Genomic DNA, 72,089 nt, shown 5'->3' with positions numbered 1-72,089 from the left:
ACTTGGAACGTTATGGGACTTGGGAAACCTGCCAAGTGGTTTCTGGAAAAGGATTTTTTAAACATGCATTTCGCGGATATTTGTTGTCTACAAGAATCTAAGCTTGAAGAGATTTCTGATTCAACATGGAGGGAAATTGGTGGGTACCGCCTTGACAAATTCTCTTTTATCCCGGCGCACGGCTCGGGCAGAGGTACTGTCATTGGGTGGAACAGTGCATTAATGACTGGTACTCTGGTGGGGAGGGGTAATTCTCGCTTTCGATTGAGTTTTATTCTAAGATTGTGAATTTGACTTGGAGATGCACTTCGGTCTATGGACCTAACGCTAGATCGCTCAAGTTTGCTTTTTGGGAGAAGCTACGTTCCATGGCGGGACCTCCTGGGATGCCTTGGATTATTTGTGGTGACTTCAATGCCACCTTTAATGTGAAGGATAAAAATGGCGGGCTTCCCAATTTGGAGGATATTAGGAAGGCGAATTTGTTTCTCCAGGATCTGCTGTTGCAGGAACCCCGGCAGTTGGGCGCCGTTATTCTTGGACAAATGGCCAAGCGGATCCGATCTGGGTTAAGCTGGACAGATTCATTATTAACAATGAATGTGCTAGCCTCTTCCCTAGGATGATCCAGAACAGTCTGCCTCGTTTGGGGTCGGATCATGTCCTCATCCGGCTTGAGTTAGAAAATCACTGCTTTAAACCGTGACCATTTAGGTACGAGTTAGCCTGGTCCACAGGGTCGTGGTGCCTTTGTCTTTTCAAAAAAATTGATGGCCCTCAAGCCCCAACTGCGTGTCTGGGCGAAAATTTCGTTTGGCTCCATTAAACTCAAGAAACTTGCTCTGCTGAACGAATTGGAATTGCTGGACTCTGCTAAGGAGACCAGGCTCCTGCAGGACACGGAGTGCAAACGAGAGGAGGATATCATATCGGATTTATTCCTTCTTCGTAAGCAAGAAGAGTTGTACTGGAAGCAGCGTTCCAGGTTGCAGTGGTTGAAAGAGGGTGATGAGAATACCAGCTTCTTCCATGCAGTGGCAAACGGCCGTAAATATAGGAATTTCATACCTAATATCACTTTCTATGGTGATGTTTTGACTAATCCGAAAGAGATTGGGAAAGCATTTGTTGCTCGCTTTCACCAGCAATTTGGGTCCAAGCGTTCGTCTCGCTTGCTGATTGATTTCCGTAAACTGTTGGCCAATAGGAATTATGTGGATTTGTTACAGTTGGAAATACCATTTTCGATAGACCTTGGCAAAGATAAGGCTCCCGGCCCCGATGGCTTCCCCTTGCAGTTCTCCAGACAATTTGGGAGTTAGTCAAATCTGACCTGATGCAACTCTGCGAGGACTTCTATTGGGGGAGAGCGAATCTTGAGCGAATTAATTGGGCTAGCGTTGTCCTTATCCCCAAGGTGGAGACTCCTGAGTCTATTGGGGATCTCCGACCCATCAGCTTGATTAACTCCACGCTAAAAATTTTATCAAAAATTTTAGCGACTCATCTTAGTCCGTATATGAATTCTTTGGTTGCTACGGATCAATCGGCTTTCTTGAAGGGAAGGTGTATTCTTGATAATATTGCCACGGCCGAGGAACTAATTTTTAGTCTCTATAAACGTAAACTCCCGGGGTTTATTTTAAAAGTGGACTTCGCCAATACTTTTGACCTTGCGGATTGGGATTTCCTTTTCTATCTACTGCTCCCTCGTGGTTTTGGGATAGATGGGTTAGTTGGATTAAATGTATTTTGAGCACTTCAAAAGCGTCGATCCTTGTTAACAGATCCCCAAATGGGTACATTAGGTACAAGAGAGGGCTGAGACAAGGTGATCCTCTGTCTCCCTGCTCTTTGTTCTGGTGACTGATGTGCTTAGTTCGATGTTTACCCATGCTCTTAATGCTAAGATCTTAGTTGGGGTTTAACGTCTGGGGGTATTAAGGACCTAAGGATTATTAAACTGATTCTGTATCTCTTCGAAGGGATGACAGGTCTTGAAACTGATTCTGTAAAGACGGAGACCCTCCATTGTAATAGAGGTCTGCTCCCTATCACCTACTTGGGCATCCCAATTTCGGGTCATAGACCCCGTAGGCAAGACTGGGATGGGATCATTCACAAGGTGAGACGTAGGCTATCGTCCTGGAAGCTGCGTCACATCTCCTTAGGTGGTCGCCCTATCCTTGTGAATTTGGTCCTGTCCGCTATCCCAACGTACTGGATGTCCATTTTTCGCTTACCGGTTTGGGTCATCAATGACATTGACCGCATCAGAAGGGACTTTCTTTGGTCTGGTCATGATATTAATCATCCGAGTTGCCGCCTGGTAAGCTGGAAACTTCTCTGCCGACCTAGGGATCAGGGTGGCTGGGGTATCCTGGATCTTGCTAAATTTAACTAAGCGCTTTTGGGAAAATGGTGGTGGAAATACATGATGGATCTTGATTGGGACGGTGTAAAGGTCATTCTTTTTAATTATGGATCTACTCGGTCGAAGTTATGGCCTAGTCAGGTTGGAAGGATTTCCTTCTTTTGGAAAGGTGTCTTTAACTGCTTGCCGGCTCTTCGAAGCTGCTTAGCTCAAGATGTGGTCTCTGACAAGGATACCCTTTTCTGGAAAGATAGTTGGTTGGAGGGTTGTGCTCCTATAAACTGGTGGCCTGAGGCATTCAGGGCCAGCCATAGCCCCAACGATACGGTGCTCAAGCTTATCCACTTGTTGGACGAGCTTCTTTTTATTGGTAATGAATCGATCAATCAGATCCGTGTGAGATTGCGGACGGCAGATAGCAGGCTTGTGGATAATATTCGGTGGAGATGTAATGGGAATGGTATTCTCTCTGTTAAATCCTTCTACAATTTCCTTATTGATGGGGGTCTCCAGTGTCCGATTACCCAGTTCTTTTGTCGTGGGGATGCCCCAAAAAAATCAACCTCTTCAACTGGCTGGTGTGGAAAAACATAATCCTGACTTTGGAGAATCTGGCTAGAAGGAGGTGTAACAGGCTGCCTACCGACACGTGGGTCTTGTGTCACGCTGGCTCGGAATCGACTGACCACTTGTTCATTCATTGTCCCGTTGCAAAATTTTTATGGGAGTACTTTTCTGCAATTCTGCACTTACCCCGGTTACCGTACTCCATCGAGGACCTGTGGGGCCGGTAGAGGACATGCTTGCACCATGACAGAAGGGCTTTTGGAGACTTAGTTGCGAAGGCTTTAATTTGGATTGTTTGGCTAGATAGGAGTGATTGTATTTTTAATGCCAATGTTACGCCTGCTCATTGTCTCATTGTGAAAATTGATCATATGCTGGTATCTTGGTGCTCTTATGTCGCATAGGGCCCTAGACGAAGATGGAGGATGACATCAGCACGGTGAAAAAAAGTCTGGAGTTTCTCGGCCCTCGTGTTCAGGAGATTGGCGAGACTCAGACCTCTGAGGAGACACACATTCTTGGCTCTATCTAGGTTCTGAGTTAGCATGTTCGCTTGGGCTCCTGCCCGTTTTGTTGTTTTCTTTTGTTGTACTTAACCACACCTAGTGGTTGGGGTCTGTTGCACTTTTGTTGTTTTTAATGTGAGGTGATTTATCCACCTTTTAAAAAAAAAAATTACAAATGATTCAACATGGAAGAGAACCATCAGTAAAGCCTCAATCTACTACCCAAAATTAAACAATAAAATTTGTGCAATGCTAATTAGAATAAATCATATATAGCATTTGATTAATTATAACAATATTATTATTATTCTAATTAAATAAATTTTAAAATTGGAATTCTTGAGTAAAATAATAAATAAAATTAATTTTTAAATAATAAAATATATCATAAAATATGATAAATAAACAAATAAAACTTTTAAAAATTTGATAGTGGAACATTTCATCAATCATTCAAGATCAAATTTGAAAGTATTCTTGTACATATATAGATTATCCTTGAATGGAATTCTAAATTCATTAAAATTAGATTAGTATAAGAATTTAATGTTTATATAATTACCACTTTTTCTGCCGTACAAGTTGAGTTTTTGTTTTATTAATAAATTGTACTATAACATTTTTATCATAATAGAGGAGAACTAGTACTATCTCTATAATAGTATTCTACACTAAAAAATTGATACTTTATGTTTTTTTTGTTTGTCTCCTCAAATTGGAAGTTAAAGATTCAAATCATTCATAACTTTAAAATTAGGGTTTGCGAAAGAAATTTACATATATAACTTATCTATGACTTTGTTCAAAAACAAACCAACCCGTAGGTGTGGATTTGATTTTTGATTGATTTTATAGTTTATAGGGAGTGACGCGTTAAAACATCAATACATAATAAATAAATAAATAGATAGATAAATCGTTCATCATGGCCATCTTTTTCAACTCCATGACCATTATTGATTCCGTTCCAGTGCATCATCATGCTGCACCATCAAATAGTTAGATGCTCCATGATATTATCTTCCAGATCCAATAGGTGACTATAAAAATAGTTCACAACCGTTGGACCAAATTCCAAAATCAATTCTCACCGTCGAATCTGATTTGTAGCCCCAAAACATAAAAAAAATAATAAACAACAACCTGCTCCACTCCTGCACATAAGCAACAAGGCACTATTTATTATTATTATTTTTTTTTGAAAGAGAGTATTTAAAAAATTGTTCATTTTCCTCTTATATGTTTGTGTTTTTCTCTGTCAAACCAGCAATCTCTCATTTTTTTTATTTTTTGCAAATTTTTAAAAAATCAATATAAAATATTTTACATCTATTTATAAATACTATTAAAGTAGATGTATAGAATGCTTTAGGAGTGATTCAAGGAATAATTTTAATATTTTTATTATATTAAATATGGTATTAATAATTAAAAGTTTTAATTGCATAATAGGCATTGATTTCATCATGGGCTTTAATTGGTTTATATTAAATATTTAATATGATGTTCCAATGGAAATGGATGGTAATATGATTAAAGAGGGTTTACAAAAATATTTATATATATATATTTTTTTTTTTTGCATATATTTAAAGTGGCATAGATTTCATCATGGCCATTAAATCTGTTTTATATGAAATCCTTCGTATTTTTTTTTAAAGTTTTTGGTTTAAAAATATTTTTTTTGGTATTATATTAAATATTAAATATACAAATATTTATTTATTTTTTGCATATATTTAAAGTGCCATAGATTTCATCATGACTATTAAATCGGTTTTTTATTAAATCCTTCCTATTTTTTTAAAGTTTTTGGTTTAAAAATATTTTTTTTGGTATTATATTAAATATTAAATATAAAGATTTTTATTTTTTTTGCATATATTTAAAGTAGCATAGATTTCATCATGACCATTAAATCGGTTTTTTATTAAATCGGTTTTATATACCGATTTTTTTTGGTATTATATTAAATATTAAATATACAAAAAAAATATAGGAGACTAATAGATAATATTATTATATTAAATAAGATCTCCTAATGAAAACAGATAATAATCTGATTGGAGAGGGTTTGAAGGAAGATTTTTAAACTCTTTTTTTTAAAAATTTTTCCTCATTGGATTATAAACATATAAAATTTAATGGAATTAATTTATCATGGGTATTAAGTAAGTTTTATATTAAAATTTAATAAGATGTACTCATGCACACATATGGCATTTGGAAATTGAAAATTTTTGCTAAATTTATTTGGAATTATTGGTTTAGAAAAAAGAATAAACAACATTTATTTGGTATGACATAAAATATGAAAAAAATAAAATAATATTGTGTTATTAATTAAAAAATTATAAATAAATGAATAAAAATTTAACGACATTTATTTGGTATTACATTAAATTACAACATAAGCTTTATTTTTAAAATTACCAATAGTTTCATATTTATTAAATGATATAGATTGGATTTATAGGAGGATGAATAAACAATTGTAGAATAAGATGAAAAATATAAAATAAATTTAAAATTTTCTATTATATTTAAGTTATATATATATTACTTATGATATTAATAATTAAAAAACTTTAATCACACTTATTTATTTATGCAATAATTGTCTATAAAGCCTTTGAAATTTAAAGTATACAATAGTTTCTATTGTATGAGTTATTTAATTATATTATTTAAATTTGCTCCCAGAGTGTTTGAAGGAATAAATTTAAATTTTTTATTACATTTAAGTTTTTATTTATATTGCTTATGATATTAATAATAAAAAACTTTAATTGCATTTATTTATTTATGCAATAAATGCTCATAAGACTTTTAAAATCCAAAGTATTCAACAGTTTCCATTGAGTTATTTAATTATATTATTTTTATAATTTGCTCTCAGAGTGTTTGAAAAAATAAATTAAATTTTTTTATTAAATTTAAATTTTTATTTATATCACTTATGATATTAATAATTAAAAAAAATAATTATACTTATTTATTTATGCAAGAATCCGATGTGAAGCCAGGGAGAATGCCTAGTATATATTATGAAATATGAACAAGCTAAATATCGGGGCTTGCATATGTATGGAGACCATGTGCTAAGAGATCGTTAGCTATATATATTGTATACGTAATTATTAGATATATTTATAAAAAATATTTAAGAGAATAAAAAATTGAAATTAATTAAATGAAAGGCCGAAAAAGAGTTTTTTTAAGTATGAAATTAATAATTTTATAATGATAACTAATGTGAACTACCAAAATGGATAAAAAGTGAAATTACAATCTTCAAGAGAGGAAATTTATATAAATCAATTAATAAGTTGAGATCAATTAAATTTTCTTTTTTTATTTAAAAAAAAAGTGAAATTTTCATATGAAAGGTGGAAACATGTCTTGGCCATAGCAATGCTGGAAACTTGAGTCAATCCAATCATTCTAGTCAAATTTAAATAAAATTAAACAAATAAAATTATGAAATTTAAGAATACACAATAAATAGCAACTAGCAATATAATAAAAGTAAAAGTTCATAAACCAATAGAAGTAGTAAATAGTAAATACTACAAGTTAGTAGATGGTTACTAGTTTTAAGTGATGATCTTCAACATCACCCCCAATATAATTAACGTGCTTCCTTGATGTGAGAGACATATATAATCCGTAATTTATCACACTATCAACAAACATTATTGAATATATATATATATATTGAGAGAAACTGAGCAAGATGAATGGCTATCCGAGCTCAAACTTTTGAATTGGTCCCAAGTCAATCTCAGGAGTCAAGATGTTGGAGAAGGCTATGTTAACAAAAACATAAAAAAAAATGAGGAGGAGATACATTCACTGCTGATTGATCAAGCTACTACTGGTTAATTTCCTTCATTACAAATCATATGAGGAGCTGTTTTTCTTTCATTACAAAGCATATATATATATATATAAGGAGTTGTTTCTTTCATTACAAAGCACGTGAGGAGCACACGATCTTACAACTTATGCCAGCTCAGCTTTTAGTTAAATCTAATACCAAATTATATGTTGCCAACTTAGCAAATCAGTAACTTATAACTGATTTGCTGAGTTAGCTAATTAGTTACAATAGTTTTCCTACAGCTTTGTTCTAATGTTTGAGCATATATAAAGGGCTCCTCTTCTCTGTAAAATTTCAGATCAATGAAATCAGTCCCTTTCCTCTAAAATTTTGCTCTTCTCCTTTACTTTCTTCGATTCTTGCTCGTAGATCAAATCTTTGGAGTGTTTTGTTCATTTAGTGAAGCAGCAAGGATGGGAGTTCTGGTTCTCAGTTTTAGCAGAGATTAAGGGGCTGTTTGGTTACTAATATTTCAAATTACAGTGTAAGTCAAATTACATGTAATTGAAATTACTGTATTTTCACTTACATCATGGTTGTTTGCTTGCCTGAAAATGAAAATGCTGCATTTTCTTTTCAAGTGTTTGGTTTGATGTAAATTGTGGGTTATAATCACCATGTAAAGTAAGTGGTGAGATTACCCCTATTTTCAAAATTTTTATAATTTATAATTTTCTTTAATATTTCATTTAAAATCTATTTTATTTATTTTAGTTAATATATTTTATTTAGTTAAATGGATTTAAGTTAATGAATTTTATTTATTTAATTTTTATTTAATTTTTTTTAAATTAATTATTCAATATACTTGAATTGAACTTACTAATACAACCATTAATTGATGCTTATCACTTAAGCATACTCACTTGAAATTGAATCTAAAATTACTCAAGTCATCTAAATTCAACAAACTCAAATTCTATAAAGTCAACAAATCATATTCACAAATTCACCATGTTCATAAAACAAGATATAAAATCGACAAATCATATTCAATAATTCAACATGTTCATCAAACAAGTATGAGACTCAACAACCTAAATTTAACAACCAACACAATTAGATTGTCAACATGTTCATAAAGCATAACATAGTTCAACAACTCCAAACAAAAACAACATGCAAAATAATAAATGTCCATAAACTTAAAAACACACAAAATAAGTAAATCATAAGAGTAGACAATCTCAAACACCACCATCACGGCCCAACTGCCTAAGGAAACCATCCATCCAAAAGCATCGAAGGTCATGATCTTTGTTTATAAAAGCAGTTGCTAGATTATTTTGGGCATTCAAATGGTCATATGCTAAACCAAGATCAGACTTATTGTAGTAGCCAATCAAAGTCATGACCTCATCGTACAATCTCTTACTCAACTGTACACCTTTGTTCGTCTCCGCAGCACTTGCAAGCCTATCCAATCCAATGGAGATTTTTTGCATGACTTCCAATTCTTCCCGCCTAATACGCTTTGATCCCTTGTTTACTTCTTTCGCCTTCGAAGTGGACGTTGTTGGTGTTTCCGCCGGAGGAGGTTGTGATTGAGTGAAGTCCCAATCATCCAACCCTTGTGGTTGATCGTCAGAATCCAATGTCGGTGGTGTTGATGGCATTTCCATGCGGACACCGAGACTCCTAGAGCTTTGAGAACCTGTTCTTGCAAATGATCCTGTTGCTTGATCGTTCCCACAAACAATGGCCATCTCCTCATAATCTTCAATGGGCTTATTGATGTAAACCGCTTCATTAGGATGTGACTACAAAAAAAAAAGGGACAAGTAAATAGAGATAATGCACACAAATATCATTTATAAAAATAAAAAACAAACTTCAAATTACCTGTATGTACGTTCGGAATTCTTCAATGCCCATATAATGATTTTCTTCTCCGAATCATCCCAAGAAACCCCACTTAAACTTTTAAGCTTTTTTATTAGTACCCATATTTTTCTTAGATGTCGGAGACGATTGATAACATGTGTATCACTCACAATCATGTTAAACCTCGTACTAACAGCCCTCGCAACTGCATTGATAGCAGTACTCTTGAAACCTTTGTCAGTTTTAAGGCCAAGGTTTGCTTGCTCAACTAAGCATCTAAGCAAGAATGACGTCATGATCGCTGTCCACCTAAAATTAGTTGGGCATCTCCTTCCAACATTTTCGCTTTCTTGAGTCATTTCGACTAAGTCCATCCTTTACATATAAAAAAAGACAATAAATTTATATTCAAACAAAATTCAACAACACAAAACAATAACATTAAACATAATTATCAAAAGATGGAATACAAAATGCAACAATACAAAACAACTACATTAATATAATTCCAAAACATAACAACAATGAAGTTATATAGTGTCACATTAAGCCTAGTTATCAGAAGATGGGACACAAAATGCAACAACAGAAAACAATAACATTAAATATAATTCCACAACAAAGCCACAACGAAGGTATATAATTAAACAACAAAACCACAACAAAGGAAAACACTATCTATTGTTCCACATGGCCTCCATGATTGCATCACGTATTGCTAACCATTCTCTTGCTTCCTCACGTGCTTGGGATTGAGTACTAACTTCTTGCACATTAGGTTCACATTCTTCAACATCGGGTACATAAATATCATTACCTCCTTGTAAAATTTAATTGTGTAAAATGCAACATGCAACCACGATATCCATTTGTGTTCGATATGGAAAGAATGGGTCTAGATGTGAGAATTTTGAAGCGATTCTTCAAAGCACCAAACGCTCGTTCCACGGTAGTGCGCAATGAAGAATGTCTATAATTAAATAGTTCCTTGTTATTTGATGGTGTGCGGGCACTAAATTCTTTAAGATGATAGCGAACACCACGAAATGGTGATATAAAACGTGCTCTTGTGGAATATCCCGCATCTACAAGGTAATACTTGCCTACATGGTTAATTGTATTAGTTATTCTGACAATATAATAATTATAATTTTGTCAAATAGTGACATACCTTCAGGCACAATAAGACCATCCTCTCTTTCTAAAGCATCACGAAGAACAAGTGCATCATGTGCTGAACCCTCCCACCCAGCTAGACCATATGTAAACCTCAATTCAAAGTCAACTGTGGCCAACACATTTTGGGTGGGATATGGTTTTCTCCCATTGAAACGAGCTACAATTTCCTTTCGAACGGATGCATGGATATGTGTACCATCAAGCGCTCCTATGCAATCCTATTTATTAATAGACAAAAATATTATGTATTGCATATAAGTCTGTGAGCCATATAGTAGAGTTATTCAATATTTTTCTTACCTTAAAATATGACATAAACCTTGGATCCTATGTAATTACTTAACTAGTAGTTGTGCGAGGCGGTTGGATAAATTCACCTCGAAGCTCTCCTATGGCATATAATACATGTTTAAAGTATTGGCTAATAGTTTCACCGGAACGCAAAAAATTTACTCCAATCACCCTATTCCTGACATTATGACCAAGAATGTGAAGAAACATTGCTACTTGCTCTTCCACACTTATATGTAGGGTGTTGCACAACAATCCTCTTAACTTCAATAAATCACATAACCCAAAAAATACAACCCTTTTCATCCTTAGCATTGCTATACTAGACTCTTCGGATCCATGTATTATTCTTGAAATATAATTTGTACGTTGTAGGTTCCTATTGTAATATGGCTCTCGTAGCAAATTCAATCCTCTTCTCCTATTGTACCACCTTAATGCTACAATTGCAACAATAGTAGCGGTGGCAAGTACAACGCTTTCATCACCAAATTGATTGTCCATTTATAATCTGAGTTTAGATAAAAAAAAAATCAAAATAATAATAGGCCGAAGAAATAGGCAAAGAGGTACATCTCTAAAAAAATCTTGTATCTAATCATATAATAATCAACAAGTAAAATAGAAGCATATAATTTACTGACAAAAAAAAAAACCCTTGAATAGCATAAAAATAAGAAATTTTCAATAATAAATAATGAGGCACCTGAAATATAAATAATAAATAATGAAATAAATGGACCAAACAACATAACTTAATAAAATGTTCAACAACTCAAGATAATGAGCCAATTTATATATATATATATATATAGATAAGTTCCATAACAACTCAATATATATGAAGATTAGTGTAATATGAAGTTCCGTAACAACTCAATATATATAGATATATAGATAAGTTCCATAACAACTCAACTGTTAATAAAAGAACATAAAAATAAAATATAGGAATATATATATATATATATATATATATATTATTAAAATAACAATTCGTGAGAGTAAGGTCATCAAAATCTATAATGATTTTAATCAAATAATCTAACATGTACAAACACCGCCTTGATCTAGTGATATGGCATCTCTTGTGTGTACAAGAGCTTTTTAAATGCCATATAATACATGTTTTATACAATACAAGGTGGTTTGTGTGGATTTAATTTGTTCTGAAACCACTAATTAGATACATCTTCAGAACAAATTAAATCCACACAAAATGAGCATAAAGATGTATCTAATTAGTCAGATACATGGAGATTAACAACAACCACAAAAAGAGATTTGAGTTGTTATGGAACTTATCTCGAGATTAGAGTTCAAATTATTAAGATAATGAGCCAAATTATATATAACTCAAAATATATAAAACTTGGTAATCAAGGATGAAAGCTATACTACCACATTAGCAGGAGCACTTCATACAGGTTAGCATGAAAGCAGATGTCACAATTGTTATATACATAACTTACAGGCACAAGCAGCATCTATGCAGTTAGATAGAGCAAAGACTCTTAAAACATAACTGAACTCTGTTCAATAAGCAAATTACATGACTAGAGTTCTCAATGAAATAGAAAGCCAGAAACACAAACTATTATGCAGCAAACACTCAACATATATATGTTCCATGACTGAAGAAATTAGTTGCTTACTTATAATAAATTAAATAAATTCAGCCACAAGAAAAACATTATTAGACAGCTTGTAATATTGGAACTAATCTGCACTGCAGTTTATCATCAATTACAACCAAAATATAATTTGGACAAAAGATAAAACAACAGTGACGACCAACCATTTCTCAGAATATCAAGCACAAAATGCATAGGTACATGCTTAAAAAGCAAACCACGTCTTACAACTAGATAATCAGGATATTAACCCCATTGGTCTAAGCATCTAAATTCCCAAGCTGTATGCTAGTTCAATTTACATAATAATGCCTAAGAACGTTGTGGCTTGTATATTATGATAATCCCTTAGTAAATCAAGAAATTTCTTGAACAACAATGAAGAATTTTTCATCCAAGAAGCTGAAACAAATGAAATTGGCGAAAGCTCACCTCGGCTTCGAATCCCCAGGAGGCGGCCATGAAGCGTGGGAGTCGGTGACAAAGCTGAAGCTCTGGGAGGTAGTGACGAAGCCCTGGGAGTTGGTGATGAAGTTGAAAATCTGGGAGGCGGTAACGAAGTCCTGGGAGTCGGTGACGAAGCTGAAGCTCTGGGAGACAGTGACGAAGCCCTAGGAGTCGGTGATGAAGCTTTGGGAGGCGATGACGAAGCCCTAGGAGTCGGTGATGAAGCCTTGGGAGACGATGACGAAGCCCTGGGAGTCGGTGAGGAAGCCTTCAGACTCGGTGACGAAGCCCTTGGAGGTTGAGCAGGCAAGGGAGAGGATGATAGGGTATCTGTGAGCACAGGCGTGAGGATGAAGAAGATTGGAATCCTGTGAATGAAGGGGGTAACTTTTATAAAAAAGAAATGCAGCAAAACACCAAAAAAAAGTAACTTAATTCACAGCAAAAATGCTTTCACAGTAAAGCAAACAACCAATGTTGGGATTTTACCTGTAATTCAAATTATATCACACCTACTTACGGGTAACCAAACAGCCCCAAGCTGGATTGCAGAGCTGGGTTTTTCCTCAAAACCATGAAGTTTTTCAACGAGTAAGGATGACTTCAATTGGCTTTAAAGTTGATTGATTTGACTTATGTGGGCAACCATTTGTTCAAATGTCTTTTCAGGCATCTAGATTGTAAAAGAAAAGTTTTAAAATTTTCTGCATCATTTAATGAAACTAAGATGGGGCAACATCCTCAGGGTTCAATAGCACTGGATCATGGTGCAAAGTGTTTGTTTAAATAAATAAATAAATTAATTAATTAAATTAAATTAAATTAAATAACACTCTAAGATACTCCTTGTTTCGTTTATAGGGACAGTAATGCGGTAAAGCGAGAAATTTTAACGGGGAAGGGATTACAAGTTTTAAAATAATTAAAATTTAAAACAATAAGTAAAATTTAAGAGAAAAATTAAAATCAAATAATATATCAAAATAAATATTTTTTTATCAAAATTTGGATTTCTTTATGATTATGACTCAGTGGCAACTAAATACAACTAGAAGTCTATGACATAATTTTAGAATAAACTCTCTAATTTATTTAGTAAAAATTAAATTTATTTAGATTTTATTTTAATAAATACCTATTTTGAGATGTTTGTTTATCTTTTCACGTACTACTAAACTCATGATAATAGGATATATTTAAAATTTGTGAATAAAACTCAACAAAGTAAAAATCTAACAAAAAAATTGTAACAATATAAAAATTACAAAAATCTTTATTTATAATTAAAAGAAATAAATATTATATTAATTTTGAAGAAAAAAATACATGACAAAAGCCTATTACAGAGGATTATAATATAATTTTGAAAAGTTAGATAAAGAAGATATGAATGATTAAGCATTAAAATAAAATATTTAATATCTTACTATATTATTTTAAATTTTAAAAATTAACTAAGATTAAATTAGATTGATTAAATATAAAATTAAAATATTTTTGTATTATGACAATTATTAGTAGTCTTTCAAAATTTAAGTTTTTAAAATTATTATTAAAAAATTTAAAAATGAGGATTTAAAAAAAATAAAGGGCCTAAATTAATTTCTTCATTAGTCTTACCCATGAGTTGATGTTGTTCTTATTTATAATTATAAAAATATAAATAATATCTTAAAATTTATAAAAAAATTTATACATATGTAATTTAATAATTTATCTGAATTCATTTAAATATTTTTTTAAAAAAATTAATTTTTATAAATTATTTACATTTAAGATCTTATTAATTACAAAATATCTCATACTTAAATATTTTTGAAAAATAATAACTTAAACTTCAATTTAAATTAATCATAATTTAAAGGGAAAATTACTGTTCACCCCTCGTCATTTTCAAAACTTCCCAAAAACCCCCTCCAACTTTTGCACACCTCGGACAGCCCTCCGTTATATTTTACATTCCCTTTAACCCCCCGCCGGTAAGTTGAAGTGGGTCCATGATATGAAATTCCTTTTTTGCCCTTGCAAAAGGAGGGAAAAATGGCGCCCAATCACATCATGTCCGAACTTTATGCATAGTTTTCCAATGCCTCCTGCTTGTTTTTTCTCAAACAAAGTTTAGAGTGCTCATATCTTGTTCTTCTTGTTCTTGTTCTTGTTCTTATTCTTGTTCTTCTTTTTCTTCTTCTCATTTGGTGTACTCAATTTTAGCTCTTCCGATTAAATTATGGAGAGTTTTTGTGCTGTCGCCATTGCCACCCTTCCGGTCCGCAAGTTGTATTGTAGCCATTACCACGTTTCCGGTCACAATCGCAGATCGTGCAATGAATCTGTTGCTGAGGAGGCATTGTTAGTATTGTTTAAATATTGAACATTAGATTTACATATATCTGTTATTGTTTAAATATTGGCTTCTATGTTTAAATTTGTTCTTTTATCGTTTAAACTGTATTTTTATCCGCTTAAAATATACAACGCGATGGTGGCAACGGTCTCCAAGCGAAATTAATGCACGCTCGGTTACCCAAGCATTTCCACTGCCGTCGCACATAAAAATCGGAAGCCGAAGCGGCAGCAGGCTGTTGGATTTCGCAGTATAAATGGGAAGGAAGAACCATTTCGTTGAACATACTCTACTGGCGCAACCACTCCTCTTCCTCTTCCTCTTCTTCTTGTGTGATGGTCATCCTGTCGAGTCGAACATTTGGTGTTCACGACATTCGTACCATTCAAACCACATTTTTTAGATCATAGACTTTTTACAGGATGTGTCATGATTGTTTTCCTCTTGTCATCCCTAAACAGCCTGTAGGTGAAAACTTTTTTTTCTTGCCCAAGTCGAAATGCTCGCCTTCTTGCTCTACTCTACGGGTAAGCAATGACGGAAGTGCGTTTCGCCTTGGGTCAAGAAGAAAAAGTTTCACCTACAAGTTGATTGCGGATGATTACCAGAAGAAGGTTCATCACATATCCTTTAAAAAGAACTTGATCAATAAAAAAATGTGGTCTGGCTGGAGCGAGTGTTGTGGACACCGTATTCACCGGTGTACTTGATCTATAAAGCAATGACTGTCCGTGATGGTTACGTCGTGCGTTAAACGGAGAGTTTGAAGCTTAAACAGAGAATTTTTGTATTGTCTTACATTCTATTTTTATCAGAGATTTGTATTTTAAGTGATGGTCATTTGTAATTACGATGATATTTAATAATAGAATGAATGTTGTATTGTATTGTATTAAATGTATTTTTATCAGAGATTTATATTTTAAGTACATTTCATTGTAATTACGTTGATACTTCATAAGAAAATGTTAAACTGATAAAATGAAATTTAAACAGGGCAAAATAAAGTTAATATAGAATAAGAATGTTATCAGAGATTTGTATTTTCAAATTTAAACAGAGACATAACAAAGAACGGTATTGTAAACAATACAAACAGTTATACAATAATCGATTTACTCTTTAAACAATGACAACGGTGTTTAATCACATACATAAAGATGTTTAAACGTTTTACATATTATTTACATTATATAGACTTTAGTTAAAAAGTAAACCGTTATTTTAAACATTATATGTATCTGTTTAAACATAAAAAGCTTGACGTTTAAACAGAGACTTATGTTGAGGTGAGAACTTTCATTCGAGCGATGACAATATGTCTTCCTTGTGACATTGACATATATTTCCCTTTTTGCCCTTGGGATGGAGGGAAAAATACCGCCCAATCACATCACATCATGTATAGTCTATCCTCTATGCATACAACTGTGCACTTTTTTGTTTGCCTATCTGACTGCTGTTTGTTGTTTACATCTTCTTTTTCTTCTTCTTCGTCTTCTTTTTGTTCTTCATTTCATTTGGTTCGTATGATTTGGTTTTCGGCCGGTATATTATGGAGAATTTTTGTGGTATTGCTAGATTCAACGGGGAGGGAAGAGTGCTGATGTTCACGGCTCAGACTTCTTGGGAGTTGGTGTTAGTTGAGATATGTGAGCGATGGGGTCTCGAAGTTTCCCTTGTCAGGGTGAAGTTTATCACACTAGATGGATATAAAACGGTTTGTCCAATAGAAAACGATGTTGACTTCCAGCGAATGTGTCACGTGCACTCCATCTTCAAATGCGGTGTAGTTGATCTTGTTATCGAGACAGAAAATGTGCCATTGCGGAATCCTAATGAAAACGAGTTTTACTCGTTGTAAGTTCCTTCTCTTTTATTTGATCCAGTTGTATGGGTTCATTATTGTTTGAATATGTCAGTTACTGCTTAACATATTGTACTAGTCGTTTATGTTAATTGGTAACGGTTTAAGTATTTAATTTAACGTTTAAATATTGGCATTATCCCTTAAATATTATATTCTCAGCTTAATATATTGATCTTTTCATTTGACTGAAGTGTTGGCAGGAATTCAGATTCTGCGAGTGCTCCAGTTCAATCCCATGGTGACCCTGACGGTGTGGGATGTCTTCCATCCTCGTCAGACCATTCTGAAGTGCTATCGTTGGATATTGGACAACGTTTTGACAGTGTAGAACATTTCAGGGACGTACTTCGAAATCATGCAATCAAAAGGAATTTTGACTTCAAATTCATAAAGAACGAGAAACATCGGGTGGCTGTGGAATGCGGTGCCGATGGTTGTCATTGGCGGCTTCATGCTTCAAAAGAGTATAATAAAAATACTTTCAGAATCAAGACAATCAATCCATCACACACTTGCAGTGGTGGCATATGTTCGGCGTCACATCCGAAAGCGTCCAAAAAATGGGTAAGCGCACGAGTGATTCAGAAGCTCAAGGACCGGCCCTTGTACAAGGCCATCGACATTCAGAAGGACATGTTGCGGTAACATGGTGTCCACATACCATACAAGCAGGCTTGTTTGGGAAAAGAGCATGCCCGGGTGGTCCTCGACGGTAGTGACATCTCCAGCTACGACTGTTTGCTTTGGTATGCGGATAAGGTGGCTGAGACAAATCCCGGCAGCGTTGCGATCGTGGAAAGAGACGGAGATCGTTTTAGACGTGCGTTCTTTTCTTTCAGCGTGTGTATTGTGGGATTCAAGAGGGCTTGCAGGCCGCTACTGTTTCTCGATGGTACCCACCTCCTTGGAAAATATCGGGGTACACTACTGGGTGCCACAGGGAAAGATGGAAACAATGGTTTTTTCCACGTCGCCTTCGGTATAGTCGACAACGAGACCGATGCCAATTGGACTTGGTTCATATCTAAGTTAGGCGATGCTTTATACGAGGAAGGAGATTATCATGAGATAATTACCTTCGTGTCAGACAGGTTGAAGGGCCTTGTAAACACAATTGCGAGAGTCTTCCCTTCTTCGCCACATGCATACTGTCTTCGACATTTGGAGGCCAATTTTATGAAAGCCAATGTCAGACTTGGGAAGTCATTGAAGGATGAGTGCTGGTCGATATGCTTCCGCATTGCGTGGGCATGCACGGCTAAAGATTTCGATGATAACGTGAATGAACTGCAAGCCACATCACCCGAAGCTCATCACTGGTTGATTAATAAATCGGATATGGCACATTTGTCGAATTATCTGTTCAGAGGTGATCGTTGGGGTGAGATGTATTCAAATGTCGCGGAGTCATTCAATGCTTGGATCAAAGAAGCTCGTTATTTATCGGTGACGAAAATGATCGACTCCATAAGGTCTGCGAATTTTGATTTACACTTAACATTTCGTGTTACCCTTTAAAATGTTTTTATCTTTGTTTAATTAGACTTCTCCGACATTAGATATTGATCTTATCGTTTAACCTTTTAGAATAATGTTTAAAAAGGTTCACGAATTATTTAACCATCACTATCTTTGTTTAACGTTATTTGTAGGTACAAGTTGATGCGCATGTTATGTAACCGGCGTGAGCAAGCGAACAAATGGGAGATCTACTTATGCCCAGACATACATTCGAAGGTAGAGATAATTGTTGAGGATAGCCAAAATCTTCGCGTTGGTCGTTGTGTCGATGATCGTTACGAAGTGATCGACCAGTGCAGCAACTCTGTGGATCTTGCCATCAGAACTTGTTCATGTCGAAGGTGGCAAGTTTATGGTATCCCTTGCAAACACGCTTGCGCTGCAATAATGTAGACAGACACCAACGTTCATCGATTTATTAGCGGCTACTTCACCGTCGACAATTACAAACTGGCATATAAGGAAGCTATATTCCCCATACCCGACGATGACAGGCCTTCAGACGGAAATCGTGAGCTTCGTTTGCGACCGCCTGTGACGAGAAGGCAGCCTGGGCGTCCTAGAAGAAAGAGGATTGAGTCGCAAGAGTTTGATGTCCGCGAGTTACATTGCAGCCGCTGCCATGGATTCGGGCACAATCGTAGATCTTGTAATGAAACTGTCGCCGACTAGGCATTGTAAATAAGCTGACTTCTAAAGAGAAACAATTTGAATTGACTGCCAATTTTTCATATTTAAACTCTTATTCTTCACAGTGTTATCCGTTATTTAAACAGAGACAGTGTTATGTTAAACAGAGAACCTGTAATTTTAAATGTTTCAAACTGATATTTAAACAATATATGGTAAAGTTAAATAATTAAAATGAAATGTAAACAATCACACGCCATGGATCCGGTCACAATCGTAGATCTTGTAATGAAACTATCGCCGACTAGGCATTGTAAATAAGCTGACTTCTAAAGAGAAACAATTTGAATTGACTGCTAATTTTTCATATATTTATTTAAACTTTTATTCTTCACAGTGTTATCAGTTATTTAAACAGAGACAGTGTTATGTTAAACAGAGAACCTGTAATTTTAACTGTTTCAAACTGATATTTAAACGATATATGGTAAAGTTAAATAAGTAAACTGAAATGTAAACAATCACACTGTAGATTAAACAATGAAATGAAACTGAATGGAATTTAACATGCTTTACAATTGAAAATCAAACAAAATTTACATTGACATGTACAAGTCATGTTCAACGAAAAATGAAAACAATGAATTGAATACAAGTCCTCTTCTGAGAAAACAAAATTTAACCCACTTCGGACGACCCTCCTTTCTTATGGACGCCGGCTGCCCTCCCCTCCTTAAGTATGCAGGTAACATACTTTAATCTCAGGTAAGGAACATCTGTCTGCGGTAGCCGTAGCTTCTCACCCCAAAGTAATTGCTCGATAAACCGCATGACATAGACGGTGCAATCGACGCTTCCTTGTTTTTGCCGTGGGGTTTCCATGTCATACAGGAGTAGGTACTTTGCGGTCGCCGACTCACCGAACTCCATATCGACAGCCGTGTCAAATAGATTCCGCTGTCGAGATATGCAAGTTGAGATTAACATACCGAATTAAATAACAAACACTATCAGTCGAAATAATTAAAGAACTTACCATGTTCGACGCGTCTTTTTCGTACCCCGCGCTTGAAGAATAATGCCTGTATTCTTGTTTGTCATTGTCAAGGACGACGACATGGAAGTGGCCATTCATTATGATCCGGAGGATGACAATTTGAACTTCATGCAAGCTGTGCACAGCATCTCCGATCATCTCCATAGTTGTCTCATGTGCGTCGTCCTGCTTTGACATAAACAGCGCCAACGGTCTTATGATGGAGGCGTGCTTCTTGTAGGGATATGGCACTTTGCTCAGCGACTTTTGTATTATGCATACAAAAGCGTCCATCACATCATCTGTGACCATCTCCTTCCCCTCAAGCAGAGTGTATAAATTGGCCCGTGTGGTGCTGACAACGTTATTCTTCCACACGACAGTGCTAAGATTAAACGATAACAGATATAATTAGCCCATATTCTAAATAGTTAAATGATATTATCAATATTCAAATGATATTATAAATAATTAAATGTTAACTAGAAAACTTAAACGATAACATATAAACATTTAAACAATATCAATAGAAAGTTAAACACTATAAACAAAATTTAAACACTATCATGAAAACTTTAAACTTACTTGTCCATACGGCAATTAAGGAAGATCCTCATCAACTCCTGCTCGTACTTGTTAAGCCGAGATTGACCAACCCATTTTTTCTTCTTCGGAATGAATACTTGCCGAGCCGTCTTGTCCCATTGTTGATTGGCCTTGATCATCTCTCATTGATCGGTCGGGGTCTTCATGGAGCACTGTCGTTGTGCCTTGAAGGTGTTCAGCACCAGCCGCATCTTCCTTCGATGCAGGGATGACGACGACAACATCAACCGCGGACACATCCTTACGTGGTTATTCTTGTTGTGGGATTGTGTCTGGCTTCGATGCGGGGACGACGGCGACAGCATCAACCACAGACACATCCTTACATGGTTTTTGTTGTTGTGGGATTGTGTCCTGCTTTGATGCGGTACAATCGGCCACGGCCACGGCCACGGCAACAGAATCAACTATCTTCTCAGCCGTAACCACGGCAACAACATTATCGGGAGACAAATCCTTAGCTTGTTCTTGTTCTTCAGGGATTGTGTCCGTCTTTGATGCCGCAATCTCGGCAGCCGGTTACACCGGGTCGTGGATTTCGTTAACAAGAGAGTTAACGATCTTTTGCACCGCGACGACGGCCACATCATCTATGATATCCTCCACCGTCATGGCCATGTCATCAACGGCGACAGACTCAGTAACAGCATCCGCCGCCGATGGTTTTGCTATTGTTTCATCGTCAGCCGGCGGTGGAGACAGAGGCAGTATTGTTCTCCTTTTTTTCACAAGTCTCTTTGAATGTGGCCGTCTTGGAATGACCACCCCGATGATGTCGTCATCGTCAAATTCCTGCGCCTCGTTCGTCCCGGGTGCTTCAGTTGTTTGGAGGGACGGCTCAGTCAATTGTGAACGTCCTTCCAGAGCCTCAACACGAGCGACAAGCCGAGGAAATTCGCTCATCAATATCTGGCACGCCTGCATAAGAGTTGCAGTGACATCTTCGCCTAATGTCGCCGGTGGGGCTGCCACGGTCGGAGGGGCTGCCATGGTCGGGGGGGCTACCACAATCGGGGGAACTGTCGTTGTCGTGGTAGGGGGGGCTGTTGCAATCTGGCGTGGTGGGGGAGGGCTTCTCCGGCGTCGAGGAATGCGTGCGCGTGGTGGGCTAAAAGTACGAGAACGGGGTTGAGCGCGCACGATAGAGGCTGCCCTCTCATCCTGCCTTCGGGCAAGTGGTTTTGGAGCAATAGCATCCCTCCGTCGGTTGGCCCCAACATATATTTCTTCTTCAGCACTTGCCGGAACCAGCTCAGGAAACTAACATATGTAAACCAAACAATTTCAGTGAAATCATTCAGTTTTAACTATAACAACTAAAGTTAAACATAGTTTTTATATATTAAACATTATCGAATTTATTTAAACGGAAAACACAATGTTTAAACCTTTAATAATAAATTTTACACAGTAAATAACACATTTAAACACTAAATACAATGTTTAAACATCAAAGACTTATGTTAAACATTGTCCATGATTTATTACCTCTTTTCCTTCGAGCGATGACAAGTTGGTTTCTACCGTCGCTTGCTTCCGGTAACTACTTTCACCGTAGCACAGCATCCTTAGGATCTTGCTGAATCGGACTTTCTTTCCCGTTCTGGTCAGCTCGTAAAACCATACGTTAAGCGCGACCGAGCACCCCTTAATATATCCTGTGTTGGTCTTCTTCTCGGCGCATCTATCTTGCACTCGAGCTGCTGCTTGTGGAATGCCCTCTATCAGCCACTTGTGCGTCGCCTGTGCCCATGCGTATCGCCCCATGGTGGGTAGATCATCGACATAATCAACGATCCAGTTCGGAACCGAGCATGATGTATTTGGGAAGAGGACTGTACCCATGAGATACACCATCAGGAGTTTGACAAAATTTTCTTCTTCCCCCTTCTGTCGAACAAGTTGGATAAGAGCGCTCTTGATGGAGTCTCTGTGTCTCTCATAGGTTTTTGATAAATACCTACCTTCGAACCCTGATCGGATTTTATTCTTCTTAAACACAACTGCGTCGCCATCACAACGCAGACAAAGAACGAGGGCCACATCTTGAGGCCTGAAACTCAGTAGGCTTTCCCCGATCCTGAATTTATTGGTGCGGCCATCGTACCTTTGCAATAGAGAATCAAGAAGGGCCCTCTCTTGGTAGATAGCTTCCAGCTCAGTGAATGCTGCAAACGGTGTCCTTCGGATGATCTCCCAGTGTCGAGGGGTCATGTTATCTTTCAGTTCAGCTAAGGTCTCCACTACCGGTGTCAAATAGCATCGCCCATTAACTAGGTTGACCGCCATAGTCAAAAGCCTGCGACAATAACAACACATTAAGAGGAAATATAAGATTTTAAACGGTAACATTCAGTTGATAAACAGAGAACTAGTTTATTAAACAGAGACAACAATACTTAAACAGATACAACAACATTTAAACTGTAACATCTCATTTGTTAAACGTAAACCTCATTTTAAAAACTGAAACCATATCAAATGAAAGGGGAATTGTACATTATAAATATTACACAAATCATAACAATCGAAAAAACTATTCCGATAGTGTATACAGACGAAAGCGCAAAACAACACAAAACCCTAGCCGAGAAATCTCCCAGCAGACTAACAGAACCCCAGCAGAGAAATCCCACCGCAGACTTCAATATCTTCCAACAAAAACAGGAGCGCAAAACAAAACCGAAAAATCTTTCTTTGTAACAGAACAGTTAACATAAAACCATACTCAATACCTTAGTTTGTAAACTGGTGAAATGCCAACTACTTGCGCGGGGGACAACTTCGGAGACAGCTTCGGAAATGGTTTAACTGAAGACTCTAGTTGAGAAAAAATAACTACAAGGCTCCAGTAAATTCCTCTGTTGGGGTTACCCTACGGAAACCCCCCCCCCACTTCCTCTCATACCGCCGAAATGGCTGCAGTCACGACTCCCCATGCAAAGGCATTTTTGTCCATAAAATTTTAAAATAACACCGTTGACATCCGTTACATGCTTTGGGGGGTTGAAAAGCATGGAAATAAAAAAGAAGGGGTTTTTGGGGAGTGCAAAACTAACAGGGTGTTTTTGGCAATAATGCAAACTTAGAGGGTGTTTTTGGCAATTTCCACTAATTTAAAACCTTTAATATTTCTCAAAAATGCCTCAGAAGGGATGGGTTAATATTTCTCGAAATCGCCTAAGAAGATAAGGTAAAGGAAAGGGTGGGGGATGGGCGACAGGAAGGTGGTCGCCCCCTTCCCTCTCCCCTACCCCACCTGGGCCTTCTTCCCGTCAACAAGGAAGCCACATGTAATGAAAGCATCCATCTTTTCCATATACTACTCATATATGGTGTCTCACTGGCGCTTTGTCTTTCTACTTGTTTTTTCGAGTTGCAAGATGGGTTCTCTGGGTCTGGAGGAGGTGAAGAAGAGGAAGGCAATGTGGTTGTACCCCAAGGTGCTTGGTTTCAACCCTTCTGAGACATGGAGCCAGTCGGCTTGCTAATTTTGAAGGTGAATGATCTTCACATTTTAGATTTAAGGACATAAGAATGGAGTAAGGCTAATTTCAAGGGCATGTCGCCTTTGCCCCGAGAGAGCCATACCACCACTGTGGTTGCCGATGTAAAGCTTGTGATTTTTGGTGGTAGCAGAGAAAGCAAAGCCAATTATTTGAATGATGTACATATAGTTGACCTTAAGAGCATGACTTGGAGTCTCCTCATGTTAAGGGTGAACTGCCAGCCCTAAGAGATACCCACACTGCTGTTTCTATGGGTAATAAGCTTCTTATTTATGGGGGTGATTGCGGTGATCATTATCATGGCGAAGTTGATGTTCTCGACATGGAGAATATGACTTGGTCACGGGTATGATGTTAAAGTCTTTTTGTGTTGCCTGCTATCCAATTATCATGCTTCAATTATAAACATGATCATAGTCGAGCATCTTGTAGCTATATTGCATATACTAGCTTCATACTAGCTCTTATCATGTGATTTGTAAAGGAACTTTGATCACATCATTTACCGATTTATTGGCTTTTACTTTAAGCAACCTGTGATTCAAGGGTCCTCACATGGAGTCAGAGCAGGTAATGCAGCTGTAACTTACGGGAGCAAGGGGAGTACACATGATGATGATGTTTGAGGAAAAGAACAATGAAAGTAAGCAATAAGCACTTCGAATTTACAGTTTAACAATGTTTTTTTTTCTATTCAATAGGTTAATGTTATCGGTGGAGTTGGCTACAACCAATACTATAGTGATGTTTGGGTTCTTGATGTGACTAATTATTCGTGGACTCAGCTTGATATCGACGAAAAGCAACCGCAAGGGAGGTTTTCTCATACTGCTGTTATTACCGGCACTGACATTGCCATTTACTGAGGAGGATATGTGTTTTCAAATAACCTACCAGACTTTCTAATGACTAGTTATGTGTTTCATTAAGTTGTGAATTTACAGTTGCGGAGAGGATGAGTGCCCGCTAATTAAATGAGTTGCTGATTCTGCAGTTGAGGTCTGAGCACCCTAATGGTCGGTACAACATTTCAATGTGTAAGATTTTCCGCAATCACTTGATCCAAGATAAGCAGAAGCTTTTGAAAGCAAGTGAAAATTCAGTGAGTGATAGTTGTTCTGGATATTAATTAAGGCTTCTTTGTTTTAGTGTAATGTGTTGTTAAATCTTTTAATTTTGTTCTCTCAGCAAAAAAGCATGGTTTCTAGTAATGGAGTACTTAATCAAGGATCTCATGAAGCTAAAGTTGAAACAAAGATCCCTCTCATACGAGGCTTGTCTTAGTTTATATTTTGTTCTTTTTAAAAAAAATATTATTAAAAATATTTTGAATGACCTTATGCACTATTTGGTTGATGCAACAGTGTACTTCAGATTGTTGATCCGAGAGTAGATGCCAGTCAGAAGCCTTTCAACCTGCTGATCAAAGATAGCTAGGAAGGAAGAACGAGAGTAAAGTTTTTACTCAAGAATAAAATTTCATTCAAAAACTGTCCTCTCTTGCCACCCAGGCTTACAATTAATAGTCTTATTCAAAATACTAAAAAATTTGAAAATTTGCCAAAAACAGAAAACTTCCAAATAACAAAAGAAAATAAAGAACTTAACAAAATAAGATGATTGTCGAAATAGACGACTCAATCATGGATTACTAGCCAAAGTTGTAACCGAATCAATAATTACTAAAAATAGAAAAATCAATATTTTCATGGCCTAAATGAATGAATTTGGCCAAAATCCGCATCACTCGCACAAACTGGTGACTTGTGTTCAAAAATTTGATTTACTACCTTGTGGTTGTTGGGTTTTGCAAAAGAGGGACAAAAGAAAAAAAAATTGATTTACTACCTTGTGGTTTCTCTGCGTGGCAAAAAGGGGAAAAATCATGACGACCATTAATTCTTGCTTACGTGGCAAGGGAAAAGTCAACATTTGACATAAAAAAATATCTTCCTATGAGTTGGCACCTCATCTAGGTTTTAATGTACTATGCTAATTAATCTGGTAATTAACGTCCTGTAAACGCTACCACCAAGCATGAAATCATACACGAGAAGCTTCTTATCAGGAGTGTAGTAATAAGCTTTGAGGGAAACGAGATTCAGGTGCTAGATCCGGCCAAGAATCGCCATTTGATCCCATCTCCTGAAGATGTTTCACAGCAATGATGTTCTTATCTTGGAGCACGGCTTTATAAGCGGTGTTGTAACCACCCTTGCTAGAGGAGAAGTCGATCTTCTCCCCTTCATGAAGGTGATGAGAGGGAGGTTTGGATCCAATCTTGCGCCAGAAGTAGAGGAAAAGGATCGTGAAGGCGATGAGGAGAGCTACTTGGTCACCAGCGATGATAGCTATCAGGGCTTTGTGGTTCATTCCTAAGAGGTGGATGCCCTAATCTAATTTAGATCCTGAGGATAAGGAAATCGTGGTGGTGGTGGGGGATCCGGTGGGGAGGCTGGGATTTTTGGTGAATGATGCCTGTGGGAAAGAGGAGAGTGAGCATGGGATGGACTGGTGAGGGAATTTAAGGAGAGGTTTAGGTCTTGTAGATTGGGGAGGAAGATGACTGGGATTGGGCCGAAGAGGTTGTTGGAGTTGAGACGGAGGGTGAGGAGATGGGGTAAGTGGTTCAAGGAGAAAGGGATCTGGCTAAAGAGGAGGTTGAAGGAGAGATCGAGATGGGAGAGGAAGGAGAGATGCCAACTCATAAGAATATATGTTTTTTTTATGTCAAATGTCGACTTTGGCCTTGCCACATAAGCAAGAACTAATGGTCGTCACGGTTTTCCCCATTTTTGCCACGCAGGGAAACTACAAGGTAGTAAATCAAAATTTTTTTTTCTTTTGTCCCTCTTTTGCAAAATACTACAACCACAAGATTTATTTTTGAAATTTTTTCCTTACTAAAAATAGAAAATTCAATGTTTTCAGGGCCTAAACGAATGAATTTGGCCAAAATCCGGATCACTCACACAAACTGGTGACTTGTGTTCCTTGACCCATTTCCCATCAAATGGATCCAGTAGAACCATAAATTTTAGTCACCCGCCAAATTACCGAAATACCCTTGCATCGAATTTCTCCATGCACGCACATGCCAATTCATCTATACGCCCGTTATCATTGGTTGTTATAGATAATTTACATAAAAAGAGAAGAAATATAGGGGAGGACAAAGTGTGGGAGATTGAATTTGAGGAAGAAGAGCATTCAGGTGGGCATAACACGAATTTCTTGAATGGGGAATCCCCACAACAGCGAAAGACAAAATAATTCCTTCGTGTCATTCCACCTATGAAACGTAATGCTCAATTTATTAGTTCAGATCAGTGTCCAGTTGCAAGGCTAGTGTTCCCCCTTTGGTAAGTTGTATCACATATTCATGTTTGTAAAGAATTTCACATGATGTTGTATTCACTGTTATGTAATTCACTATGTAGATGGTGCGTCCGACTCTAGTTACTTAATGACTGCCAACGTTAATGGACAAATTTTTAGGGGTTTCTTGTTTACTACAGTAAGAATTCAAAACTGTATTTCTGATACTCTGATGTGCATTGTACTCAGTCTTATATGTATGAATTAGCTCAATAATATCGATGGCATGTTTTTTATCAATTGACCAGAATTGCGGTTCCAAGACCTCCTATGTATTCTCAAAGCTCACCTTTGGGAAGCCCCACCCTCATTCCAAAACAATGTGCGGCTGCAGCTCATGATGTTCCTATTCATGTAAGACCTTCGCAACCATCAACACTAGCCATCCCTGAATGCAGTCATCATTGGTTCCAAGAAAATCTAGTTTGTGTCGTCAAAATACCGGCGGCACGATCAATTACAATGTTGTCCTCACTCTCGGAGGACCCGGAGCAGGCTGATCATAGAACCAAGAGCAGGAACTCAAGTTTCTGTTAGATTAGAACCAATGTTCTATTTTTTTTCCTTTTCTTTTGTCTTGTGGCTTAAAATCTAGAGAATTTTCTCAAACATCAAATCTGACTTCCACTCAAGATTTCATTTATTCTCAAATTATAAGATCTGCAACAAAGCAAAGCAAAGCTTGAAAGACTGATTGAAGATCTTGTGGTCTGGAAAACCATAGTGCATCAAAGACAAGTGACCAAACTTTACGAGATTGGTTGAGATCGAAGACAAATGCACATTTAATCAACACACTAGCAAACCACTCAGTTTTGAAGCAGAATTCAATGTTGTACAAATTAATTAGCCTGATAGATTTTGTTTGTACAATTCTGGCCCATCTTTTCTTAAATTTAATGCAAGTTTGAAGAAACTAAAGTGTGTGCGGTTCATCAACATAGACAGAACACTGATTTTTTTTTTCTTTTGAAAGAATCCAAAAGGGCTAATTCATTAAAAATTGAAGAACAAAAAAGTACATAGAACAAGAACACTAGAAAATAGGAATAAACCTAAAACTAAGAGATAAGGACTAAGCAACTGAATTAAAATGGGAGACCAGCATTTTCAAAACTCTTCATTATACATTGAGGGAGATCCCGCCAATGAAGAAACAAGTTGAGATGATTGTGAATTGACCCATAAGAGGCTAGACTAATAGCAAGGTTCATCCAACCATTGGGGATAATGTGAATTGATATGTTGTTTGCCATATCTAGATGAAACCTTAAGTTTGAAATCTGAGTGTTGAACTGCCAAGCAATAAGGGAATTGTTACACTTGAGAAGCTAGAGCAAATCGTGGTTGATGACTTTTGTTCTTCATGTTTTCACACGTAGTGATGGTCCTATTGTTACAAAGGGAGTTTTATGTTAATTTTTCTTGGTTTATTCTTCTGTTATTTTCTTTTCCTCTATTCGGATTATTATAACTTAAACTCAAAAATTTTTTTGTTGGAGCTGCAGAGGTTTGATGGGCGAGAGAAAGTTGCTTGTATTTCCAATCTGATTAAGACCAATGATCCTGTTATCTTACGCCTAGTGGAAACCGGAGCTAATTCCTTTAGATTAGATCGCCTACATGTGCATTTAGTCGAAGATGGGAGTGGGCTTCCGTGGAAGCAAATGGTCTTTCTCGGTGGAATTCTTATCTTTTGGAGAAAGAACACAGGGCAGAGTAACCCCACCCGAGGTTTCCCACCAAGCTCTTTTATTTGGTTGTTTCCCGATTCAAACTGGCGATTGGATCACGTCGTTGATTTACAACTCTTGCGAGTTCGAGGGCCTAGTGTCTCCTCTTGATTGAACTCTCGGCAGGGTGCTCGCTAGATAATGCCGCCAACGGTCTGCTGGATTCATAATTGTTAATTTCAACTCTTCGGTGTCGTTAATGCGGGGTTGCCCAATTTTGCATGCAACACCTTTGGATGTTGATTTCAAAGCATCGATGCTCATGCTCAATGTTATCGGCCAACACCGAGGCTTCCATTCAGAGACATCTTCATCTCAAGCAAAGATTATTATGAAGCTATTATCGTTGGTACCCGATGAATTCACATTGGAGAGTGAATTCTTTGATCGCTTGCATTCGGGAAACTTTAATGTCTATTGAAGTCCTCGATTCATTAGATTCCAAATCGGTGGAATGTTGTTGCCAACAAACCGCCGATTCATGCTTTTAAGCCTTCATCATCTCACCCTCTTCCATCAAGGGCGAGGATCATGAAGATTATTAACTCTCTAGGTTTTTGTTATGTAATTCCTTTCTATTATGCGGCCTTTTAGTTTCTTTAGTTTAGTTTTTGTCTCTTGTTTTCAACTGTACTTTCTTCTTTCCTATGAATAAATTAGCTTCGTGGCTCTTTTTAGCAAAAAAAAAAAAATTCATGGTTGATGATGAAGATGTGCTGAATGGGCAATCCGAAGTACAATGTTTGTTGCCTTGCAACTAATTAAACACTGACTTAGCCTTGCAACTAATTTAACACCAACCATACATCATTGAGTCACATAGCAAAGTACAATGTTTGTTCCTGCAATTAAACATTCATATCTATAAGGTTTAACTACTTAGTCTATTTCTTGTCATACAATTATGGCATTTACTAAAGATCTCTTTTTTTTTCATTCTGTAAGGAGCGTGTTTTAGGATGAATTTTTTTTTGCAAGACACTATTCATAGTAGACTCAATGTAATAGACCAAGGTTTCGGTCTAAAAAACTCATTTATCTTTTATTATTAATGTATACCTAGGGGTGTAAATGATACACTACTATAACAATCCATAAGGAAAATGATAACTCTCATTCTCATAATCCTCCCAATGTATAATCATTAATTTCTTTGCATTTCTTGAAAATCAATTTTTATCTCCTCAATAGCATTATTTTCCTTACGGATTGTTATGAAGCCATCTTCCTCAGCAATCTTTACCCATCCATAACATATGACACTCAAATTACTTTATCCATCACTGATCATGTGACGTCTCTCACCTTTAAAGACTCAACTCATTAATAACAATTTTAGTCACATACTTTGTGTTTGATTTGTCTTGTCAAAAAGTTTTCTCTTGAGAGCACCTCTCTTGTGACCTAGTTGTAAACCCGTCCCTCCTTCCCTTTGCCATGGCAAGGGGGGGGCAACCACCTCCGCAAAACCCCCCTAGTAAGTCTGGGTAGACATCGCTGCTGCTTCTCAGAGGAAGCTTGCTCCTTCTCCATTGACAGACAACCCTATGCTAAACAAGTTGAAAACCAACTTCTCTGATTTTGTCCGGCTGGATCGAGATGCCATCTCAAGGGTAAGACAACAGTTTAGACATCCTTGTATGGGAAGTTCTTTGGAAAGTATCCACCGTTCAAGCAAGTGAAGGAATTCTTGAGCTCGAAATGGGAAAATCTTGGGACATTTCAGATCTCTTATTTGCCGAACGAGTACCTACTAATTAGATACAGCACCTTTGAAGCCATGCAAAGGCTGTTGTTTGAAGGACCTTGGGCTGTTAATGGCATCATTCTATAATTAGTCCCGTGGTAACCATTCTTTGAACCATCGTTCATGAAGCTCTCTACAGAGGCCTTCTGGGTGCAGCTACATAACCTCCCTGTGGAGTTTTGGGAAGGGGAGTCTCTGAAAACCATTGCTTCTCTTTTTGGTCGATTTCTTTAAAATTGATGAATTTACTTCGTCCCTTTCCAGGTCCAAATATGCAAGAATCTGTGTTGAAAGCGATCTAGCCAAACCTTTGAAAAAGGGTATTTGGATTAAGGACTTTGAGCACTGGATCTTCATTGTTGTCCTGTATGAGCGACTTCTTACGTTCTACTACGAGTATGGTCTGGTTGGCCATGGGTCGAACAACTACAACCGCCAGAGCTTAGGAGGTTCGAAAGTTCCCTCTCCACCCCGTTGCGATGATCTGTGTGAATGGTAATAGTAGGAGGTCAGGGAGAGAACTGAATACATAAGCAATAGCCTAATTGTAATAGTGGAACTTGGGCTGCTAGACTATCCTAGACTAGGGCTAACTCGCTGGAGGTGCCAGAAATAGACTATGGGCCATGGATGTTGGTGTCGAGAAGACATGGGCACGGTGGAGGTCGCAGTGGTGCTAGTTGTCTCATGGGTCCAGGATCACGTGAAGCACCAGTGAACTCACGTGACCACTCCGTCCCTCTCACCAATGTATCAAAAATAAGAAACAGTGGTGCATGCTCGATACATGGTGGAATCTCTGCCAGAGGTTAAGGTGGCTTTGTCAGAATTAGGGCTCTTGGCCTGAGCGATGCCATTATGGAAGAGCCTATTCCCTCTGGAAAAACACCCACTCACAAAGACCAAGGTGTGGACTCACCACTTGACATCCTTTTGGAAATCAGAGTGAAGCTGACTTGTCCTCTTGGTAACACTCCTCTCCTGATTAACGAGGCGATGCTGACCCCTGCTCAGAAGGATTGTCCCAAGGAAATAAACCCTAACAACGTTGTCTCGTATCCTATTGCCATGGAAATCTCGAAAGACAAGAAGTGTGTTTCAGCTGAACCACCCCTGATTGCTTCCCTACCCTTAGAACTTCAAAGAATTTCTCTGAAGCCTCTAATTCTGGAGGCCAGTGGGAAACCCACTGGATGATAGTTAACATAGTTACTTCAGTCCTGATGTCCCCTTCCATCGCTCCAACAAACTTTAACCAAGAAATGAGTGAATCAGAGAAGGAGGAAGAGGTGTTATCAGAGAACGAGGAGGATATGTAGCTGGAGGAACAAATGACTCTGGACCAATACCAAAATATTGTTTGAAAGGAAGTGCTATCTCAAAAACGTAGTCAACAATTGCCGACTACCCATAAGAAGGGAAGGGTGGCATTGTAGGGAGAATCTCCCTAAGGTGTTCATAGTTTCCTCTACCCTAGGCTATACTCAGAGTATCCTTCATGTTGAAAGGCTTTTTTGCTCTTACCATTTGGTTTTTATTCTTTGTCCTATCTATATCTAACCATTTCTCTATGTTTGCTGAAAATACTAAAATATTGTGTTGAAATTGCAGGGGTGTGTCCAATCAGGACATAACCTCCAGAGTTCTCCACCTGATGATGAAGTTTGATCCTCTTATCATTTGTTTAGTTGAAACTAGAACTAATGATGATAGACTTGAGAGATTTTGCTCTAAAATGAATCACAAATGGAGATGGGCTGTGATTGTAGTTGAAGGTTATTTGGGAGGAATCATCTCGATTTGGAACTCTGCCCTAGGTCTTATAACCCCTCTAGTGAAATCCAATTTTCATATCTACTATTTATAACTCCAATTTTCTCCAAGGGAAACGCCTTCTCAAGAGAGTTGTCAGATATGAACTCTCTTAATTTACCGTGGTTACTTCTGGGTGATTTAATGCTATTATTTCTTAGGAAGAACAAAGCGGTGGTTCTCATCACTACTATAGCCGTAAAGCTACTGTATTTGTTGATTTTGTCCCTTCTAATAATCTACTAGACATTGATTTTGTAGGTCCCGAGATCAACTAGTGTAATAACTAACAGGGTTTAGCTAGACGCTGAGCTCGCCTAGACTGTTGTCTTGCTAACACCATCTAGTCCAATAGTTTTGATACTTGTTTGGTTAAGCATCTTCTACGTTTTCTCTCTGACCACTCGCCTATTCTCTTTTGGCTGTTTCCCCATGATTTTAGGAAAAAGAGAATTTTTTGTTTTGATAATTTTTGGCTCGAACATCTGGGTTGCCACTCTGTAGGTAAGGAAGTTTGGTCCTTTAAACCTCATTCTAATCCAATGCATGCTTTCTCTCACCTTATTTCTCATACTAGCTATATGCTTCTAGAATGGAAAGCTATAGGGCTTCACCCTCTTGATTCTGAAATTGAAAAATTGGAGGCCTCCATTCTTGATGCAGAAACCAAGGATGTTTTGAGGGATATTAATGATTTCTCCCCTCAATCTCTTTTTATTATGTATAATAAGCTATTTGCCTTGCAGAGACAAAATAGTATTAAGTGGGCACAAAGGGCCAGACTTTTGTAGGTTCATAGTGGTGACAACAACTCTTTTTTCTTCCACAATTCAATTTGCTATCATGATCATATTAACTCTATCTCCAATACTTATAATTTCAATGGCAATGTTTTATTTGATCAAAAGAGTATTAGCCAAGTTTTTAATTACTTTTTCTCTGATTTGTGGAATGAAGATACTAACAGAAATTTTTAGGAGGTCTATTTTGCTCTTCTTGACTATCTTCCCCAAGTCTCTACTAGTGATGGTGAGATACATATTCGGGAAGTCTCAAAACAAGAAGTCTATGATGTTCTCTTCTATCTTCCAACCGGTAAGAGTCCTGGTCCTGATCGATTAAATGTGGAATTATATCGCTTTTATTGGAATGAAATTGGTGATAACATCTTTGAAGCTATCAAGTATTTCTTTGAACATTCTACTATACCTAATACCTGGGGTAGGACTCATATCACTCTGATTATTGAAAAACCTAATATTAAGTATGCTTCTAATTATCGGCCTATATCTCTCTGCAATGTGTGTTACAAGATTATCTTGAAAATTCTAGCTAATAGGCTTAAGTGTATCCTCCCTAGTCTTATTGGCCAAGAACAGTGTGGTTTTGTAAATGGTCGTACCCTTTTTGACAATATCATTACCCTCTAAGAAGTGGCCCATTCGATTGATAATGATCATATCTCCAACCCTCCCTCTAGGATGATGATTAAGTTAGATATTGAAAAAGCTTATGACTCTTTGAGTTGGACTACAATTCTTGCAACCCTTACCAAAATGAATTTCCCTGGTAGCTGGATCAATTGGATCAAAGTTTGCATTAGTAAAGTATCTATTGCTCTTCTAATTAATAAATCTCCTACTAAGTGTTTTTCCCTTGAGAGGGGCATCAGACAAGGTGATCCAATCTTCCCCTATCTATTTATCCTTGTTGCTCAAAATCTTACTTCTATTCTCAACTTTGCTAAGAGAAACAATATGATCCTTGGTTTCAGTCCCCTTCTTAGCAACAATTTCAACCACTTAATGTATACTGATGATCTCATCCTCATAACTCAGGTCTCTAGGAAAATAGCCCAGAATGTGAAGCTCTGTCTTTCAATTTATAGAAATCTAACAGGTCAAAAAGTTAATAACTCTAAATCTAAAATTGTTTTTCCTAGCCGTTTCAACAAAAGGCTCAATAGATGTATTTCAAATATTCTAGGTTTCAAGACCGGGTCTTTCCCTTTCAATTACTTGGGAATTCTCATATCTCCAAAGAAATTGGCACTCTCTTATTTCTCATCTTTGATTAATAAGATTGAGAAGTCAATTACCTTTTGGAAGAGGTCCAAAATTTCCCCAACTGGGAAGACCATTCTCATCAATTCTTCTATCATGTCTACCCCTCTCTATTACATCTCAGAATACCCAGTCCTAGACTTTGTTCTAGATCACATTGTATAAGTTGCCATGGTTTTCTTTTGGTCTAAGGATTGCAATAGAAAGGGCATCAACTCAGTTAATTCGAATGAAATAACACTTGATCGATCTGAGAAGGGTTTATCAATTCAAAACCTTGGGTTGTCCAATACTTCCCTTATGGCTAAAAATGTGGTTAGTACTCTGAATAAGAAAGATGTCTGGTGGGTTGCTATCTTAAATCTCAAATATGGGGAGTTCAACATTTAGGCAAATAAAATCCCAGCCAAATGCTCTTGGTTTTATAGGGGTTTGCATCGTACTTCTCAGATCATTAGGTCCTTTCTCTGGATTAAAAATGTTAATCCCTCTGCCATTTCTTTTCTGAATGATCCCTGGCATTTTGAAATCCCTCTAGTATTGAAACCAACCTTTCTAAACATGGACATTGATTACAACTTGATTCAATTTGATGATTTATTAATGGTAATAGTTGGAATTTGGTTTCTTTGCATGAAATAATTTGTTTCCACCTGAATGATGCTACTATTTGTCACAATCAAATCAATTATGAACAAGGGAATCAATGGGTGTGGTTCTCTAAATCCAAGGGCACTAAAATTTTGGCAATGATTTATTCTCACTTCAATCAGATTAATAGTGTTTAGAATTACCGGGTTGGTTGGGTTAACTTGTGACGCCTCAAAGTTGCTTAATGCTGTCAAAACTTATGAATATTTTTATAGAATGAAATTTGGGCTCCAAGCCTTCTGCAGCTTTTGTAACTTACAGGTTGAAACTGCAGAACATATGTTTCATGCATGTTGTAAGTCTCAAGGGATCTGGAATATGGTAAGCTCCAAAATTATGAGGCCTATGAACTTATGTAATTCAGTATCATCAGGGCTCTACCTTTGTCAGGACATTTCTGGTAATGACCTCTTTACTCTATCTATTATAGCCTCAGTTTTGTGGTCTATATGGAAATCTAGATGCAAAAGAATCTTTAGTAATGAACCACTGAATTTCCAAAGAGTTGTATCCCAAGCCATTGGGCATGTTAGGGAGTTTTACTCTTCTTCCTCTACTCACTGTTGGAGAAATCTTATGCGGTTTAATTTTTCTTTTACTAATAGCCCAATCATGCTTTCTGCTACTGTGCTAAAAGAAGAGATATTGCTGCCAGGCATTGGGTTCCTAGTAGTTGATTACCTAGTTTATTTTATTTGTGCAGGATGCTGTAGCTGTCCTGCAAATTCGGCAATTGATGAAGAGATCAAAGCTTTAAGTTTTGCCATACGGTGCTGTGCAAGCTGGGAAAAGAGCATCAAGACGGTTTTTACATCAAATGGGGAATTGGTTAAAGTTGTTAATCATGTTTCCTTCTCAGAGGTTTGGACAATGAATATGCAAATTAATGACATTCTTGATCTTCTAGCTAATATGGGCAATCCTAGATTAACAAAGCTTCCGAAAGGCTGGAACCAAACTACGTCCTCAATTGCAATTCATGGGCTGACTCACCATGAGACTACTTTGTTTCATCAAGGCAGGGATTTGCCCAGTTGGCTCATGAAAGGTTTTAGACGTAATGGAGTTTCTTGCTAAGCTTTCTGCTTATATGTATCTTTTTGGTTTTTTTTTTCTATTTTTATTTTTCTTGTGTAATTTGCTTTTATCGTCTATTGGTTTGTGACTTTTAACTTTGTAAACCTTTTTTATTATTATTAATAAAATAGCTCCAACAGCTATTTCCCTCAAAAAAAAAAAAGTTCTCTCTTAATCTTAGGTTGTATTGAACAAAAGCTAATTCGTTTGCTTTTTTTAAAAAGTAAAATCATTTAATTATTATGGTCTTTAAATTAACAATGAATTACATAGATGTATGTTCGATTTGGTAAGTAAATTATACAAATATATTCAATTTAGTCATTCAGTGACATTTCAAATGAAATCATTGAAATGAGAACTAAAATAATCAATTAGATGTAAAAGAATTTGTCATGCCATGAAGAACAGGAGAGAAAAGGACCAAAATGACAATTTTGTTTTTACAGATCAAAAGCTTTATATTTTACAACAAAATCAGATGACAATATAAAGCCAGAACATTGCAGATAATACCAAAGACAGATTTAGCAACTGAATTTACAGTAAAAGTAAAAAAACAACACAATGGGCAAAATAATGTCAGATTATTTTTGTTGTTAACCAACATAAATAACAATGAAAACAAGAAAGGCACAGTTAAAAAAAACATATAGATAGAATAAACAGGAGATAGGGTCACCTATTTTAAATTTTGTACTCATCAGCAATTGTAATCACATCTCTGAAATATGTTGCATACAGAGAGAAGTAATAAAATAAATCAAAAGATTCTTATATCACAAATAAGATGACCTCCAGTATCAATCCTATTCCTAAATATTACCTTCTCAGAGAGGAACACCTTTCAGCTGAGTACTAAGATCATAATCATCGGCACTTTAGCTTGACCTTGTTTTTGTACCTTGAGCAATTTCTGTCATCAGGTCCTTTTTAAATTTCTTCAGGTAATGTCTGATGTCGTGAACTCTTTAAGTTTCATTCTATTTGTGTCTGAATGAGAATTGAGAAGTTCCACTCCTGGGTGTATCTGAGTCTTTTTGACCGATCTGATAATCATTTGACAGCATTGGATCAGAAAACTTTCTCCCGCTGCAAATGCCGCTCAATGCACACTCTGATTTAGCAAAGTTAAGTGAACACTGAGTCTGGTCATCTGATTCCTGTGAAGAAACCCAACGTCAAATTATGATCATTTGAAACAAGATGATTTGCAAAGAAAAAGTCAGAATTGGAATACAATTACTCTATTGGTGTATCCTTATTTTTCATAATGTGATTTCCAAAAGGAATACAATGAGATTTTAGAAGGACAAGAGGAATCCATGGGAACATAAGATCAGCAAGAACAAATAAGCTGTTCATGGAAGGAAATATAGTAGGTTAATGACATGCTAAATTCTGAATACTACAAATATGACGGAAAATAGATGGCTAGCTTGTAAAAGCAATACGATAAAATCTCAATATCTTGTTTTATACGCTGGCTGGCATCAATTGCTAGCTAATTGCCCAAAGTTAAAGGAATGTAGCACAAGGAAAATGACAAACAATAAAAGAATGAAACCAACTCAGAAAGGTAAAAATTCACCAATGATCAATAGACTAACCTCATGATGGTCAAGGTGATTATTGGAAAATTTTGAAGTTGAGGAACTCAAGTTCTCACTTGATGAAGATCTACCATTATCCATTGGAGTGGCACTGAATGCTGATATGGGTGGTGGTTCCTGCATTGATGAAAAGTCAGAACTATCAAAGGTTGATATTGAGAGACACACTCATCAAAGTAATTCAGGGCTTCTTCTATCTGTTAAAAGCATAGACATCTTAAGCCGATCAATGCTTGCCTGAAGCAATAGTTGTCAACAAAGTCATGGAAGATGATATCATTAACGCCAATTAGTACAATAAGAAATGACTTTTAAGAAGAAACAAAGAAATCCACAAAAGTTTACTTGCCTTTCTCCTTGCTCGAGACTTTACAGTCTGAGAACTCTTTGTATCTGGAACTATCTTCTTTAAAATTTCACTGAGGTGTTGTCCATGCTGCTCTTCAATAGCCAAATCTTTTTGAAGTCGCCTTGCCCGTTCCTGAGACTGAAATGTTTTGTTTTTTTAGTCAAACATGCTCATGAAGGTCAGGGATCTGTATATCCATAAATGTAGGAAAGGAGACCTGTTCCAGCTTTGTGGCATATTCCCTTCTAAAGTCAAAGACTAGTTCAGTCATGCCATGGTCCATAAATTCAGAGGTACTGTCTGCAACATTTTCATTGATGATTGCAGAATTTTTCTGTCTAATGGCCTGCAGTTTAACATTCATCTATCACTTTTGACCTGATCCATTAAAGGGAAGAACAATAATTCTATTGTATAACTTTCAAAATACAAGGAAGGCATATGACAGAGCTACATTTGCCAATAATCAAGATGAACTCATGTAACAAGAAATATATGATAACCATGAGAGCTTAAGATGAAATTAGAGTATTCAGAGTGCTCTTGCTTAGATTTGTGTCATGCGTGCATTAAGCAATATAATAATGAAAAATATCATACCTATATCATAAGAAAATTCCATAAAATACAAAATAAAAATTCCATAAAACTTATTCAACTAGAAAAGGACAGACTGCTGTGTTACTAGAATCACAAGAGATTGAACAAAATCTAAAACAAAAACAATGTATAAACAACATATTAATATTCTCTTGAGCATGGAAAAATGTTGATTTTTACCAAAAAATAATTGTTCATAGAGAAATGGCCAGAATGCTGCATTATTAGAATCACATGAGATTGACCAAAGTATATAACAAAAGCAATGTACAAACGACATATTTGGTAAAGGCGTGGCAAAAATTTCATTATTGACAAATAATATGAATGGATTCAGATAGAAAAAACAAGTCTTTCATTGTTAAATCAGTTCAAAACCAACAATAATGAACACTTACTCTCAAAAGTCCAAACTCAATCTCACCCTATAAATCATTCAACACAACAATCAATTCCCATAAAACTCCACAATGAAAAACTCTAATCTATCACACAAAAACAACATTTCCTAGAATTAAATCAAATATCAAAACAAGAAAGCAAGAAAAAGATGCAAGGAAAGGAGTAAGATAGATCACCGCGACAGCATTGCCAGCACTGCACTTGCCATCAATGGATAGAACTGGCACAAACACCGCTGAGATGATGACGACCACCACAAAGCTAATGGATTTAATGATCTTTGCTCATTCCCTTCCCTTCATTTCGCTGGCAAGCTCGTGCTGTTCATTGTTCGAAGCTGCGAACCAGATCAAAAAGGGTCATTGGCTTGCAAGATCTTCAACAGACGCTTTCTACCATCACCAACAAGGAAAATAATCGGATCACCTAATCACAAGACACAGATGCTTTCTACAAACAAATTCATGACTTAAACCCAGGCTCATAAAGAATTATTGTTCATGGTCACTTACACCGGGCATCATAACAAAGAAGGTAAATAATCTGATCACCCAATCACAATCACAGATGCTTTCTATATCTCAAACAGCTTCAAGAATAAAGAAATCCCCAAATTGGAAGAACAAGGTAATAAATATCGATAGTCAAATCCGAAGAACATCCGCCAATAAAAGGTTACAATTGTTGGTAATAACTTTAGTTTTAACTCTTAAATTTTTTTTTTGCATCCTGCATAACATTAGTTATAACAAATAGATGTGTAAGTAGATCATATTTCTAGACCTATCTATGCTACAAAACCAAACGTTATATGAACTCTTAAGATGATTCGAAAATCATGTAATATCTGTCTACAAGAGCCACTCCAATTCTTCTCCTCCAGTCGACCCCGTCGTCCCGACTATTAAGGTTCTAGATTCTGATTTTGGTCCCTGGCTCCTGGTCTCACGCCGGTGCGGTCATGCTTGGGCAAGGGGGAGGCATTCTTGTTAATCCTGAGGCCCGCGACATGGCAGCCACGCAGAGTCCCGAAGAGCATAGACCTAAGTATTTGGCCTTTAGTGGAACACGTGGAGGAAAATCCGGCCTCAAACTGAACTATTCACTTAATTCCAAAGCCATTAATAGTGCCCCTATCTCTTCTGATCTGACGGCTATGGAGAGTATCCCAACAAACCCTATCTCTACCTTTAATACTCCTTCAGTTTCTTCACCTACCATTGATGAGATTAGATCTGATCATCTTCAGGGTTAAGGAAAGTCTATGAACAACGCTCCTAGTCCCAAATCTATTTAGCCGATTGTTCTCTCCAATCAAGTCATGCAGTGCCTTGGTCCTCCAGATCTTGGAACCGAGAAAACTCTCACTCTCGCCCATTCAAACTCTCCTCCTCCTATACTTCATACATCGCTTCAAATCCCTCCACCCTATCCCCCTCAGTCTAAGAGGTCTTTTCATCTTCACGTCATTGATCAGGTCTCTGCTATGCTACACATGGAAGATATGGATGAAGATAGCAATGGAGACTCCTCCGATGATGCCGATGATGAAGATGAGGATATGTCTGAGGACGGTGAACCAGATGATGATATGACCCTCGTTCAATATCAAGAAGAAGTCAAACATGAAGCCATTATTCGGAAAAGTGCCCATTCCTCTTGTTCTTCTCCGAAGAAAGTTAGGATGAAGCCAGAAATCTTTAGTTCTTAACCCGACTTGTGGATTTTACCGCTTTTGTCTTCCATTTGCATTTCAAAAGCGTGCTCATCTTTACTTTATATTATTATTATGATGATAACTAAAGTCTTATGTTGGAATTGTAGAGGCTTCTCTGAGCGAAATACTTTTGTTCATATTTTTAAAATCATGTGGATACATAAACCATCTCTGGTTTATCTCGTTGAGACAAGAGCTAACTCCGAGCATATCGATCGGTTTCTCTCTAAATTTCCCCATTCTTGGGACTGGGCAGCTATTGAAGTAGATGGGTTCTCAGGTGGCATTTTTAATTTTTGGAATAAAAACATTAGGCATGTTACTCCTTTAGCTGTTTCCCGTCGAGCTTTACATATCGTAGTTTCTTCTTCAATTTTCAAAGCTTGCATTGTTTCTGTAGTTTATATTTCTACTATTTCTAGCAATCAATGTTTTTTCTGGCATGAGCTTTCAAAAATTTCTCATTTGCATTTCCCTTGGCTTATTATCGGAGATTTTAATGCTGTACTTTCCAAGCATGAGTTCAAGGGTGGGAACTTTTCATATTATGACAGGAAAGCCCATTTTTTCAAAGATTTTGTTGATCTCAATAATCTCCTTGATTTAAATTATTCAGGTCCTCCATTTACTTGGTGTAACAAACAAAATGGCCCCGCTCGTCGTTGGGCCAAATTGGATCGGTGTCTAGTAAACTTGGACTGAATCAACATTTACAAGTTTTATAAACTTAAACATCTTTCTCGTGTTTTCTCCGATCATCCCCCTCTTCTTCTATACATTAGCATGCAACCTCTTACTAATCAAAAAGTCTTTTGTTTTAACAGTTTTTGGCTTGATTACTTAGGGTGTCATGAAGCGGTTCAAAAAGGCTGGAACTTCTCTCCTCATGGGAACCCTATGCAACCCTTTTCTCACTTTCTATCTCAATCTCTCTTCCAAATCCGTGGTTGGAGTCACTATGGAGTCAATAGCATCGAATCAGAAATTCTTAAAGTGGAGTCCAACATTCACTCTTTCCTGAATAGTGATTTAGACCCTAACTCTCAATATTCTCTTACTAATCTTTATTCAAAGCTCGAAGCACTTCAAAGACAGAGTAACTCTAGATGGGCGCAGCGTGCTCATATGTTGTGGCTTATGAATGGAGATAAGAATTTTAAGTTCTTTCACTATATTACTCAATCTCTAACTCACTTTAACTCAATTACTTAGGTCGTGAACCAAGATGCTGCCATCATCACCAACCAACCTGACATCCTCCTTACCTTCAGTACTTTCTATTCCAAGCTTTGGACAACTTCCCCCGAGTATGTCCATAATATCTTGGAGCTTTTCTCGATAACACCCCCATGTTTTCTGATGCCGACAGTTCGTTTCTTATCCACGAGATTACTAAAGAAGAGGTATATCTTACTATTCTCAATCTTCCCACTGGTAAGTCTCCCGCCCCTGACGGTTTTAATATCAAATTTTATCGTGCCTTTTGGCCTATGATCGGGGATCTTCTCTTTTTAGCTGCAAATATTTTTTGATAACTCTTTTTTGCCTCCAACTTGGGGTAAAAACTCTATTGTCCTTATCCCTAAAATCGATTGTCCCAAGAGAGTCTCTGATTTCAAACCTATCTCTCTTTGCAACGTCTGTTTCAAGATTATTACCAAGCTGCTTGCCAATCGTTTAAAACATGTTCTCCCTAAGTTAATTGGTAAGGAGCAGGTTCGCTTTATATCTGAGCAATGCACTTTTGATAACATTTTAGCAATCCAAGAGGTTGTCCATACTATAGAGCATGATATCAATGGCCCTTCTAGGATGTTAATTAAACTTGATATTGAAAAGGCTTACGACACTATTTCATGGAATGAAATTCTTACCATTTTGAAAAAAATGAATTTTTATAACAATTGGATCTCTTGTATTTCCACCTGTCTCAAATCTAGTTCTTTTTCTATCATCATTAATGGTGTTGCTTCCCCGTGGTTCTCTTCTTCTAGAGGCGTGCATCAAGGTGACCCCATCTCCTTCCATCTGTTTATTGTAGTTTCCCAGATTCTTACTACTCTTCTTAATTCTGAACTCAGAAGAGGGATAATTCCTGGCTTTTGTTCGAATTTGAAACATAATTTTAATCATCTCATGTATGCCGATGATTTAATTTTAATTATGCACGCCACTAGATCGGCTGCCATAACTATAGTCCGATGTCTCAATTTCTATTCTTACATCTTTGGTTAGCAGCCTAATCATGTTAAATCTCAAGTTTTCTTCCCTTCTTAGTTTAATGTCAGAGTCAAATGTCACATATGTTCAATCCTTAATTTGCAACCTGCCTCCTTTCCCTTCAAATATCTTGGCATATTGATTTCTCCAAACATAATGAATGCTTCTACTTTTTCTCCCATGGTGAATAAAATTAGAAGGTCTTGTAACAGCTGGATTAATTTCTCTCTTTCCTTAGCTACTAAGTCTATTCTTATTAATACATCTTTGCTATCTATTCCTATATATACTCTCTCAGTCTATCCTATACCTCAATCCATTCTCTCTGAGATTTCTACGGTTATAAGAAAATTCTTTTGGAGTAAAGATGGCAATAGAAAGGGCATCCACTATGTCGCCTAGTGTAACATTACTAAAGGTAAGACTGAGGGGGGCCTTGGTATCCATGATCTCTCTATAGTTAGACACTCCCTTATGCGAAAGATATTTTCAAGTATCTAAATATGGATGATATCTTTTGGGTGGATATTCTCTGTAATAAATATGGTTCTTTTAATTTCTGGAGAAACAAAACTCCCCCCAAATGCTCTTGGTTCTTCTGGGGGCTTTGTCACTGGGCTGATCATCTTAAGCCTCATTGCAAAATAATTTCAGTTAATCCCTAGAAAACTTCCTTTCTTTGCGATCCTTGGTGCTCTTGCATTCCTATTGCTTTAATGCCTACATTTATTGACATGTCAGTTGATTTGGATCATATTACTATGGCTGATGTTATTCAAAATGATAATTGGGATTTCAACACTCATAATGGCCTCCTGGGCAATATCCTTAAGCTGGATTCCAATTATCTTGGCAACATTGATCCTTCATCCAATAACCGTTGGGCTTGGTATCCTTCCCCTTCCAGTCTGAAACTCTTTGCTCCTGTTTACAACAAGTTAAATGATAATATTCCCTGTAATGATTCTTGGACTGGTTGGAAAAACTATGGACACTCAAGATTGCCACTTGTGTTAAACATTTTATTTGGTTAATATTTATGGGTAGACTCCCAATGGTTGATTACTTATTTAGATTAAATCTCGGTTTGGACATCCCTTGTGCTCTTTGTGGGCTTCATCGTGAAACCATTGAGCATCTATTTGTTTCTTGTCCTAAAATTCAGACAGTTTGGCTTTTGATTAGCAGGAAGGTTAATCGGCACATCTCTTTCCCAGATAACTTCGCTTCTGGGTCTTAGCTTACTAGCTACAATCATTCCCATTTTGTTGTTTCTCTTATTGCAACAAGTGTTTGGTTCTATTGGAAGAACAGGTGTGATGTTATTTTTATAAATGCTCAACTGTGTGGCTCTAATGTTGTGTGTAAAGCTTTGGCTCATATTAATGATTTTAATATCCGTAATCATAATCTCCTTAGCCAGAAGCTTATTTGCAACAACTTTTCTTCGGATGATGTGCAATTCCTATTCATATTTATACCCAATTTTAGAGTTCTAGGTATGTATCTTCAGCTGGTTTCTTTGTATCTAATGCTAATTCTATTGTTTCTTTTGTAGGATGTTTCTCTGGTCCTACAAATAATGTCTTCAATGGAGATCTGATCGCTCTAGACGTTGCGTTACACTTTACCTTGGAAGAGGAACACTCTGATCAAGCATGTCTTCATCAATAGTTGCACCACCATTAGCGCTCTGAACAATGCTCATTCACCCATATCTTTGAGATTTGATGATGCTATCTCCAACACCAAGTTTTTAATGAATATGAATGGCAATCCTTCACTTCACATCACACCTCCGAATTGGTTGGGCCCAACGATTAGCCTTGCTACTATCAGCCTTAATCATCATGCATTGAATCTATTTCTTTCAAAACAAGAACTTAATTATTGGATCATGAAAAATTTTACTGTTGCCGGTTTCCATTTCTATTAATGCTTTTGTTCCCCAAGTTTCTTTCCATTTTTGGTTTCAGGTTTCCTTGTACCTTTTAGTAGTCCCCTTTAGCTTTGTATTCTTCTTCATTCAATAAATTAGCCTTTGCTGAGTTTTTTTTTAAAAACATTGAAAATAAAAAAAGAACAATGGTAAGAGTCTGATGGTTGATCATATTGGCCATTAAAAAATGATTTTAGAGATCAAAGAAGCATTAATAAACTACAAGTTCGATAAAGAAAACCTTAATTAATACTGTGCTTCATAAAAATAGGCCAACTCACATATTGAATGTCACTACAATGACGACCCTTAGAAAAAGGAAACCTAAGCTATAGTGGAAACAGTGAGCTATAGTGGAAACAGTGTAAAGAATCATGTCAAGAGTCAAGGGAAACCTAAGCTATAGTGGCATCATTATATCTATAAGATAGATTTACCAAATTGTGAAACCTCAAACCACCAGCTTCAGAAAGAGAAAACCCAATAAAAAAAAAATCCTAGGCTAGGTTAGGTTAAAGAAGCCAAAAAGCAAAAAATAAGTAACAACGGAGAAAATCTTGAGATGCAAATTTACGAGAAACTCTGCTAAAGTTCCACTTGCTTCTATTTTATTGGTAACAACCAACCTAAGGTTCAAAAATGCAATATATATATATATATATATATATATTTGAGAGATTCACTAGTTGGAAGACTATGGCCCTCTGGTAGCACTTAAGTTAGAGTAAGCAACAATTTTGCCATGCGCATGTTGTTGAAATATACCTCAAAAGCTACTTTTTAAACTCATTGCCTATCGACAATAGCAACCCATGATTTCTGGAACTTACCCAAACAGGACATCCTGGGGATAAGTGTTTGCTATACTGTAAGTGAGAACTCTCCATGGATCTTTAACCTTTTTTTTGTAAAGGTGAATGACAGAAGATGGAGATTTGTATTTAGCTAGTCCAACTATGTATGACCCCTTTGGGTCGTACTTATATAACAAATAAATATACAAATACAACTATATACATGTATATACACATATACATACATCAAAATATACATCTAACACCCTCCTCAAACTCAAAGCAGGTTGAACAACTTGAGTTTGGATGACATGAAACAGACAGAGCAGCAATGGGAGAGTGATCATTGTGGCAAATTGAGCACAAAGCCAGAGAAGCACAAATCCGTTGAACAATCTGGCAACGTAAGTTCATGAGAACATGCAATACCGACCAAGAAACAATCTGACAACAAAAGTTCGTAACAACTTCAACGTCAGCCAAGAAACAATCCGACAAAGGAAGTTTGTCATAACTTCAACATCAGCCAAGAGCAATATGACAACAAAAGTTCATAGGAGAGACAATCTGATAAAGGAACTTCGTAACAACTTCAACGTCAGCCATAAACAAACCGCCAGAAAGACAAATCCGGTAAAAACCTGCGAAATCAAGAAACAAACCAGCAGAAAAACATTGAGATGAAACAAGTGAGGGACAACACACACTGTAGGAAATAATGACGGGAATAACTGACACTGTAGGGGAAATAGTAAGGAAATAAATGGGAAACAACTGGCATAGTACGAGAACAATTGCGAAACAAGTCTGAAATAGCTAGAATCTAGGGATGGGCTGGTTAGCCTGAAATTTGGCATTTTCTTGTGTTTGGGCAAACTTGGTCTGCCACCTAATTAAACTTTGTCTGCCACCAGTGACTAATCTCAGTCACGTGAAGAAGTCTAGTGCATGTGAAATGGGCGGGGATTTCGAGATTTGAAATGATGAGACAGATGTCCTTGTCAAGATGTTGAATGGCACATGAAAGATTCAACTAGTCGGGATGTGAGTGCATTTGAATGGATCGGCTGAGGAAGTAGGTATTGTGCTATGGCCAGAGAGTGAAGTCCAACAAGAAGAATGATCAAAGCTATGATAATTCGGGCTGAATTCTGGCGAGATGAAAAGATCGGCGAAGAGCTAACGAAAAACCGGCGAAGATGGGCAGATCCTCAGATCGGCGGTAGTGGCGGCACGGACGGTCAGGGGAGGTGTCGGGGAGAAACTTTTTTTTTTAATAACACGAGAAGGGTGGAGGCAAAGAAATGAAGCGTCACATTCGGTGAAAGTGTAGAGCCGGAAAATAAAGACAAATCCGGCGAAAGACAGAAAAATCCGGCAAAGAAAGACAAAACCGGCAATTTTTTTTATACTGACTAAGCCGGTAAAGAAGGGATAGATCTGGTGAAGGGAAGACCAATCCGGTAAAGAATCTGACGTAGGAGGGGAACATGCGGTGGGCGTGGGGGCTAGCGGAGCCTGCCGGAGGAATAGGAAAAAGAACCAAGCTCTCTGATACCATGATAGAATATGGATATATGTATTTAGCCAAACCAACTATGTATGACCCCTTTGGGTCATACTTATAGAACAAATAAGTATATAAATACAACTATATGTATGTATATACACATATACATACAAGATATACATACATCAAAATATAAATCTAACAGCGAAGAAATTAAGACAGAGTAGCCATGATACCACTTAGAGGTTCTTTAATTTTTTTAGGTTTTAGTGGAAAAATGTAAATAAAACAACAATTAAACCTAGTGATTTTCTTATAGGCTTTGGAAATTCAGTTGCCTCTATAGATTACTGCATCTCCTACTATACCTAGTAAGTTATACTCTATGATTTCCTTTGGTGCATTACCTTACACTTACATTAGTTTCTCTAATATTATATTTGATCAAACTACCACTCAATAAATAGTGTGTGGCAGTCTTTTCGTACACATTAGCTCATACATATCACACTTTGGCGATTGCCCAAGCCAGTATCCTACTAAGCTCGATAATTAGTCACCAACTTGTTTCGTTCCTTAGAGTAAGGTGCACTAGAGATAGATAAGATAAGATATTAATAAGGTAAATAAACCGTAATAAAAGCAAATTGATTATAAAAAATTAAGAATTAAAAAAATCAATCCAACCACAACACGAACCAATGTTCTTGGACATCTCAAATCAAAGCCAACACGTACATCGACACAAGGAAAAAAAAAAAGGCATCTGAGATGAAACAATGTTCTATTTAGGTAACCAAAACCCATTTTCGAAGAAAGTGACATAAGCACAAATTCTACAAACCAACCTCTAACTCAATGAACTTGGTAAATAGTTAGCACTGATAAATAACTAAACATATTTGCAGTTAAATTATTTTTTAATCAATGGCCTCAAATCACTCAGAGAAGATAAAGAAATTCAAAACTCACTTAGAGTGCACAATCACCCATCTTCCTTGTTGATAACAACAGAGAGTTGAACACATACGAATTATCAAATCTAATAGCATGCTATGAGATGCTTATTTATAGGGAAAAAAGAATAAAAACAAAAACCAACTTCCACACCTAGAATAACTTTAGAAATACAGCTAAACAAGGTCAAAAATACCTTTTTGAAACAAAATTCCTAAACACCACATGCTAAACAACCAAGAAACTACAAACTTGAAGTTGAAAAAAGCAAATGGCAAACACAAAACAGGCAATACAGCTTTACAGTGCAAGTTTGAATTGGTGATAAAAAATTCTCATCAACGCTAAGAGCTAGGAAATTCTAAATCCAAACAGAGAACAACATTAGACTGGAGAAATCACGGTTTATATGCTAAAATGAAAAAACCCTATGGTAGATATTAATAAAGATACTAAGTACCAAAAGTGCTGAAAATAATAAACACTATACAAACTAATTTCAAAAAACAACAAAATATAACATACAAAAACAACAAGCAATGACATTATTATTTTATTTTTATAGACACAAAATCCCCTTTTGAAAATACCAAGCACCAAGCATATGATGAATTTCCAATTTCCCATAATGTAACGAGTTGTTAATTTATCAAACAAACCTAATAAAACCCAGTTACCATGTAAACATGTCCAAATAAGCTAATATATCAAACATGGATCAAATCTAGCTCATATATGAAGTGCTCCAATCTTAGAAATTACTCTCGCTAATGGACACCAACTGAAAGTATCTAGAATCTATGTTATAAAAAAATCAAATTGGAAATTAGAATCTCAGTAATGGACACCAACTAAAAGCATATAGAATCCATGATACCCGATGCATGTTCCCAATGCAGTGCAACACCTAACAAGTTCCATCAGTTACGTACACTACATTAAAAGAGTTTTAATCAAATGTTATATGTGAAACTCTATAAATATCCAAAGTTCCAATTTCTACAAGCAAATTGAATGGCCAGACTACTTCCTAAAGGAAATCCAATAAAAACCATAACATCAAAAAGCAAATTCTCCACAAACACAAACAAATATCTAGATCAAATAAAAGAAAAAGAAGAATCAAACATAATAGATGAAAGCATTTTGTGTGTGGCCACATGAAATCCATCTTAGGAAAACTGAACACTAAGTACACAAAAATGTCATTGAAAGATAAAGATTTCCACAGTTAAGAGATGCCAAAGTCTGATGAAAGGCAATTTCCAAAACTCGATAATTTCACTCTTACATCAAACTAAATCAAAACAAAATTGGGGCATTCTTCTACAGAGTTCACCTTTAATAATGTTTCATTATCAAAGACATTGGCTCTCTGATAGCACTTGGGTCTGATAGCACTTGGGTCAGAGTACGCAATGATTTTGCCATGAGCACGGCACCCAAGGATACCTCATAATTAAGCTACTTTTTACACCCGTTGCCTCTCGACAATGGCAACCCAATCCATGATTTTGAGATCTTTACCTGAGCAGGACATCCTAGGGATAAGAGTATGTCCATCATACCATCATACAGGGAGATCTCCACATGGATCTATCACCTCTTTTTTTTTAAAAGGCAAGGATATTCAGACATAGTAGACATGATAACACTTAAGAGTTTCTTTTTAACAAACTATTTTAGGATTTAGATGAGTTAATGTTGAATTTTCATTAATAGTTTCTAGTTTTGATCATCACATCTTTTTCCCCCACAAAAGTAAAATAAAACAAAAACAAAGACCAGCTGATTGAGCATATAACTGCATTGCATTGAGTAAACTGTTATTAATATAAAATACTTTTATATGTCTTCAATTTTGAACAGATAAGTTTACTCTTCTCTAATTTCTAAGTGAAAAAATAATGGCCCAATCAAATCAACTCTCAATACACGACCAATAGTGACGGTATTTAGAGCTTCAAAAATTATTGAAACATCTTCGTCAATCAATGATAATCATAAAACTTAGCCGTATGACTCTTGTTATGGCTAGCTAGGTTGTTTGCAACTATCACATTTGTTTTGACTTCGTTTACATCAATCCACCTTATCACGATAACAGGTAAACTTGGGTTCACATGATCTTCATTTCAAAGCATGCATCATTGGTTATCCAATTGATCAAAATCAATAACTATTTTGATAGTTTGCAATTATGTATCAATTGAATTCTAAATTGCGATAGTCTAAATTGTTTTGACCTTAGCCACATACTGCTAACACAGATGAAAATCGGGTATCTTCTAATTGAGTCAATCTGGTAGAAGGTGTGCTTTGTTGTCAATTAAAATAACCGAATATTCTTCAATGCCATGAGTCCTTAAGCTAGACAATACTTGATACACATTATGAGATGAGCTATGAACAACGTCAGGTCTACAAATATTTATTTGACCATGAAAGTAAGATTAGTCAAGGACTAATCAATAGCATGGCCCTTCTAAAAGAAACACTCGGGCTTGCTGTAATATGACAAAAGCTTTTGACTTGTTAAAATGAAAAAAATCTTTAAAAGCAACAACCAAAAAAAAAAAAGCAAGACAAAGAAAGGTCGCATGGGCTAACCTATACTAAACAAAAAGAGCCAAAGAAGGCTATGAGTTATTATCCAATAAATTGTGATGAGGTCACAAATAAGTTAGAAAGAATTATTGTTTATTACTAAACAGTACGAAAAATCCTATGAGGCTACATTTAGTGTACTTTGGATTACGGAATAGAAATGGGAATGAAATGAATGGGAATGGTAATGGGAATGAATAGTAATAGAAATAAAAACAATGTTTTGTTGAAATAAAATTCATTGGGAATGGAAAAGGGAAAAGAAAAAATACGGTAAAATTACTATTTTGCCTTCAATGTAAATAAATAATTTTAAAAAATTTATTTATGACAAATTTTAATTTGTAAAATATTTTATATATCTTATTTACATAAATTGTTAAAAAAATATTAATTAAATAATTCACTTTTATTTTTATTAATTTAATTAGTATAATTAGGTATTATAAATAAATATTTGATGTATTATTTTTTAAAATAAAAAAATGAAACTATTACATTTCAAAATAATTTAGATGTTATTATTTATTTTAATTATTATAATTAAATATTTATACTAAATAGTTCATATGGGTTATTATTATTATTATTTGTTTTTACAAAATTGGGAAAAGGGTAGATATGTCAAATCCCTCTCATTCCTCACCATTACTCTCAAATTTGGGAGTAATGAAAATCACCCCACAATTCCCTTCACTAAGGATTCTATTCCCATTCGTGTGCATATCCAAACGGATGTTAACCTCAAAATTTGTGTCTATTCCCATTACTTAGTGATGATTTCCTCAATCCAAACGCACACTTATTGTATAGAAAACTGTGATGCCATAAATGAGTTAAAAATATATACTCCCTCCATTCCTATTTATTTGTCACAAATCCATGTTCCTTTTTATCTGTCATTTTGCTAACATCAAGAAGCATTTATTATTTTTTTCCAAAATTACCCTTAACACTCTATTCAATTCTCTTATTGGAATTAAATATGAGAGAGAAATGTGAAGATATAAATTAGGGGTAGTTTTGGAAAGATAACTAATTTTTTATTAAATTTTGTGAAATAACTAAGTTTCTTGGTATGTGAGATTCGGTTATTCACGACAGATAAAAAGGAATGGAGGGAGTATTGTTTATTATTAGCCAAAGAAGCCTAGGCTTTAATAATTATTTCATTTAACGATGTTCTTTTAAATAATACTTATTATTATTGCTTTAAAATATCTCATTAAATCAAAATTTGATCAACTCAAATAAAAATTTTGCTACCATAATAATGAAAAATCCCTTAAATCCCACACTTTTAAACCCCAACCAATTAGGTTTCATAAAATTAGGCCAACATTGATTGCCACTACAATTACCAAAAAAAAAATATATATATTTGAACAGAAATTAATCTAAAATAGGAATAGAATCTAAGATTAAGTCATGAAAAATAGTCTCAAGTAAATAATAAATAAAATTGACAAAAAGTGAAAACAATAAATCCATGTAACAAATAAACTTATCAAAATTGCCAAACCGCAAAGAACTCCAAAAATGAAAAAAAAAAGCAAGAAATCCTCAACTAGATAAGATCAAAGAAGCCAAAAATAAACAAATAAATAACAATAACTTATGGACCGAATTTTAAAAAAGCACAAGCTCCACAAAATACCGAATTTGAAGCAAAATAAAAGATGCATAGACAAAAGAATTATTAGTGGTATTTATTATGTCATCACTTAACCAGGAACAACTACAAGAAATAGATGCATTAGTGGGCACATCAAACTGTTGGGGATACCATCATGTGTGGGGAGGAATTCTCTTGACTGAAAAGCCCTGTAACCATATGAACAATACTTTTCTCCCAAAAAGCATGAAGTGTGGATTCAAGGATTAGGTGAAGTAATATCTACCAAATAACAAAATAGCCCTAAAAAGAGCATTAACCTTTGAAGAACTTACACAACTATTATGAGAATCAAAAGAAGAAGAAAGGTCTCTAACCCCAATAGCCAAGACAATCCAAGTCTTCAAAACACCATTATTAGAAACGTCGTAATTATTGACAATCATATGAGTTTTTGTTACTCTTTCGTTGATGTACATTATCCCATAAGACTTCAACCATCTTATTTATGCTTGCTTTTAGATCTTTTAAAAAAAAAGGCCGTTTAAACTTATTCTCCCATTTTTCTTTACATTGAATATTCTTTTTAATTTTTATCCATATCCTATTAACTTCGTGTATTTTCAAATTAAATATAATATAAAATTTTACAAACTATATAAGAATTTAGATGAGTTAATATTTAATTTTCATCGAGAGTTTCGAATTTTGATAATCACATCTTTTTTTCGTCAAAAACTACCAAAGACCAACTTATTACGAAATATAACTACATTACATCAAATAAACTATTATTAATATCAAATATTTTTCTATGTCTTCAATTTTGAACAAATAAGTTTAATCTTCTCTAGTTTCTAAGTGAATAAATCATGACCTAATCAAACTAAACTTTGAAAATACCATCAATAGTGATGATATTTAGAGTTTCAAAAGGTAGTGAAACATTTTGGTGAATCAATGATAATCATAAAACTTGTTAGTATGCCTCTTGCTATGGCTAGTTAGGTTGTTTGCAATTATCATATAATCTTCTTATCGGAGAATAAATCATTGGTAATCCAATTAATCCAATTTAATGTTAAATTGCAATAGTCTAAATTCAATTGACCTTTGCCAAATGCTCCTAATATATAAAAAATTGGGTATCTTCTAAACGAGCCAATCCAATAGAAGGCATACTTTGTTGTTGATTAAAACAAACCGAATATTCTCCAATGCCATGAGTCCTTAAGCTAGCCAATACTCAATATGCATAATAAGATAAGCAATGAACAACATCGGGTCTACCTATGTTAATTTGAATGATAAAGTGAGGTTAGTCAAAATATAATCCATAGCATGGCTTTCTAAAAGAGACTTGGGCTTGGTGATATATGACAAAAATTTTGACTTATTTAAAAATTTTTAAAAGTACAACAAAAGAATAAGAAGAAGAAGAAGAGGGTCACATGGGCTAACCTATATTAAATAAAAAAAAACAAAAGAAGGTTGAGTTCTTATTATACAACAAACTATAAGGTCATTAGAAAGATATATTGTTTATTATAATAATCCACAAAAGGCTACATTTTAATAATTACTTAATTTAATGATGTTATTTCAAATAATACATTTTATTATTATTGCTTTAAAATAGTTAATTTTATCAAAATTTAATTAAATCAAAATTTGATCGACTCAAATAAAAATTTTCCCACCACCTTAATATCTTTTTTTTTAATCCCTCAAACCCCCAATTTTTAAACCCTTGTTAATTAGGTTTCAAACAATTACAATTAAAATATTTTTTTAAAAAAAACCTTAATAAAAAATAGAAATAGAATCTAAGATAATAGTATGAAGGAAATTATAAATAAAAAATGGAAACAATAAATCCATGTAACAAAAAACCTCATCAAAATTGCCACAACCAACTCCAAAATGAAAACAACCAAATAAAAATATATAAATATAATAATAAAACATTAAAAAAAAACCAAATCCTAAGATACATATTCCATAGAGTCTTAACAGTGCCCTCTCTACTTCACTTCTAAGTAGGTGTGACAACGATCTGTTCGGGGCCGCCGGCCAAGTTTTGTCTGACCTGAAATAAACCAGGTTTGGACAGAAGTTTTGTTAATATGGGTCAGGTCCGGACATAGTCTAGTTGTCCGGATTTAAATCCAGGCATGTCCAGCCCATGAAATTCGGACAACCAGGCCTTTGTACTTAAAACATTTTGATATAAAGCCCAATTGTCCAAGCACAAATCCTTTTTAATTATTAATTAAATATTAATATATTTATCTAAAATATAATGGGAACATTGAATGATTGAATCATTGAATTATGATTTAAAAATTTAAGCCTTCATCGTGATTAGTGCATTTGTGTCACATGTGCAGTGAGCCTTTCTTTCTTCACAATTGGAAATTAGCCATTGATTCAATTGGAATTAGAAGCTGTTGGCTGAAACTCACTCAAGGCTCCATTTTTATCCTCCTGATTGCTCACGAACTCCATATCCGGTGACATTCATAACTCTGGTGTTTCTAGGTATGTCTCTCTACTCTTTATCCATCTATTTATTGATTTGTTTGATTATCTATTTCTTTATCTCCCTCATTAATTCTTTGTCTATCTCTTGAAATTAGAACATATTAGTTTATTTCAAAAGCTCATTAATCTTTAGTTTAAATTCTATGTTTGCTTCACCATTCACACTCTACATTATTATTTTTTTAAAATTATTTTGTAGAATTTGAAAGATGTTATCCACTGAAGAAATTGATGCATCTTGTAGTGTAGTTGACAATCAAGGTAATAGTAAAAGGCCAAGAAAAAATGCATCCAATGTATGGAATGACTTTGTTCCTCTTTCTCCAAATCATGCTATAAATAGTGATAATTTGAAAAGGGCTAAATGTCAACATTGTCATGTCATAATAGTAGTTGATAGTAGCTATGGAACTAATACAATGAAAAGGCATATTTAGAAATGTCCTGCAAGAAAAAATCATGATGTGGGGCAAATGTTGATGTCTTCATCACTTGTAAAGGCCAATGTTGAACTTAGGCATCAAAAGTTGAATCAAGAACAACACCAGGAGAATATTGTAATGGCAATTATTTTCGCATGAATACCTGTTTCAGTTTGTAGAGCATAAGGGAACTAGATATATGATCTCTTATCTTAACCCTAATGTTAAATCATGTTATGCAATACAAATTAAGGCTGATGTGCTAAAGTTTTATAAAAGATGAAAAAAGAAATTTCTTGACATTTCACAATTAGTACCTGGGAAGATTAGTCTTACATCTGATTTATGGGCATCCATTATGACTAATGGTTATATTTCTCTCACTGCTCATTCTGTTGAGAAAGATTGGATATTACAAAAGAGAATTTAAAATTTCCATTACATGGCAACACCACACACTGGGTTTATAATTTCTGAAATGATATCTTCTTTGTTGAATGAGTGGAATTTGGAGAAGAAATTGATTTTCCATAACTTTGGGCAATGCTAGTTCCAATGATTCATTTTGTTGATTTTGTTAAAAGTCAACTTTGTATAAGAAATGGATTGCTTCTTAATGTTGAGTTTTTTCATGTCCGTTGTTGTGCACATATTTTGAATTTGATAGTTCAAGATGGACTAAAAGAAATTGATAGTGGTATTTACAAGATATGAGAGAGTGTGAAATTTATGAAAGAGTCATAATCTCAAAAGAAGAAGTTCCATGATTGTGCGCAACAAATGGGCATCAATTGCAAAAAAGGGTTGCATCAAAATGTTTGCACAAGATGGAATTCAACATATCTTATGCTAGATTCGGCTTTACATTATCGAGATGCATTTATTCATCTTTCATTGAGTGATTCTAATTATCTTTATTGTCCTACTTTAGAAGAATGGAATCACATCAAAAACATGGTCAAGATTTTGAAAGTGTTCAAAGATGTGACAAATATTTTTTCGAGCACCTTGTATCCCACTTCAAACTTGTTCATTCTTGGGATGTGGAGGATCCAATGTATTTTGCAAGAAAAAGCAAGAAATCTCTTTCTTTTTAGAAGTTCATCATTGTTAAGAATGAAATCAAAGTTTGATAAATATTGGGGAGCTTTTAGTTCTATCTTGGCTATTGCAGTGATTTTGGATCCTTGCTATAAAATGGATATTGTTGAATTTGCTTTTATGAAACTCTATGGTGATGATGAAAGCAATAACAAAGTGAATAATATTCGTGAGAAGCTTAAAAAGTTATTTGGAGAAGTGCAATATTAATTTACAAAATCAAGGTAGTTCTTCTACAATCCAAACAACTCAAGACCATGTTATTGAAGGAGATCCAAATGATCCATTAATGGTGAGTACTCATGAGACATAAGCAATGAAATTATTATAATTATGTTATTTTTTTAAAGACTTTTGCTTTTACATGATTAATATGTATAGGCCTATGAAGCATTTCAAAGTAAGTGCTTGGCTTCACAAGTACGAAAGTCAAAATTGGATTTGTATTTGGAAGAGCCACCATCTAATAGAAGAAAAAACTTGAATGTTCTAGAATTTTGGAGCTTTGTACAATATCGTTATCCACGTCTTTGTCAGATGGCACGTGATGTTTTGACAATCCCTATTACCACAGTTGCTTCTGAGTTTGCCTTTAGTTCAGGAGGTAGAGTGCTTAACCAATATCGAAGTTCTCTCACTTCAGACATTGTAAAAGCTTTAATATGTGGACGAGATTGGTTACATGCATCAATGGGTAAGTTTGTGAAATTTTGTAATTTCAAACAATACTCACATAATATTTATATGAAGACTAATACAAATATCTTAATTGTTGTGTTATTATCTAGGTGGTTATGGAAAAATGAAGGATTTTGATGATGGCACTGAAGGGATGTTGAAGGTCAACCTTGTTGCTCAAACTTCAAATTAAGTGAAAGTTTTGCATATGATTTTATATCATGAAGACATGGGTTCTTGGGTATTATTTTTGGCTTGTTATTCAATTTTGTATTATCAAGACATGTAGTTTTATGTAATACTTATTAAAACTTGGATTATTATATGAATTAATTTGGATTGTTGGACATTGTTTTTTTTTTTTTTTTTTGCATTTGATATGAATTAAATTATTTTTATATAGTTTAGTATTTAATGAGCTTCAAATGTATATTATAGGATTTAAATAAAATTCAAACATTTGGACAACCCGGTAATGAAAAAACGGAGTTTGGACAAGCCACACTTGTCCAAATTTAAAACCGGGCCAGGTCCGGGCATCAAATTAGTTACTTATAAGAGTAGTTGCCCGGACCTGGTTTTGTGCGGACCCGGATTTTTGCCACCCCTAATTCTAAGAAAGATCATTCTAATAGTACTGAAGGGAAATTCCCATTTACTATTTGTCCTCTAGCTTAATAACTGAAGCAAACCATTATGTGAGGTGAATACATTATCACCTTTCCTAACAAGAGGAAAAGACAAAGAAAATGCAATGATATCAAGTATGAATTGTGATGTATATCAAGAGTATTTAGTGAGAAGTTCCACTTTCCCATTAGATCTCTAGCTTAATAACTTAAGCAAACTACTATGTGAGCCGAACAAGTTATCACCTTTCTTAACAAAAGGAAAAAAAAAATGAAATGTAGTGATATCAAGTGCGAATTATGATTCATATCAAGAGTATTTGCTGTGAACTTTAGTGAGGTAAGCTATTGGCTAGCAATAGTAGTCACCCTTCAGATTCTAAAGCATGAAACTAACTTATTAGAAAATGCTAGCAATTAAACTTTAAAAAAAAACCGACAAATCCCATCACCTAGCAAACAAGATTATGAAAAACAGATCTAAAATTTGAACATCCCTCCATAAAAGGTATACCAAAGTCCCTTAATGAACAATAACAGAGGCAATTGATAACATGAAAATTTTCAATCCTGACTACAACACAACCAAATGATCATGTGCTTCTAAAATCAAGCAAGTATGTCAAAACAAAGAAATATGTGGATCACTAGGGAAAAAGAACACTTCTAAAACCATCTTCCATTAATAACAAATTTCCTGCACAAATAATAATAGCACTGAAAATGGTTTCCAACAATGAATAAACCTTTTTTTAAAAAAAAAAACAGACATAGCATGTTAAGAGGGATTCATCACAGATCCATTGATAAAAATACCTTGTAGTCAAACTATTTTTCACTTAAAACAATGACCTATGGTTGAAAAAAAGGCTTTGTTTAGAGAACCAAAACCCACTTCAAAAGATAGTGACATAGGCACAAGTTCCACATTGATTATAACAAGTCCGAACTTAAAAACTTCTAACAATTAAAATACCCTCCTGCCAAATTATTTTTTGCTTAAGGTGAAAAATAGAAAAATCTTTGATTGGAGAACTAAAAACCACTGCAGAAGATAATAGCATAAGAACAAGTTGCACAAATGATAAGTGCTTGTGTATTAGTATAAATGCTTGTGTATTAGTAATACGAAGTATTCTTTTCTTACGATGAGTATTACTTTTTTTTTTTTAGATTTTATCGCTAACACATGTGTGTTTGTGTTCTTTTGTACATATAGAATTGTGGAGCCAAATATAGAAGAAAGAAGCCAAAAATGTAGATTGCGAATGTATTTTGTTGATTGAATCTTGAAGTGAACGCCCGAGAAGACACAAGTCATGCTCAAAGACATGTGAGTGTGTGCCAACCTCCGTTGTGCTCAAGTGAATATGCAAATTGGAGGGGCAAAAAGGTAGTTACACTCATGTGTTCTGACTTGTGCAATGCTAGCAAGATTGTCATCAAATGTGCTTTTTATTTGAAGATGCAACGCGATCTATAGCATGGATGTATGCCCATTTATGTTGCCTCGATGAAAAGTGTGGATTCGTGTGTCTGCCCTTGTGAAAATCCTTGTGACAGTCACACACCTGTGTGGAATTAACACACGGGCGTGTGTTTCTCTACAAAAGTTCAGAGCTCTATCCCAAGAAAACGCAAGGGTGTGTGTCTGCCCATGTGACTGACCTTGTGAATTACACATGAGCGTGGGTAATTTCCACACACCCTTATGAATCACTGCAGAGAGCTCTCTTCCATCCCGAGAATACACAGGGTCGTGTGAATGTCCCTGTGAGTGGTCCTGTAAAGATCCACATGGCCGTGTGAAACACTTAGAGAAATTCTCGAATGGATAGAGGAGCCACAGGGGCATATGGATGCCCCTATGGGTTGGGCACACGGGCGTGGGGAATTTCCACACGCCCATGTGAATGCGTTCAAAGGCCATCCCAAGAGCACACAAGGGCATGTGAATGTCCCTGTGAGCACTCTTGTGAAGTCACACGTGTGTGGGTAATTTCCACACGCTCGTGTGTATGCGCAGATAGTGAACAGGCACGACCTTTTCATTATAAAACGCTCGTGAACTCTTGTTCTTTAACTCCCAAACACTCAAACGACACCTCTCTTCACTCTCCCGACCCCTCATCGTCTATTTATAGAGATCTAGGGTTGTTTGCCGGCACTATTCAAGGTTTTTCATCCTTATTTCATCGGTAAGCCCTCTTTCTCTATTTTCTTTTGCCATACTTGATTTTTATTTGATTAAACTGGTAAATGTGCTTCGTTTACATGTTAATGGGTTGGTGCATGCCTTAGATTAAATTTAGAAGCAAATTTTATGTGTTTTCCGTAGATTTTTGAATAGTAGCCATGCGGTTTTCACATCCTATGGATCCACACAAAGGTATGGAATTTCCACATGACTGTGTGGATTCCTGCAATGTTGTTTTGTGAGTCTATTTGATCGATTCTCATTTTAATTTTTGCAGATATGGCTCCTATAACAAAGAAAATGGCCGGCAAACATCCCCGAGATCATTCCCCTGAGCCGGATCACATGGAATTCACCATTCCCGAGCGCCAGGCTCGGTTTGAGAGGCTTTCGAAACTCAAGTTCAGACAGACACAATTCCCAAACTTGAGTGCACTCAGATAAATGCAGTTAGCTGATGATATGGCAGACGAGGTTGAGGAGCTCCTCACCATCGGCAGTTAGCACAGATTGTTGACCATTCGTGATCCTGCCATTCGGATGTTGACGCTGGAAATTTTAGCGCCATTTGAGTTCAACCGATGGTATAGCAGTTTTGATAGTATAGATACTATCCAGTTCCGTGTTAAGCTGGGTCTATGCGACGATACCTACATTAACACTGAGGAGTAGGAGCAGTTATCGATCGATTATCCAGGCAGTTTAATTCCTCAGCGCACATACAGAGCTTTACGTAGCCAAGGACAGTATAAGCAGGTCGATGAACGGCTGTGGTAAAAGCACCGGTGTACTCAGTCGCCACGAGTTGTTGTATCTGTATTCGATGGTTCAGAGTGTACCACTTCACTTGGGACATATCCTGGCAGAGTATTTACGGCATCAGGAACAGTACACCAGGATCGGTGTCCTCTTCTCCGACCCTTACGTTACTAGACTCATCTTCGAGATTGGTCTACTGGACGCTACTAGAGGGGCCGAGAAGATGATTATTCCAGCTCCCCTCGGCTTGGATACTATGCGTATGATGGGTATGATTAGGAGATATCAGGACGGGGTGTATGTGATGAACATGCCTCCCCCCAAGTCACTTGAGGCCGAGGGAGTGGTAGCAGAGGGGTCACAACCAGTACTTGAGTCGCAGACAAAGCAGGTACAGGCAGAGGTACCCCCCCTCAATACAGGAGCCACCTCTAGTGGAATCTTTCACCAACTCAAACTCATGATCGCTTTGAGAGGCCCAAGAGTGCGGTAGGGGTGCTACAGGTAGACTTGGCTGAGGTTCGCGCTACATAGGCCACGAACCACATGGAGGTCATGGTGCGTCTTAATATCTTATAGCAGATCCTTGACTGAGACGCGACATCTCCCTTCGTTATAAGACCCCATACACCTCAGGCATCCCCAACACCACCATTACTAATTCCAACCTCATCAATCGATCCACCAGTACCAGTCGATATAGCACCAACAGCAACAGAGCCCGAGTACGACACCAACGCTTGATGCATCCTTACTTTTCTTTGTTCTTATTTTTCACATTTCATTTTTGTATTTTATTTTGGACTTGTACTACTCAAAAAGGATCGTCCTTCTGAGTTTATGTTTTATTTTTGTTATCTTGAGTTGTATTTCATTGCTTTATCTTTATATACTCGAGTTTTATTTTGTTTTTGTTGAGCGTCACTGAATCCCCCTTGTGTATACATGCAGATGGTCTTGTGAGTATGGAATTTGAGGACTAGTCATATACACTGTCAATATGATTTTTCACATGGCCGTGTATGCTCCACAACCCATTGGAACTCAACTCTCAAGGAATATAGCTCCATCAAACGTACCATTAGGAATTCAGGGGAGTATTGTTTCAATTTCCCACCTTTACATTTGAACTTGAATGTTATACTTTTTATTGTGCTTGCATGCGTACATTGAGGGCAATGTACATCTTAAGTATGGGGGGGAGTTCACATTACACGTGTACATTACACAAGTTTTGACTGAACATACATGCTCACGTAGCCAATGGCTGTTCACCTTAGTTGTAAGGATTGTATTCTTAAGTTTAGGAGAATTTTTAATATCGAATGTTCTCATGCTCTAGTTTTTACTTAATTTTTAGGAATTTTTGCCCGATTGACACGTGTTGCACTGCTCGCTCATGAAACCTTGTGGAAACTAAAGTTTGATATTTAAGGAACTAGTTAGTTTTGTTTCTTTATTAATTTTGTTGAATATATATATATGATTGTTTTGGTTGTGCTTTTGGGGTGGAAAGAGCTACCACCTATAAAGTATGAAGCTACTCTCATAAGTCGGATACTAGTTATGCCCTAATGAGAGAAAGAGCTATCTTATGGGATGAGTGAAAGCTACTACCCCGATAAAAAGAGCTACCACCTCCAAAGTGTGAAAGCCTCCTTAGCGGCCACTTCGGAAAGGGCTACCTTAGAGGATGTGTGAAGCTACTACCATCTCTTTGCTTTGTTTTGTACATAAATAAGTCTCTTATACTTAGAACTTCAAGGAGTATATGTTGGTTTAACTTGAGTGAGTTTACACACACTTACACGATTTCAGGTTTGTTATCTTTTTTTATTCAAGTGTTTAGCTAGAGCATTGATTTTTCAGATTTAGTGTTGGAATTTCCGTTACTTGTAGAATGCTTCCCTTGCATGCTTTGGTGAACCTAAGGCCAAGTACTTTCAATATTTCCTTCTTCTATGCTTCAATATTTTATTTTTACTTGAAGACAAGCAAAAGTTTAAGTGTGTGGGAGTTTGATAAGTGCTTGTGTATTAGTAATATGAAATATTCTTTTCTTACAATAAGAATTACTTTTCTCAGATTTTATCGCTAACACATGTGTGTTTATGTTCTTTTGTGCATATAGGGTTATGGAGCCAAATATAGAAGAAATAAGCTAAAAAGTAGATTGCGAATGCATTTCGTTGCTGGAATCTTGAAGTGAACACACGAGAAGACACAAGTCATGCTCAAAGACATGTGAGTGTGTGCCAACTTCCGTTGTGCTCAAGTAAATATGCAAATTGGAGGGCAAAAAGGCAGTCACACTCATGTGTTCTGACTTGTACAATGGTAGCAAGATTGTCTTCAAATGTGTTTTTTATTTGAAGATGTAATGCGATCTACAGCATGGATGTGTGCTCGTTTATGTTGCCTCAATGAAAAGTGTGAATTCGGGAGTGTTTTGGCGGAGTACTATAGCAGTACTATAACAATTTACTATAGTAGTATTGTAGTAGTTACTGTTTATAGGCTGCTGAAAAACCGTTTCCTGCAGATTCACATGGGCGTATGGAAATTCCACACGCCTATGTGGATGCCCAATTCCAGCCCTATTGAAGTCACGATTTTAGCCTAATTTCAGAATCTTTTCCCCATCTTTTGGCGATCTTTTCTGCACCTTTGGAGGCGCCTGCGGCTAGGGTTTGGAGAGGCTTTAGCTAGGCTTTTGGAGAGGTTTGACAGATTTTAACACCACATTCCTTCAGAAGAGAGTTATTGGGGGAGCTTTCATCGGCACCGATCCGGCGAGGTTACCCTAGGCTTGATGAGGTAACCTTTGGAGAAGACGCAACCACTCCACAAGACCATCGACACGGACATTAAGGGGGTTTTATTCATAGATTGCATATCTTTACTTTTGATTTCATTATTGATTTTATTTTGCTCCATGGAGAGTTAAACCCCTAGTGGGTGCTTGGACTTGTAAACCCTAGGATGATATTGTTTCACTGACCTTTTATTATGCTTTCTTTAATTGATGTTTTAATTGAGTTCCAATCTTGAATGCTTGTTGAGTTGATTTTCCCTTATAATGACACTAGGGTTGAGAATCCATCTTGGTAATCCTTGTGGATGAATGACACACCATGAGGGTTAGACAATGCTAGATTGGAGAGGGTTGAGAGGGTGAGTCGAGGAGTAGCGGAACGTCACATTTCCCCTCCAGTGTGATTTATCCTACCTCCACATTCCTAGAGTTCTTTGTGGTCACAATAGAGTGAAGTACTAAGAGACAAACTCCGTTGAGGTTCAATTACGCAAGCAATAGAGTGAAGCGTTGAAGTAATCCTTAGTATTTGGGGCTTAATTGTGACTAGGGGTTTTTCGCCTGGACCAAAGGGTTAGATCTATATTAGGGAATAGGGTTTATCACTTAGAATCCCTAGAGTCTAAAGTAGCCTAGCACAGTGTGAGGTGTTTCTCCACCAGGGCATAGTGTAGAGTTAGTCACGGTTGACCTTAAGTTTTAGAACCGTGTGTTTAAGGATCTCCATGACTCATTAGACATAAGTTAGCAAACATAATGATTGGTCTTGCACTTGAAACAATAGTCCTAGGGTGAGCAATGTCCGGGTGCCCCATTTATTGTCAATTGCCTCTCCTATCTTTTATTTGCGCCTCCTTCTTCTTTTCTTATTTCTACTTGCATTGATTTGTTTTCACATCACTATCAATTCATCTTCATTTTAGTTAATTAAATAGCAATCTTTGTGTTTCTAATCACTATTCCATGTAGATTCGACTACCCACACACCAGAGTATTATTACTTCGACAAACCCGTGCACTTGCGGTACACAGACGCAAAGGGTGTGTCAACAAACAAATTTATGACTCACTAGTTACTCCAAATATGAAAAATTGCCACCAATAAATACAATTATTGGTTGTAGGTAAAGATTGTTGATCACTCGACTGTAAGAGGGAAACATGAAGAACAATTATTCAAGATGCAATTGAATTGCATTTGGTAATGAACTGGCTTGCATCAGATTTTTTATATGGCACATTAGAAAGCAGATTGAATTTGTTCTCACATTTTCTTGAGCCTTCAAATCACTAAAAACATGGTTCAATATTTCTTTATTCATGGATGCCGTAATATTTGGATGTGTTTGTTGTGTCATTATTCTTGTGCCCCTCACTTTCTTGGTAAAGTGACTCTGAGATTCTTGAACAAAGCATATACTAAGAAATGCATATAATAAGAACATGGTTCAAGAGTGTTTTTCATGGATGTCTGGAATATTTGGATGCACTTGCTGTTATTATTTTTGCCCTCACTTTTTTAGTAAATTGAATTACTCTAGATTCTTGACACTTGATAAATTAAGATAATTGGACTTATAATCCTTTGATTTCTTTTGTCAAATCACCAAGATGTATGGTGCATTACACTTAGATTATATTTCACTTCTCACATTATAAATTGTGATGTAATAATAATCACTACTTATGATTGTCCTTTCATGCTTATTTCATACGGATCGTCGTGATTTAACTACTTGCTAGCATATTGTCCCATGGTATTTTTGCTATTTATTTTGAGGATTCGCAAGTTTTGGGTTGCTATTTATATTGAGCAGACAATCTAGTTTTCAAGGAGATTGTAAGTAGTTTTATTTATTTATTTTTACCACAAACTAGTCTTGTAAGAGGAAAAAGGGTGTGCTCTTTTTAAGAGTTTCCTCTCGTGCCTCGTAGAATTCTAATTTTTCTTAAGTCGCCACCTTCCACTTACATTAGCTTCTCTTATCTTATTTTTGAGTAATCTAACTACCACTCAACAAATAGGATATGGCAATCTTCTCATACCAAATAGCTAGTACATACAAGACGTCAGCAATTGTCCAAAAGCCGGCGATCCCTACTCGAGCTTGATAGTTAATCGAGACCACCGGTTTGTTCCTTTAAAGGAAGGTGTAGATAAACAACCGCTATAAGAGAAAAAGATTTTATTGAACCATAATAAACAAGTACATAATCTATAGGGGTCAATTAGAAATATAGCTTTTCCAAGAGCCCTTATATTAGTTTTTAAAAATGAACATTAAAAAACTTTTTATTTGAAACATGATGATGTCTTATATCAATTTTATGATCTTTAGGTGTACTACAGGTTTGGTAATCATATTAACCAACTAAAAACATTTTTAGAAATAAAATATGATCCAAGTTTTATAAAGAAAAACTTTATAAAATTAAACCAGCCCACATATTGAATGGCACAACAATTACTACTTTTGGACAAAAGAAAATAGAATGTAGAATAATACGGATAGCGTCAAGAGTCAAAGGAATTATAAATAAACTATATAGTGGCAGCAATAAATCCATTTAATAAATCCTAAGAAGTCAAGGGAATGGTAAATATAATCCATAGTAGCAACAACAAATCTATTTAAAATAATATGTTCAGAAAAATTGTAAAATCACCAACTTCAGAGAGGAATCAAATAAAAAAAAAATCTGTCACCTAGATTAGGTCAAAAGAGACAAAATTAAATAAGCAAGAACAGACCAAATCTTGAGATATAACCTTGAGATACATATTCATTACCTGTCCTAGTCTGTTCTCAAACTTATAACTAAAGCAAACCAATTTGTGAGGCAAACCATTATTCTCAGACTTAATAATTGAAGCAAACCAATTTGTGAAGCAAAACAAAGATCACTTATCTTAGCAATAGGAAAACGATGAGAGAAATGCCATGATCTCAAGAGCATGTGAATTATAATTTATATCAAGAATATCAATAGTGATTTTTACCATTAATCCTCTTAAAGTATCAAATCTAGTCACATAGGTAATTAGTTCACGAGAAGAAATATTCTGAACTTCTATGAGGTAAACTAAATATAGTTAGTAACAGCAATTGGCCTTAGGAAGAAAAGTAAATGATTGGAATATGATAGGAAATATACATAAAAATATGCAACTATCTCATTAACAAAAAGAATAGATGAAACATGCCCCACCCATATTGTTTTATAGTAGAGCCCTTTTTGATCTAAAATATTAACATCCCCTCCATAAAGAGTATAACAATAATACAAGCTAATTAATAAAACAAAAAAATTTCAATCCAACCATAACCCGAACCAGTGTTCCTGGACATCTCAAATATAAACCAACAAGTACATCCACACAGGAAAAAAATCTTTGATGAAATAATATTTTCTTTAGAGAATACCAAGCACCACATGAATTTCCAACACACACACACACACACACAAACAAATTAGTTAGATCAATTGAAACTGAGTTTTAAAACCACCCAGAAATCAATTTCAAAAAAACAAAATATAGCAAGCACACGCGCAGCACAAACCCTGACAAAATACTACATTCTAACCGCTCTTAACAGTTAGAATGGCCAGATTACTTTCAATAGCAAATCCAATTGAAACCATAACATCAACAACAAACACTTCACAAAGGTGAAATTGTACCAAAATACTAGTTTCTAATTGCTTTTAGCAAAATGAATGGCCAGACTACCTCCAATAGCAAATCCAATTAATTCCATAACATGAACTTGCAGATTCTTCACAAATAAAAACAAAAATCTCGATCATACAAAACAAAATTAGTATAAAAGACATAAGCAATTGATGTTTATTGGTGACTACAAACCAAGAGTACATACAACAAATAGATATTCAGAAAATGACTTGATGAAATTATGTTATTGCATTGATGTAGACCACCTTCTAAAGATTGTGAACCCCAAATTCATCAGCAAACTTTTGCCACATTAATAACAAAATATGATGTTTGAAAACAGCAGTAACAAACAAATCAAAAATAAATTGGTGAAGAGTCAGACTTTGTCTGGTGATGAACAAAATCCCCTTCTAAAGATACTTGACATTATACTTTGAAAGAACTAGCCAAACGACCGTTGATATAATAGAACTATAGCCCAAAGAAGGTTTCAGATATCATGTGCCAAATGACAAAAAAAAAAGTTAAAAATGAAATGCAAAAGGAAGATGAAAGATAAATCACAGATTTCATCTGAGAACATGCCATCCATTTTCCATAACACGAGAACATAACATAATACTAAACAAAAAAAACACAAGAAAAAGATTGGAAGCTCATTAGCAAAGAGCTAATTTTAGGAGCCACCTCATTAATACTACAGAGTTTTGCAAGACTGAAAACTAGAACTAATACTCATTCACATCATTACTTTCTCTATTCTTTTTCATATTATTTTTAATATAATTTAAACTAGCTAATATAGTTTCCCCTTTAACTAAATTAGCTTCTCCGATAGTTAACTTTTTTATAAATAAGATCTATTTTTCCTATTTATTTATATAGATTCTTAATAGATTTCCGATATAATTTTCAAAGTACTTGTTCTCCGAGGAAAAGTGCAAATGTCTTCCATTTATGGAATGAGAGAAATGCCTGGACCAGGCCAAGCTTCCTTTTTGTAGTGTAAAGACTGGTTCCTCTGTATGAACTATATATTTTTAAAAACTCACCGGACTAGTGATAATTGCTGCAAAGTACTTTAATGATTCAATACATATTTTTTATATGTACTACAAAATACTTTGGTATAATAACCAAATTGGTCCCTCAACTTTTCTTTCTCAGCCTTTTGGTCCCTCTACTTAGAAATGCTCCTAAATAGTCCCTCCACTGTTAAAAATAGGCCAACTAGACTCTACATGATATTGCCAAAAGGGAAGAGAACATGAGTAGAGGAACTAAGTTGGTCAATTTTCAAGAGTAGATAGACTGGTTGGGAGCATTTTTGAGTGAAGGGAACGAAAGGGAAGAGAAAGAAAAGTAGAGAGACAAATTCGGGTACTATACGAAATACTTTATAAATTTGATACTTGCTACAAAGTATACATAGGATATTTATACATCATTATTGATAGATAATATATTATTTCTAATAATTCATTATAAAGAAGGAAGCTATTGAAGAGACTACCTTTTGTACTACATCTAATTCTTCTTTATAAACATTGTATAAATTTAAGTATCGACTTGAAATTAAATTATACAATTCTATTGAAGAAATCATTAAAACTAATGAGTGTGTGTTGTTCATGTATTTCATATCTATTTGTACACTCATTTGGCATGTATTAAAACCATAATGTGGAACTCGATGCTAAACATCGTTTGGTTTGCATTAACAAGCTTAGGGCAGTGCTTAAAGATAATAGAGAGCCAAAAGAAGAATTTTTGGACTAAAAATGATGAAGTTGGAGCTCTCTAGACATTATTAGAACAAGGACAAGCCAAACTGGGTGGCTTAGGGGCGCTTTACTGTCGAGCCCTTACAGCTATAAGTATAGTCTAGAAGACCTTGCAAGAATGCTTATGCCCGTAAGGAGGATTCAGAGTCAATTTATAGGACCTTACGGGCAAGGCTTTCACTCGTAAGGATGCCTGTAAGTACCATCTAGAGGAGCCTACGACCACAATGCATGCCCGTAAGGACAGTTGCACGAAACAGGTAGCGAAGCTTACGGTCCAGCCCTTACGGTGTTAAGCTAGACCGTAACACATTTAGAAGACCTTACAGATGAGATTTACAGCTGTAAGCATTCCAGTAAGGCTCTTGACTATCTTCTCTAGCTCCCTTATAGCCTAGTCCTTACACCTATAAGCAACTCGTAAGCAATCGGGTATATATAAATAGAATTTAAGAGAATTTCTAGGGCATCATCTATCCTATCTATCTATTTTTTGGGGGTGATTCTTGAAGGCGAGATTGAGGAAGAAAATGACCGAATCTCCAACATCTTAGGCAAGATTTGGAGAGGGGTTTGATCTAGCATTCAAGGTGATTCTTTGAACTTTTTTTATAAGAAAACTAAAGAGAAATATTTAAATTAAGGATTAAAGAAAACTCATATGAAATTTCATAATCCTTCTCCAGCTTAGATGAATTTATTAACCATTTTGTTATTCTTGAATCCTGACAATTATGTAAATACTTTTATTTTTTTATTTTCAAAACTCCTTTACGAAATTTCATTCTATATTTTTGCGTGGTTTATTTAATTCTTCTTTTTGTCTATATTGTATATGCGAAATTGGCTTTTCTAAATCCTAAAAGTTAATTTTTTTCCATATAAGTGTATAATTCATTTACACCATTACATTCTCTATTCTTTTTCATATTATTTTTAATATAATCAAAATTGGCTAATATAGTTTCCACTTTAACTAAATTAACTTCTACCACAGTTAATTTTTTTTATAAACAAGATCTATTTTTCTACTAATTCATATAGCCTCATAATAGATTTAAGATATAATTTTCAAAGTACTTATTCTCTGAGAAAAAGTACAAATGTCTTCCCTTTTTGAAGATGAGAAGTGGATGTACCAAACCTGGCAACCCTTTCTAGTGTAAAGACTAATTCCTTTGTATGAACCATATACCTTTAAAAACTCATGTGACTAATGATAATTGCTACAAAGTATTTTAATGATTGAATGTATGCTATAATCAAATTTTTTATGCGTGCTACAAAATACTTTATAAATTTGATACTTGTTGCAAAGTAAGTATACACAGGATATTTATACAACATTATCGATAGAGTAATATATTATTTATAATAATTCATAATAAAGAGACAAGCTAATTTATTTAATCAAGTATGAAGTTCATATCTTTATAAAATATTCATGGATAACATAATCACACTTTGCACGGATTACTAACATTCCAGCTTCAATGAGACATTGCAAAGGTCTCCTTCATTAAAACCCTAAAAAGAAGAATAAAATTTAAAGTGATGAAAAAGGTCGTTCATATTCATAAATAAGGTTATTCAAATTCATAAATTGAGAATAAACTTACTTCAATAAGCTTAACAACTACCTCATAGTCGATCTCACCATGTTTAGCAATCCTAGTTGTGTGAAATTTTTTATCATTAAATATGAGAAAATAACCATTTAAAAATTTGGTCATGCATATTGAAATACCAATTAATAAAGACAACATATTGAAATAAATGATTTTGCAAAAAAACATTGTAATGCCAAACAAGCCACATATGAAGCAAAATCCACAAGAGTCAGCAAAAATTTATCATAAAATTATTTGCAAAAATGTGAAGTCACATGTCTACCTATAAAAATACATAAACTAGCCTCTTTTTCATAATTTTTGTCTTCGAACAAGCTGCATATTCAAAAAGATTTTTGAAAAAGTAATTCACATTTAAAGGAAGAGACAAATTACTTACAATGTTCATTATCGAGTGGCCAGAGAACTTCTCCTATGATTTGTCCCACACTTAGTAGGAATATCATATCATGTTCAATTTTGGCAAACTTTTACATTTCTCAAGTTCTCTTACTACAATAGTACAATTCCAAAGTAGAAACAATCAATTCCATTGGCACCAACCACAATAGCTAGAGAGCTACACATTGACGGTTTGACAAGCTTAACAAGAGTCCTAACCCCCCTAAGAAAGCTTTCTCATAATATAAAAATCAATGAACGAGAAGCATTGTGGGGAACAAATTAATCCTTTGACAAACAAGGTAGCTTGAATTAACCATAACATAAGTTGATTTCTAAGATAGAGCTTGCAAAAAGTATACAGCGATTGTGTTTGTTTTGTTTTGAATTAACTAGAAAAACACTGACTTTATACATCTCCGTCATATACGAGTATCAAACCAAACAAGCTCATAAAAATTAAA

The 72,089-nt window shown here is 35.7% G+C and overlaps 3 protein-coding genes and 1 pseudogene across 11 annotated transcripts; 2 read left to right on the top strand and 2 right to left on the bottom strand.

Moving 5' to 3' along the window:
* Positions 1 to 8,517: 8,517 nt before the first annotated feature.
* On the bottom strand, positions 8,518 to 12,111 carry LOC120271575. Its single transcript, XM_039278255.1, has 5 exons — positions 12,097 to 12,111; positions 10,326 to 10,551; positions 9,972 to 10,257; positions 9,325 to 9,529; positions 8,518 to 9,090 (listed from the first exon to the last, which is right to left on the bottom strand). Exons 1-5 carry the CDS (start codon positions 12,109 to 12,111, stop codon positions 8,518 to 8,520), a joined length of 1,305 nt encoding a protein of 434 aa, XP_039134189.1.
* Positions 12,112 to 23,981: 11,870 nt separating this feature from the next.
* On the top strand, positions 23,982 to 25,621 carry LOC120272663 (annotated as a pseudogene).
* An 11,734-nt stretch (positions 25,622 to 37,355) lies between these two features.
* Positions 37,356 to 39,904, bottom strand: LOC120271947. 3 transcript variants are annotated; one of them, XR_005540091.1, is made up of 6 exons: positions 39,823 to 39,903; positions 38,862 to 39,022; positions 38,645 to 38,782; positions 38,293 to 38,412; positions 37,587 to 37,845; positions 37,356 to 37,508 (listed from the first exon to the last, which is right to left on the bottom strand). XR_005540091.1 is itself a non-coding variant. In XM_039278633.1 (5 exons), the coding sequence occupies exons 2-5, from the start codon at positions 38,925 to 38,927 to the stop codon at positions 37,666 to 37,668; spliced, it is 504 nt and encodes a 167-aa protein (XP_039134567.1). In that variant the 5' UTR covers positions 38,928 to 38,990; positions 39,823 to 39,904; the 3' UTR covers positions 37,356 to 37,665. The 3 variants fall into 3 exon arrangements, 2 of the variants coding, with proteins under 2 accessions (XP_039134567.1, XP_039134566.1); XM_039278633.1 differs by having other exon boundaries at positions 37,356 to 37,845; positions 38,862 to 38,990; positions 39,823 to 39,904; XM_039278632.1 differs by having other exon boundaries at positions 37,356 to 37,845.
* Positions 39,905 to 40,853: 949 nt separating this feature from the next.
* On the top strand, positions 40,854 to 45,640 carry LOC120271948. Of its 7 annotated transcripts, XM_039278636.1 has the most exons (3): positions 40,854 to 41,324; positions 41,471 to 41,643; positions 45,142 to 45,640. In XM_039278636.1, the coding sequence occupies exons 1-3, from the start codon at positions 41,272 to 41,274 to the stop codon at positions 45,255 to 45,257; spliced, it is 342 nt and encodes a 113-aa protein (XP_039134570.1). In that variant the 5' UTR covers positions 40,854 to 41,271; the 3' UTR covers positions 45,258 to 45,640. The 7 variants fall into 7 exon arrangements, 3 of the variants coding, with proteins under 3 accessions (XP_039134570.1, XP_039134568.1, XP_039134569.1); XM_039278634.1 differs by lacking the exon at positions 41,471 to 41,643 and having other exon boundaries at positions 40,874 to 41,324; XM_039278635.1 differs by lacking the exon at positions 45,142 to 45,640 and having other exon boundaries at positions 40,874 to 41,324; positions 41,471 to 41,693.
* Positions 45,641 to 72,089: the final 26,449 nt, after the last annotated feature.

Source organism: Dioscorea cayenensis, chromosome 11 (assembly GCF_009730915.1).
Source record: "Dioscorea cayenensis subsp. rotundata cultivar TDr96_F1 chromosome 11, TDr96_F1_v2_PseudoChromosome.rev07_lg8_w22 25.fasta, whole genome shotgun sequence".
NCBI classification, from domain to species: Eukaryota; Viridiplantae; Streptophyta; class Magnoliopsida; order Dioscoreales; family Dioscoreaceae; genus Dioscorea; species Dioscorea cayenensis.
Note: the sequence above shows the minus strand (reverse complement) of the source record. Positions and strands in the feature narration are given on the sequence as shown.

Excerpts from the sequence above, each read along its gene's own strand:
- LOC120271575 (XM_039278255.1), bottom strand. Across the intron at positions 10,258-10,325 it reads TGGTCTTATTGTGCCTGAAG|GCAAGTATTACCTTGTAGAT; the intron begins GTATGTCACTAT and ends TTAACCATGTAG. Across the intron at positions 9,091-9,324 it reads GTACGAGGTTTAACATGATT|TCACATCCTAATGAAGCGGT; the intron begins GTGAGTGATACA and ends TTTTTTTTGTAG.
- LOC120271947 (XM_039278632.1), bottom strand. The coding sequence starts at position 39,008 with ATGAATGTTAAACTGCAGGCCATTAGACAGAAAAATTCTGCAATCATC. Across the intron at positions 38,783-38,861 it reads ATGCCACAAAGCTGGAACAG|TCTCAGGAACGGGCAAGGCG; the intron begins GTCTCCTTTCCT and ends AAAACATTTCAG. Across the intron at positions 38,413-38,644 it reads AGTCTCGAGCAAGGAGAAAG|GAACCACCACCCATATCAGC; the intron begins GCAAGTAAACTT and ends TCATCAATGCAG.
- LOC120271948 (XM_039278634.1), top strand. The coding sequence starts at position 40,968 with ATGCAGTGCCTTGGTCCTCCAGATCTTGGAACCGAGAAAACTCTCACT. Across the intron at positions 41,325-45,141 it reads CTTGTTCTTCTCCGAAGAAA|GATGTTTCTCTGGTCCTACA; the intron begins GTTAGGATGAAG and ends TTTCTTTTGTAG.